The sequence below is a fragment of the Hibiscus syriacus genome, unplaced genomic scaffold, assembly GCF_006381635.1.
Source record: "Hibiscus syriacus cultivar Baekdansim isolate YM2019G1 unplaced genomic scaffold, ASM638163v2 tig00116996_pilon, whole genome shotgun sequence".
Taxonomy (NCBI): domain Eukaryota; kingdom Viridiplantae; phylum Streptophyta; class Magnoliopsida; order Malvales; family Malvaceae; genus Hibiscus; species Hibiscus syriacus.
The window spans coordinates 2692159-2764247 of NW_024063512.1; the positions used below are offsets into that span (position 1 = coordinate 2692159).

At 34.8% G+C, this 72089-nt stretch overlaps 3 protein-coding genes and 2 pseudogenes across 4 annotated transcripts; 2 read left to right on the forward strand and 3 right to left on the reverse strand.

Moving 5' to 3' along the window:
- The first annotated feature begins 1662 nt into the window (after nucleotides 1-1662).
- Nucleotides 1663-4750, forward strand: LOC120193494. Of its 2 annotated transcripts, XM_039195978.1 has the most exons (3): nucleotides 1663-1808; nucleotides 3108-4393; nucleotides 4451-4750. In XM_039195978.1, the coding sequence occupies exons 1-2, from the start codon at nucleotides 1695-1697 to the stop codon at nucleotides 4365-4367; spliced, it is 1374 nt and encodes a 457-aa protein (XP_039051909.1). In that variant the 5' UTR covers nucleotides 1663-1694; the 3' UTR covers nucleotides 4368-4393; nucleotides 4451-4750. The 2 variants fall into 2 exon arrangements, with proteins under 2 accessions (XP_039051909.1, XP_039051908.1); XM_039195977.1 differs by having other exon boundaries at nucleotides 3108-4750.
- A 22986-nt stretch (nucleotides 4751-27736) lies between these two features.
- On the forward strand, nucleotides 27737-29424 carry LOC120193763 (cytochrome P450 86A22-like). The gene has a single exon (XM_039196201.1). It carries the CDS (start codon nucleotides 27759-27761, stop codon nucleotides 29340-29342), a length of 1584 nt encoding a protein of 527 aa, XP_039052132.1. The 5' UTR covers nucleotides 27737-27758; the 3' UTR covers nucleotides 29343-29424.
- A 12930-nt stretch (nucleotides 29425-42354) lies between these two features.
- LOC120193749 lies at nucleotides 42355-55092 on the reverse strand (annotated as a pseudogene).
- A 2740-nt stretch (nucleotides 55093-57832) lies between these two features.
- LOC120193620 lies at nucleotides 57833-59539 on the reverse strand. The gene has a single exon (XM_039196073.1). The coding sequence runs from the start codon at nucleotides 59537-59539 to the stop codon at nucleotides 57833-57835; it is 1707 nt and encodes a 568-aa protein (XP_039052004.1).
- Nucleotides 59540-63608: 4069 nt separating this feature from the next.
- Nucleotides 63609-68460, reverse strand: LOC120193621 (annotated as a pseudogene).
- Between the last annotated feature and the right edge of the window lie 3629 nt (nucleotides 68461-72089).

Here is a 72089-nt window from a genome sequence, read left to right on the forward strand (position 1 = left end):
TTTTCATAGGATATTTAACTATGCCTTTTATATTTTCACCGGATATGTTATTTATATTTAATCGATACAACTAACAAAGTGTCGATACTTTTATGTCAGGTGTCGATACTTTCGATAGTATAATTACCTATTTCTTTGAAAGTATCGATAATTTATTACGCGTATTTATTAAAGTATCGACACTTTCAATATATCCGGTAGCGTTTTACCGATTTTTTGATTTCGAGACCGGTTTTGTCATATTTTTACATGTTATATCGTTATGGATCGATACATTTTTATAAAGTATCAACACTTTATAGGAGCTAAAATTGATTCTCTTTTAAATTTACAAAGTGTTGATACTTATATTAAAGTATCGACACTTTCAATATATCCGGTCGCTCTATACCAGTTTTGTCCTTTAGAGACCAGTTTTGTCATATTTTTACCTGTTATATCGTTGTAGATCGATACATTGTTATAAAATATCCACACTTTATAGGCGCTAAAACTGTTTCTCTTTTAAATTCACAAAGTGTCGATACTTATATTAAAGTATTGACACTTTCAATATATCCGGTCGCTCTATACCAGTTTTATCCTTTAGAGACCGGTTTTGTCATAGTTTTACATGTTTTATCGTTGTTGATCGATACATTGTTATAAAGTATCAACACTTTATAAGCGCTAAAAATGTTTCTCTTTTAAATTACAAAGTGTCGATACTTATAGGGGTGTTCATTCGGTTAATTCGGTGGCCGAACCGACCGAACTACCATTTTCAAATTAACCGTCTTTAACCGTTAACCGAACCGAACTTTTTTTCGAAAATATTAACCGAACCGAATAAATTTCGGTTAATTCGGTTAATTTTCGAATTAACCGAATTTTTTTAGAATTTTAGAATTTAATATTTTTTTAATTAAAAAAATAATTTACAATTAATTTAAATAATATCTAATTATAAATAATATCTAATTAATTTGATTCAAATATTTTGCATTTAGTTTTGATATTATTTTAATTAATTAATATTGATTTGGGTTTTAAATGGATTTTAAATGGATTGTGCCTCTTAATATAATTATATTTAAAGGTTATTTCGATTAATTCGGTTAATTAATCGATTTCGAACCGAATTAACCGTTAACCGAATTTTAAAAAAATCCTTAACCATTCCCCGACCGAATTAATCAAACTAATTCGGTTCGGTCGGTTAATTCGGTTAAAACCGAATTTTGAACACCCCTAGTTACTTATATTAAAGTATTAACACTTTCAATATATCCAGTAGCGCTTTACCAGTTTTGTCATATTTTTACCTGTTATATTGATATGGATCGATATATTTTTATAAAGTATCGACATAAACCGACAAACTAAGTTTGCCAGTTGCCAAATTTTTTAATATTTTTTCATGATTTAGACCTACTATATTATTATTACTCAACATTTCCAGTAGCACTAAACCAAATTTATTACATATCTTTTAATATATCCGATAATACCGTATATTAACATACCTTTCTTGAGACAATCCCTATATATGAAAGTGAGATTTAGATTTAAAAATTCAAAGATTTGATTTTCTTTTTCCTTTTTCATATTTTATTCCACCTCGGAATCTTCTTCTATAAATCATAGTTTCCTTCTCTCCATTCACTTTCTCTCTCCATTTTTTTCTCGAGAAAATTTGACAATTCCGAGTGGAAATGAGAGGCGCAAATGGAGAATCTAGAGCTATGAATAACCCTTTGGAGACTATACATGCTGCTGCTAACGTGATCGCTTCAGCAGAGAATCGTGTTCCACAATCCACTAGTCAGGTAAAATTTCTATTTTCGTTTTCTATGTATTTATAAGTACTATTGTTTTCATTGAATTTAATTCTACTTGGTTGTGTTCCAGAAGTGTTTTTAAGCTTCTTTGATATTCATTTCGTGATTAGTTTTTGCATTATTTGATTTTTTCCCTTCTTTTGTTTTCTATGGTATTATAGGGTGATTTAGTGAATTCATATATTTATTCTTAGTTTAGGCTTTTTTTTTTGGGCAAATAGTGAGTTAAATCATTGTGAGTTTAGGCTTATATTTATTGAAGGTTGACTTGTTCCAGAATCAAGACTCTTTCACTGTTGCTTGTGGTTTGATATTGTTAGATTTAGAAGTTCAGGTTTTGCTCTTGTAATTTTTTTTTACTTCAAGTTCAAAACATACTGGTTTTTTACTTTTGGAACTTGACAGATGAAACAGTTCTTATTACTTATTACTAGTATATATGGGATAATAATTTTTGGTTCCTTATTTACCCTGAAAACACCTTGCGCTTAGATGATCTTCCTCATTTCTTATTTCTGGTTTTACTTTCATTCAGCGAAGTTCCTAGATCACAAGTAAAGAAACAAAAGAAGAGTAAAAGCAGAGTTGATATTCTAAAATTTGGAACTTAAATATAGCTGTTAATGGCACTAGGTCATCTTTGAATTTGTTTGTATCATGCTCTTTATGGCCATGATATGAGTATAGCTAATTAGAAGGTTTCAAATTCTTCTGGATTTTGGAATATTAGAAACTTCTGTAAATCTTAAGATCATGAGGACATCCAATTTCAAGGTGGATAGCAAGTGGTCCTGAATAGTAGAAATTGCTTTGTTCTGTCTGTAGTACGATTTCCTTGTATTGGAGATCTAGTTGAAGAATAGTTATATACGATCACTGAGGAAAAGGTTCGAAAATACTTAAACAAGGGATGGGAAGTGCGTCTGCTCCTTGACCTTAACCTAAACTTAGTAATTGAAAGGGTGGGTTTCAATGGGTTATCTTCTAGGTTAAAAGCTCTGCAATGGAAAAAGAAGCCACGTGCTCATACTCTTTCTGACAGAGTTGAAAATAATTTATAGCATGATCTCCAATAACCTTTGAGCATATATACTTTAGTATGTTTCATTACTTGATTCACTTTGGTAAAGTTCAATGAGGATTGGTTCTATTATTGCTGTAATATGCCTTTACGTCTTTTATAACAAAAGTTTTCATTAGTTGTACCTGACATTTATCTGATTTATTCTAGCTGCCTAAGAATCTGGTGTGATTTCCCGTATTAATGCATTGTATCATAACGTTCAGAAGAAAAGATGGGGTGGTTTCTGGAGCAATTATTGGTGCTTTGGATCATACAAACAAAAAAAGCGTATTGGACCCACTGTTCTTGTTTCTGAGACGAGTGCTTCTCGTGCTAATGTGCCTGCTGCTGAGATTCCAACCCAAGCACCTGCCATGACACTTCCCTTTGTTGCACCACCCTCCTCTCCTGCGTCTTTCCTTCCATCTGAACCCCCCTCTGCTACTCAGTCTCCTGCTGGTTTAGTGTCTCTCACCTCTATTTCTGCTAGTATGTACTCTCCAGGCCCTGCTTCTATATTTGCAATTGGCCCTTATGCTCATGAAACCCAGTTAGTTTCGCCACCTGTTTTCTCGACCTTCACCACTGAACCATCAACTGCTCCCTTCACTCCTCCCCCTGAATTGGTGCACTTGACTACGCCGTCTTCACCTGAGGTGCCATTTGCTCAGTTCCTTGGCCCGAACTTCCAGTTTGGAGAGGGTGGACAGAGATTCCCCATATTCCACTATGAATTTCAGTCTTATCAGCTTCAACCTGGGAGTCCAGTTGGCCAACTGGTCTCACCAAGCTCAGGAATCTCAGGTTCTGGCAGATCATCTCCTTTCCCTGATGGTGATTTTGCTGCTGCATTACGCTTTCCCGAGTTGCGAATGGGTGACCCTCCCAAGCTCTTCAACATTGATAAGCTTTCCAACCGTGAATGGGGATCATGTCATGGTTCTGGGACTTTAACCCCATATGCTACAACATCCACACCTCGCAATGGTTTTCTTATGGATCACCAGATCTCAGAAGCTTTTTCACATCCGCATTTGGATAAACAAACCCCAACTGATCAGGTTGCACTTAATCATAGAGTTTCATTTGAGTTGACTAATGAAGAAGTTACAATATGTGTGGAAACAGAGGCAGCAACACCATCTGAAGCTGTGCCAGAATCTCTACAGAATGAAGCTAAAAGAGAAAGAGAAGAGAACACAACTAAGGCGGTGGATGATCATCAATGTCGTGTTGGTGAAACATCCAATGAAAGACCAGAGAAAACTCCAGCCGATGGGGAAGGCACGGCACAACACCTTGAGAATCAATGCGTAACACTTGGGCCAGCTAAAGAATTCAATTTTGACAACGTTGATGGAGTTGATGCCCATAAGCCTATCGTCAGTTCCGATTGGTGGGCGAATGAGAAGGTAGCTGGAAAGGACAAGAGTGTAGCCAGCAATTGGTCTTTCTTCCCCATGATGCAGCCAGGAGTAAGCTAACCGGTATACATTTTAGTAGATGCCTTGCGATTTTCACGTCATTTTAGGAAAGTAGATGCAGTGTAGGCGAACCAAACAATTTGGTAACAGCAACAGGGCACAATTAATCAGCCATATCACAGATAATTTTAGGCTTTAGCGTTAAACTCAGACGGTATATTGCATGAAGAACGTACTTGGGTCCTTCCTGACTATAAGAAACAGGGTCTCATAGGCATAATTTTTTTGTTTAATATATGTAGTATACATCTCTAATATAGGCAGATAGATATAATCATATCAAAGCAGTTTTTTTCTCTTATTGGTGCCCTCATGTAAAATATGGATGACGATAATAATAGCATTGCAGTCAAAAGGGAAATATTTATATGATGGTGGATGTATCTGCAAATGGATTGAATTATATTCGCTGTTATATTAAATATAACACTTATAAAGTATATTATATAATAAGTTAATTCAGGTTGAATTGGATCACATGTATACACACGATATAGAATCTAGATTAAAAGTACGGAGAGTGAAAATATCGTTCAAAAGCAATCATAACAATTATTTTAAAAATACATCATTAATGCAACAAAATATTTCTTCTGCACGTCCTAGTTAGGGTTGTGCATTTTCAGATATCTAATATTATTTGACCCGAAAATTCGGGTCACTAGAATTGAAATTTGTATCCGATCCGAAAAAATCAGATATCTAAATTCGAATATAACTTTAATTTTGATAAAAAAATAAATTTATAATTTTATTCAATATAATTTATACATCTATTATATATTTATCAAAATATATTTGAATAATTTTAAAATAAATACTTATTATCTTATTTGAAGGCATGAAAAATAAATAATTTAAAATTAAGAAAAAAATTCAAGGCTGGGGTTGGAGCTGGAATCATCGGGCGTGGGTAAATTTTTCTTCTTCAGATTTTCGAGTAATTCTGTAATATCCAAAAATAGGGCTAGTTGCAAGAAAGTAAATTTTTGGAAATTGGGTGCTCAATTTCGGAACAAGTTAAAAGTTAAGGGACTTAATGGGAAAATTATGATGTTGGATTGATTAGCAAAGTTTAAAATTAATAAGGGTATTATGGTCTTTTCTAAGAGAAATTTTTTTATTTTCTCTTTAAATGGTGTATGCACGTGGTATTGGGAAAGGAAAAAGGGAAAATATGGAGATGAGTATCTTCTTCCTCCTCTCCACCGTGAGCTCCATTTCATAAGGTGAGTTTTGGTTAAATGATTATTTCTTGAGTTTTAAGCTTAGTTTTGATTCTTGGTGTATTAAGAAAGATTAAGGAAAGCTTAAGGAAAACTTAAGTCATCTTAAAATCAAAAGATGAAAGAGTTAGGAGAGATTAAAGATTTAGAGTTTTTGAATGAAATCTTGGAAAAGAGTTAGCAATTGAAGTTGGAAGTTAAATTTGACTTGTCATCAGTCAAAGTAAGAAATTCAAAGTGTTAGAAACGAATTTAGAACATGTTGAAAATTTGGTGTAATTATTGATTTACATATGAATGATAGGATTTTGAGGTTAAGGATATGATAAATGAGTATTAATGGGTTTAAGCATGTGTATGTGAGTTAAGATTATGAAATGGGATGAAACATGAAGTGTTTAAGCTGAAATTAGTGAATTTTCGGGCTTAAAAAGTAAAATCTGGGCATAGGGTATCGGTACTACTTCATCAGGTACCGATACTTCAAGTCTAGAATTATCAAAGGCGTTCAAAGGGTATCGATACCTGGGAAGGTAGTATCGATAAAAAAAAGGAGGTATCGATACCAAGAAATATCGAATGTAATTTTGGTATTGATATCCAGGTTTGGTATCGATACCCCCAGCTAAGGTAGTATCGATACCCTAAAGTGGGCACCGATACTACTTTAAAGGGAAAATGAAAATAGATTTTTCCTTCAGTTTAAGTGATAAGAAATCATAGTATGCTATTTGGAATACTGATAGGTATAAATGCAAGATTATGTAGATATCAATCGAGAGCAAGTCCAGACCAATCGACAAGTATTGGGCATCGAATAAAAGATAAGAGAATGGTATTGACTAGTGAGGCCAGGTGAGTGCATACTAGTTAGTATATGATTTTTAATGGAAATAAGACTTGTGACAAGTCAATTTTCTATAGTAAAATGCATGAATTCATAAATATAAACATGTGTTTGATATGAATATATGTGTGATAGGTTATTGTATATGTTACATGATATATGTGAGTATGTATGTCAGTGTATATGTGAATGAGCAAAGATGATACCTGTGATGATATAAGAATAAGTTATGAATCATATGATATGAGTTTATGGAAAATATATGTGAACATATAAGAAGGTATATGAGTTATGTGTTCTATATGATATAAATAATTTCATAAGAAATGACATGAGCTATGTGATACAAAGTTATGTGATTACATGATCACAAGAGATAAGAGATATGTGATATGAATGTATGAATATGTGATATGAATGTATGAATATGTGAAATGATATAAGTGTTAATGCCCATGTTATGTGTCATGAGGGCTAGAGGTATAGTTGATATGCCAAGAGTTGAGGGTTACCTATATCCTTTGGGACATATGGATAGGATTACCTATGTCTTTCGGGACATATGGACAAGATTACCTATGTCCTTCGGGACATATGGACAAGTACCTATGTTCTTCAGAACATATGGATAGGTCATTCGGGACACATGCATAGGTCCTTCGGGACACATTTCACATGCCACTCAATGAACCCTTATACGAGATGTGGTGATAGCATATGTGTGCACAACCTCAAAGTACTCACATACCTTAAGTTCTCATATGTGTACATGGGCTAACAAAGAGATAACAATAAACATATTACATGTGATGTATATGCTTTTGTGATATGAATTGTATTATATGATTTATACGATGATGTGTGTACTGTTTGATTAAATGAGTCATATGTTGATTAAAAAGGTTAGGTACAAGAGGATATGATTAAAAGATATTGATAAGTGCTTAATTTAGTTAATATTTTGCTTTTAAATTACTCCTTAATCATTGGTTTTTGTGGCTTAATTATTCGTTTTCATTCATTTTCTGTGTAGGACGATAGATTTTGGAAATTGCACTAAAAAGACGGAATTCTGTATTTTTTTTAATTTTTGGAATCAAAGCTTGCTGGAATTCGGATTTGGATTAAACTCAAGTTTTAGGATAATATTCTAAATATTATAATTTATCTTTGTTTTTAGGTATTTTAGTTTAAATAGGTTTTAGTATTTTAATTAAGTTTTAGGATATTATTTTTATATTTTATCTTTGTTTTAGGTATTTTAGTTTAAATAGGTTTTAGTATTTTAATTAGGATTTAGAATATTATTTTAAATATTATTATTTTTTAGGTATTTTAGTTTAAATAGTTTTAAGTGTTTTAATTAGGATTTAAGATGTTTTAGCTTATTTTTAGGAATTTGAAGGCTATAAAAACCCTCTGAGGGTAAGCCTAGAAACATATATCTCTCATCTTAGAATAAAATCTTCTTTTTCTCTCTAGCTTTCTCTCTATTTTCACGTACTCCTTTATTTTTCTTTAGAATTTCATTTTCAATTATGCTAAGTATGACATTGGTCATGCTTAGCTAATTTTCTTTCAAGCCGAAGACTAAAGGGAAGGCTTTATTCCAAACGTGAGAATTATAAGGTAGTTAAATCGCTTCGGATTTTTCTCTCTGTTTTCTGAGCTTACTTTTCAAATCAAAACAATTTCGACATTGGTCCGGATATTGTTATGGTTAATGTTTGAAGAAGGCTCCCGAGAACACAGTTAACAAAATTGTTTGCTAGGAGGAAACTGAGATCAGAATCAGTTATTGTTGAAATGACACAATCCGAGTCGGCAACGAAGAATTGTCATTGTAAGCCGACGTGAATCTTGAAGTAAAAATCTGTTTTGATGATCCGAGGAATTTGAGGCGAAACTGAAGTCTGAGGCTGCTTTCATAATAAGTTTTCTTTATCCCAATTTATTTATTTTATTTATTTATTTATTTATTTTTTTATCTCATTATAATTCTTTAAATAATTAAAACATCCTTTTATCTTTATTACTATTTTAAATTCATTATTCATTATTTTATTATTTTTCTTTTTTTAATTTATAATTATTTATTTTTTATACCATTTCAATTTTACCTGGAATTATATCTTTTCCTAAAATCAAGAAACAATTTTACTAAATCACAAAAACCATAATCACTGTGGATCGACCCTGCTTCTCTATAATACATTTTCCTTTCTATTTAATTAAGAAGCCATAATTATTTTGATAACAAAACGACAGTTATCAAATTGGCGCCATTGCCGGGAACTAACGACAAGTACTGATTTATTTTTCTAGCTTTTTATTTATGACCAGAAGTAACCCAAGTGAATTAGTAGATCTAGATCCAGAGATCAAAGCACGAGCACGAAGAATTCACGTATAAACGCTTCGAGAAAAGGGAAAAAGACAAGAAGAACAAGAGCAGAGTTCAGAAGCACAATCAAATCTGGAGACAGAATCTGAAACAGACACATACAACATCCCAATGATAGGAGAAGAACAAACAATCCGAGAGCTAACCACAGCTCCTGTCACTCAGACGCCATTATGCATCAATTTTCCTAATGGCGAGACTCCGTTTCAATTAAACACAGGACTCATTCATCTTCTTCCCACCTTCCACAGCTTTCCCACTAAAGATCCGTACAAACACTTGTTGGAATTCCGCATGGTTTGCACTAACGTGAAACCACAGGGAGTTCCCAAAGATCAAATTAAATTGAGAGCTTTCTCTTTCTCTTTAGCTGAGTTGGCTAAATATTGGTTATTTTATTTACCTCTAAATTCAATTAATTCATGAGCTGACATGAATTGAATTTTTCTTGACAGGTTCTTTCCAGCGGCTAAAGCAAGCAAGTTATGAAGAAACATTCTTTCCATTCAATAAAAGACCGAAGAAAGTCTTTATGACTATTGGGAACAATTTAAAAAGCTTTGAGCATGTTGTCCGCAACACGGATTAAGTGAGCAAATGTTAATTCAATACTTTTATGAAGGTCTTTTACCAATGGAGATGAAAATGATGGATGCCGCCAGTGGCGGAGCATTAGTCAACATGACCCCAACAACAGCAAGGGAATTGATTTCAATCATGGAAGCAAATTCTCAACAATTTTCAAAATGAACCCAGCCGATGGGTTCACGAGAAAAGTATTTTTTCCCTTGAGAATAAGTTAGACAAATTAATTGAAGTAGTTAATTCACTTATTGCAGGAAAATCTAGACCAATAAGAGTATGTGAGATATGTACAAAGCTAGACCATCCAACGGATTGCTGCCCGCTGATACAAGAAGGAGACAACGCAGAAATCAATGTCGTAGGGAACTTTCCAGGTCTTACACAAAGACAGTACAACCCATACATCAATACTTATAATCGAGGATGGCGATACCACCCAACCTTCAGCTATGCGGCAAATCAAGGACCAACTTATCCTCCTCAACAGAAAATGCAAAAACCATCATTAGATGAACTCATAGGAAATTTACTAATTTCACAAGAAAAGTTCATTGCATCCCAGGAAAAATTCCAAATCCGAACCGAAACACATCTTCAAGAGTTAGATAACCAAGTAAGACGACTAGCTCAAATTATGGGAAAATTGGAATCATAAGGAAGACTACCTTCTCAAACGGAGTTAAATCCAAGAAAGAATGTTAGTGCCATCACACTCCGAAGTGGAAAAATTATCTCACCCGAAGTTCCAGCAGAAAAAGCCACACATCAGGAAGAACAAGAGGACACACCACCTTCAGAAATACACGGTACGTCTGACTCACATCTTTCTATTTCTTCTCATGAAATCACGCCACCACCCTTCCCATCAAGGTTGATGAAGCGTGATAAAAGAGCTGAAGAAAAGGAGATCTTAAAGGTGTTCTAAAAAGTTTAAGTCAACATACCTCTTCTTGAAGTAATTCGACAAGTACCAAGGTATGCTCGATTTTTAAAAGAACTTTGCACTAAAAAGAGAAAATTAATGGGGCACGCAAAGGTAAATTTGGGAAAACATATCTCTACAAATTTTCAACGAAAGCTCCCACCAAAATTAAAAGATGAATGATCAAGGTATATTCGTTATTCCTTGCAAAATAGGTGATTTTAAAATTAAACGTGCAATGTGTGACTTAGGAGGTTCAATCAATGTTATGCCATTTTCTATTTATAAAATGATTACTAACGAGCCTTTGAAGGAAACAGGAATAACAATACAGTTGGTTGATCGATCTGTGATCTATCCAACGGGAGTAATGGAAAATGTCTTAGTGAATGTCGATGTATTATTTTTTCCTACAGATTTCTATGTCATTGACATGGAACATGATAGGTCGAATTCTTATTCCGAGGTACTCTTAGGCCGACCCTTCCTAAGCACAACACATACAAAGATCGATGTTAGAAGTGGTATACTAATAATGGAATTTGATGGTGTCATTGAATTTGATGTTTACAAAGCAATGAAATGCCCTGATCATATTGAAAGAATTAATTCTGTTGATATAATAGATCCTTTAATTGATGAATATATTGAATCTAATTTTTCTTATGATCTTTTTACGGAACCTGAACTTTGCCACGAAGAGGAAGAAAGAGAGTTTGAAAATATTAATTCAATCAATTCTGATTTATCTTTATCTTCCTCTAAAACTAAAATTTTACCTTCTATTTTGCAGGCACATGAGGTAGAATTGAAGCAATTACCGGAGCATTTAAAATATGCCTTTTTGGGTGAAAATGAAACTTTGTCAGTGATCATTTCAAGTAAATTATCCGAGGAAGAAGAGGAAGCTTTGGTAGTAGTGTTGCGCTCTCACAAAAGAAGCCATAGGATGGACCATTGCCGACATTAAAGGATTAATTCCCTCAACTTGTATGTACAAGATCAAAGTCGAAGAAGGAGCAAAGCCATCACGAGAAGGACAATGCCGATTAAATCCACCGATGATAGAAGTAGTGAAGAAGGAAATTCAGAAACTCCTTGATGATGATGTAATCTATCCGATATCGGATAGTAATTGGGTAAGTCTGATTCATGTAGTTCCCAAGAAAACAAGAACACAATGGTAAAAAATTAAGAAGGAGAGTTAGTGCCAACAAAAGTTCAAAATGGATTGCGAGTTTGTATTGATTACAGGAAGTTGAACTCTCTTACTCAAAAAGATCATTTTCTTCTTCCTTTTATAGACCAAATGATTGAAAGATTAGCTGGGAAAACTCATTATTGTTGCCTTAATGGTTTTTCAGGTTTTTTCCAAATCCTAGTAGCGCCAACGGATCAAGAAAAATGAATTTTACTTGTCCCTTTGGTACATTTTCATATAGACGAATGCCCTTTGGTCTTTGTAACGCGCCGACCACCTTCTAAAGATGCATGTTAAGTATATTTTCCGACTATGTGGAGAAAGGAATTGTAGTCTTCATGGATGACTTCACGGTTTATGGTAACTCTTTTAATGAATGTCTTGATAATTTAACTAATGTGCTTAAAATATGCTTAGAATAAAACCTTGTTTTGAACTATGAAAAATGTCATTTTATGGTTGATAAAGGTTTAATATTAGGTTATATTGTTTCCTCAAAAGGGATTGCGGTTGATAAAGCTAAAACAGATGTTATACGCTCACTTTCTTACCCCATAACTATGAGGGAAATTTGTTCTTTTCTTGACCATGCAGGATTTTACCGCAGGTTTATTAAGGTCTTTTCGAAGATAACACAACCTTTATGCAATCTACTTCAAAAAGATCATGACTTTGACTTTAATTCAAAATGCAAGGAGTCCTTCGATTCATTAAAGGAAAAGCTTATTTCAGCTCCAATTGTTCAGCTGCCAGATTGGAATTATTCTTTTGAACTTATGTGTAACACATCGGATAATAGCGTTGGAGTCGTTCTTGGCCAAAAAATTGGAAAAAACCACATGTCATAGCCTATGCATCCCGAACTTTGGACTCGGCTCAGAAAAATTATTTGACTACGGAAAAAGAACTTTTTCCTATAATTTTTTCTTTAGAAAAATTTATATATTATTTGTTTGGCACTAAAATTATTGTTTTTTCTAACCATGCAACTATAAGGTATTTGGTGAGAAAAAAGGAAGCAAAACCAAGACTTATATGATGGATCATGCTTTTAAAGGAATTTAACTTGGAAATCAAAGACAAAAATGGATGCAAAAATCTGGTAGCATATCACTTGAATCGAATTCCCTTTTCCACATCCGACTCAACACTTAGAGAAGAATTTCATGAAGAAAAATTGATGGTGGCGCAAAGCATAACTCCATGGTTTGCGGACATGGTTAATTATTTGGCCACATGTAAGTTACCATTAGATTTTTGGAGAACTGAAATCAATCGAATTAAGCGAGAATCTCTATACTATATTTGGAACAATCCTTATTTATGGAAGCACTGCTCGGATCAGGTAATTCGGCGATCTATTGTTGAAAGTGGGGTAAATTCAATTTTATAATTTTGTCATTCTTACTCTTGCGGTTGTCATCTTGGGCCAAAACGTACAACCCATAAAATTCTTGAATGCGATTTCTATTAGCCTAACATCTTTCGGGATTCTTATATATTTTGTAAAACTTGTGAAAGATGTCTACGTACAAGTAATTTAAGCTGTAGGAATGAAATGTCGCTTAATTCTATACAAGTTTGTGAAATTTTTTATGTTTGGGAATCGACTATATGGGTCCTTTTTCTTCGTCATTTGTAAATACTTATATTATTTTAACTTTAAATTATGTTTCTAAATGGGTGGAAGCTAAGGCCACTCAAAATAATGATGCTAAAACTACAATTAATTTTTTGAAAAATATTTTTTCCAGGTTTGGCACGCCACGGGGTATAATAAGCGACAAAGGAATACATTTCATAAACCGAGTGATCGAGACGCTAATGAAGAAATTTGGAGTAACTCAAATAATTGCTACCGCTTACCATCCACAAACAAATGGACAGGCAGAAGTATCAAATCGGGAAATTAAAATAATTCTTGAGAAAATTATTAAACTGGACAAAAAGAATTGGAGTTTAAAATTAACCGATGCACTTTGGGCATATCGAACTGCTTATAAAGGTCCCACTGGGATGTCACCATACCGACTTATTTTCGATAAACTATTCCATTTACCAGTTGAGTTAGAACATCGTGCTTATTGGGCCGTTAAACAATATAACATGGACATGGATACAATTTTTGAAGCTCGAAAATTACACATTCAAGAACTTGAGGAAATCCGAAGAAATGCCTATGATAATGCTCGGATATTTAAAGAAAAAACAAAAGAATTTCACGATAGTATAATTTCTTTTAAAAAATATTCTGTCTGTCAAAAGGTTTTATTATTTAACTCCAAATTTAAACTTTTTGCAGGAGAACTCAAATCAAAATGGCTCGGACCGTTTACAGTAACTCAAATATTTCATCACGGTGCTGTTGCAGTTGAAGATAACTCAAGAGTTCAATTTAAAGTTAACGGTCAAAGATTAAAGCCGTATTATGAAAATGCTTCGGTTGGTCTAATCGAAGAAATCAATTTAGAGGAACCCACACTTTGAAAAATCAGGTCGTCAAGCTAACGACGTTAAGCAAAAGAGCTTGATGGGAGGCAACCCATTTCATTCTATTTTTTATTTTATTTCATTCTATTTATTTTATTTTTCTCTGAACAAATATGAATTCCGATCGAATATTATCAAAAAAACAGTGTAGAAAAACTGACTTTGTTCGAACTGTGCAGAAAAATTTGAACAGAATAGTGCAGAAAAAATTGATTTGGTTCGAACAGTGCAGAAAAATACACAGCAGATTTGAACAATGCAGTGCAGAAAAAAAACAGTACTAAAAAACATATTTGGTTCAAACTGTGCAGAAAAGTTCGAACAGAACAATGTAGTATCAGACATTCTACTCTACAGCAACTCGTCTCGACGTGGCCGCGGTCGCCACTAGATTGAAGAGTATTCTTTTTTCATCTCTTTGTTTTTAAATTTGATATACGTTTTGGAACAAAACGGAATAAGTGAGGGGTGAAGGTTAAGAATGTCGTCGTAATTTTCCTTGACTTGTTTAATTGTTTGAAATTGAGATATTCTAATATTGAGATATTCTGATACTGATGTGTTAGGATCGTTGGTTGCTAATCTTAAATTTCGCTTTATACTCTTGCTTCCTTTTGGATTGTGATCATGTTTTGATCGAATTTAATTTACATGATTGGTGATTGGTATAGCTGGTGAATTTTTTGTTGAGTATTGATATTTCATACTTTTGTCGATAACGATAAACTTGACTCAATGCACATAAACTTTTCTTGTGAGATTTGGGCCTAACGAGCATACATTTTCTTTCTTGCTCATTGTTTGACTTGTGTGTGCCGAACTAATTAGGATATTCTAGAACTTGTAATCACAATACATATCGAGACTACATGTTGAATGTAATGTTTTAATGTGATAGGGGCACCTAGAATAAACCCACTTTTCCCAAAAAGCCTATCCGTTTATATATCCACTAGTGAACCAAATTTGAGCCTATTTCCCTTTCTTTATTTTACACCACATAATTAAACCTGAAGCCTTTCTTTTATTTTTCCTATCTTTTCACACCCTTACTGAGACTTGAGATCTTGTATTACTCTTGTTCCACGAATAAAAAAATAATGAAAAAAATTCATTGTTTCGAAGAAGAAAAAAACAAAAAAAACAGCAAGTTGTTAACTGTTTCGAACAAAAAAAAGAAGACCCTTGTTCGAAAAAAAAGGAAGGAAAAATCGATCGTTTCAATTGTCTTTCATCTATTATTTTTTCCTTGTTTTGTTCTTCTCGTGGATTGTTCTTAATTATTTTGATTTCTTGTTTCGGTATTTTAAACCTTTCTTTTCAGCCTTTTCCCTACCCTAACCTAAGGTCCATTACACCTTGTTTAAAGACCCCTTGATTATTGCATTATGTCCATTTTTCGTAGTGGAGACTTGATTGGATTCTAAGCCTATGGTAATATTTTGGTTAGTTTCGGTTTGAGGGATTTCATTTACCCCAAACACTTTGAGCGGATATGTGTGAATCTTTGAGGTATTGAGTCATGTTTCATTGAAGTTGGCAATTAATTGTGATATCTTGCTTATTTTAATTTTTCTTGGTTGTATCTTTGCTTGATTGTAACTTGAATTCGACAAATATCATGGACTTAGTTCGATTGGAAGTCTGAGGAATATATTGAAATTGAAGATGACAACTTATGATTTTGATATGTTAATTGATGAATACTTGAGGACAAGCATTGAATAAGTGAGGGGGACTTTGGTAAATGCTTAATTTATTTAATATTTTGCTTTTAAATTACTCCTTAATCATTAGTTTTTTTGGCTTAATTGTTCGTTTTCATTCATTTTCTGCGCAGGACGTTAGATTTTGAAAATTGCACTAAAAGGACGGGATTCTGCAGTTTTTTTTAACTTTCGGAATCAAAGCTGGCTGGAATTCGGATTTGGATTAAACTCAAGTTTTAGGATAATATTCTAAATATTATATTTTATCTTTGTTTTAGGTATTTTAGTTTAAATAGGTTTTAGTATTTTAATTAAGTTTTAGGATATTATTTTTATATTTTATCTTTGTTTTAGGTATTTTAGTTTAAATATGTTTTAGTATTTTGATTAGGATTTAGAATATTATTTTAAATATTATTATTTTTAGGTATTTTTGTTTAAATAGTTTTAATTGTTTAATTAAGATTTAAGATGTTTTAACGTGTTTTTAGGAATTTGAAGGCTATAAATACCATCAGAGGGTAAGCCTAGAAGCATATCTCTCTCATATGAGAATAAAATCTTCTTTTTCTCTCTAGCTTTCTCTCTATTTTCACATACTCCTTTATTTTTCTTTAAAATTTCGTTTTCAATTATGCTAAGTATGACATTGGTCATGCTTAGCTAATTTTCTTTCAAGCCGAAGACTAAAGCAAAGGATCAATTCCAAACGTGAGAATTCTAAGGTTCTTAAATCACTTCGAATTTTTCTCTCTGTTTTCTGAGCTTACTTTTCAAATCAAAACGATTTCGACATTGGTTCGGATATTGTTATGGTTAACGTTTGAAGAATGATTTGCTTATTGAAGCATATTCAACTTCCCGAGAACACACTTAGCAAAATTGTTTGCTAAGAGAAAACTGAGGTTGAAATCAGTTATTGTTGAAACGACACAATCCGAGTCAGCAGCGAAGAATTTTCCTTGTAAGCCGACGTGAATCTTGAAGTAAAAATCTGTTTCGATGATCCGAGGAATTTGAGGCGAAGCTGAAGTCTGAGGCTGCTTTCACAATAAGTTTTCTTTATCCCAATTTATTTATTTTATTTATTTTTTATTTAATTTTTATCTCATTATAATTCTTTAAGTAATTAAAACCCTATTTTATCTTTATTACTATTTTTAATTCATTATTTATTATTCTATTATTTTTCTTTTTTAATTTATAATTATTTATTTTTTTTATACCTTTAAATTTTACCTGGAATTCTATCTTTTCCTAAAATCAAGAAACAATTTTACTAAATCACAAAAATCATAGTCCCTGTAGATCGACTCTGATTCTCTATACTATATTTTCCTTTCTATTTAATTAAGAAGCCTAATTATTTTGATAACAAAACGACAGTTATCAGATATAAATGATAATAATATTGATAGTAGAATAAGATTTGTGATGGAAATAATGTGTGATGAATATTATATATAATGTTATATTGTTTTGTGTGACATCATGAGATGATATGTTCATACATGTTTTAGTAGTTAGAGTTTCCTTTATAAGTTTAATGCCTCACTAAGTCTTCGACTTAGCATGTGAGTGTTTCAAACGTAGGTTCCTGGAAGCAAAAAGAGGAGCAAAACAATGATATACAAGGCAAGATAGGTCAGATTCTCCTTTCCACAGATCAGATCAGAATTGTAGTTGAGTATATATATTTTGTTATATAGATTGTAGTTGGTATGTAGTCTAAAGATGTAAATTGTATAAGCTTTTATATGTTTTGTAAAACCGATTGATTTTAAATATATGAAGAGTAACCATTTTCTTGAATTGTGCACTTAAATTTTAGTCATTTTGTAAAGAACAATGTTTAAGAAGTTCATGTGACATCTCGGACTCGAATCCAGGTCATATACGGGTTGGGGTGTTACATTTAATGGTATCAGAGCTAAGGTTTAGCCGATTATAGGCTTAAACCAAAGTTAAACGAGTTTTAAAATGGTGTACATGCCAACATAAAGTGAAAATTTCTAATCTGATAGTGTAAGGGGTGTATTGTCTTGCTAATAAAAATATATTGATACGTTATATTAGAAGTATGATAATGAGAGTTTTGAAAGAAGTGAGAGGTAGTAGACCTGATGGTGATAGCAATTCACTTGCTCTGGCCGGGCAGGATGAAGATCGGACACCTCAGGAAGTGCCTCGTAAGATCAAATGTGGATTTCAGAAAGTTGAAATCATGTTACAATAGTGTTAGAGGGTTTCTACTGTTTTGAATTGGAAAAGTAATAGAGAGTAGTTTTGTTATTTCGTGAATAAGATAGAATATGGTGAACAAGTGTCACCATAAGAACGTTAAAAGATCAAATGATGTGGTTAGAATTGGTAGAAGAGTACAAGAATAAGTGCATTCGTGACAAGTTTATAAGATAAATAAAACCAGAGTTATGAATTTGAAACAAGTGAATAGTACTGTGTATAAGCAAAAGTGTAGATATGATAAGGGTTTGCATTCTAGATGGAAAGAGTTAGCGTTGGCTAACAAGATTATGTGATGAAAAGTGTATTGGAGTTATAAGATTTTAAGATATTGTCAGTTTAAAATAACCAAATATGAAGTGGATCTGGATACAGTTGTATATTTTGATCATATAAATGTGATATAGTGAAGGAGATGAGGATTCCTATGTTTGAGTGAAGCTAAAGATTGATAAGAATAGTTTAAAAATGGATAAATCAGTGATCAGTTTATAAGATAAAGAAAGTTAGAACGTTTGAGTTTGAAATTGGGGAATAGTACGGTGTATGAGTAAAAGTATGGGTTTGAAAAGTTGAGTTAGATTTAGCTGAGGAAAATTTCAACGGAAAAATGATGTATATGATCGACCTGATAAGGGTTTGTACCCTAGATTAAAAGTTGATGTTGACTAAAAAGGTTATGTATTGGTAAGTGTATTAGAGTTAAAGGATTAGAAGAGGATGTTAAGTTAATCAAGTATGATGTCGATTTGGATATGGTGGTGTATTCAGATTATGTAAATATGGAATAGCTAAGAAGATAAGGATTTGTGTATCCAAAGGACGCTAAAGATAGTAGTAGAATGTATATGTTGTTAATAGAATAATGATATTGTATAAGAACAAGATTTTGGGCAATTCATATGGATTATAAGAGTTACAAAGATGTAATAAATATGGGTAATCAGAGATAAGTATAAGTGATATGAAAAGAGTATATAAGTATGAAGGAATATATTTGACCAATGTTACAAGGAGATTTTGATTTTTGGAAGAATAGTTAGATAGAAAATTAAAGATGAAGTTTAAAGGATCAAGTGTGACAAGAGTTATATTGAAGTGCAGATTATAAGTTTGATTAGAAGTAAGAAAGATACGTCAGGTGATATGAAAGATTGTTTGATTCTGCAAAGTATATGCCTTAATCGTAAATGATAAAAGTTTAAGGAAAAAGGTAGTTGAAGAATTTAAATAATGAAAGCCAAGTTTGTTATTGATAACACGAAAGATTAATTGAGGATGCAATATGAGAATATGAATAGGATATCTGTAGATAATATCTTCATCTAGTAGTGTAGTGAAAAATCGAGGACGAATTTTCTTAATGGATGGGAGACTTGTAATATCCCAAAATAGGGCTAGTGGCAAGAATATAAATTTTTGGAAATTGGGTGCTCAATTTCAGAATAAGTTAAAAGTTTAGGGACTTAATGGGAAAATTATGATGTTGGATTGATTAGCAAAGTTTGAAAGTAATAAGGGAATTATGGTGTTTTCAAATAGAAGATTTTTTATTTTCTCTTTAAAGGGTGTATGCACGTGGTATTGGGAAAGGAAAAAGGAAAAATCTGGAGATGAGCTTCTTCTTCCTCCTCTCCACCGTGAGCTCCATTTCATAAGTTGATTTTTGGTTAAATGATTATTTCTTGAGTTTTAAGCTTAGTTTTGATTCTTGGTGTATTAAGAAAGCTTAAGTTATTTTAAAATCAAAGGACGAAAGAGTTAGGAGAGATTAAAAATTAGGAGTTTTTGAATGAAATCTTGGAAAAGAGTTAGTAATTAAATTTGGAAGTTAAATTTGACTTGTCATCAGTCAAAATAAGAAATTCAAAGTGTTAGAAACAAATTTAGAAAATGTTGAAAATTTGGTGTAATTTTTTATTTACATATGAATGACAGGATTTTGAGTTTAAGGATGTGATAAATGAGTATTAATGGGTTTAAGCATGTGTATGTGAGTTAAGAATATGAAAGGGGATGAAACATGAAGTGTTTAAGCTGAAATTAGTGAATTTTTGGGCTTTAAAAGTAAAATCTGGGCATAGGGTATCGTTACTGCTTCATCAGGTAACGATACTTCAAGTCTAGGATTATCAAAGGCGTTCAAAGGGTATTGATAACTAGGAAGGTAGTATCGATACCATAGGTACCGATACCATAAGGGAGGTATCGATACAAGGAAATATTGAATGCGATTTTGGTATCGATACCCAGGTTTGGTATCGATACCCTAAAGTGGGTACCGATATTACTTCAAAGGGAAAATGAAAATAGATTTTTCCTTCAATTTAAGTGATAAGAAATCAGAGTATGCTATTTCGAATACTGATAGGTATAAATTTATGACTATGTAGATATCAATCGATAGCAAGTCCAGACCAGTCGACAAGTATTGGGCATCGAAGAAAAGATAAGAGAATGGTATTGACTAGTGAGGTCAGGTGAGTGCATACTAGTTAGTATATGATTTTTAATGGAAATAAGACTTGTGACAAGTCTATTTTCTATAGTAGAATGCATGAATTCATAAATATAAACATGTGTTTGATATAAATATATGTGTGATAGGTTATTGTATATGTTACATGATATATGTGAGTATGTATGTCAGTGTATATGTGAATGAGCAAAGATGATACATGTGATGATATAAGAATAAGATATGAGTTTATGGAAAATATATGTGAACATATAAGAAGGTATATGAGTTATGTGTGCTATATGATATAAATGATTTCATAAGAAATGACATGAGCTATGTGATACAAAGTTATGTGATTACATGATCATAAGAGATAAGAGATATGTGATATGAATGTATGAATATGTGAAATGATATAAGTGTTAATGCCCATGTTATGTGTCATGAGGGTTAGAGATATAGTTGGCATGCCAAGAGTCGAGGGTTATCTATGTCCTTCGGGACATATGGACATGATTACCTATGTCCTTCGGGATATATGGACAGGTACCTATGTTCTTCGAAACATATGGATAGGTCCTTCGGGACACATGCATAGGTCATTCGGGACACATTTCACATGCCACTCAATGGACCCTTATACGAGCTGTGGTGACAGTATATGTGTGCACAAACTTAAAGTACTCACATACCTTAAGTTCTCACATGTGTACATAGGCTAATAAAGAGATAACAATAAACATATTACATGTGATGTATATGCTTTTGTGATATGAATTGTATTATATGATTTATATGATGATGTGTGTATTGTTTGGTTAAATGAGTCATATGTTGATTAAAAAGGTTAATTGCAGGAGAATATGATTGAAAGATATAAATGATAATAATATTGATAGTGAAATAAGATTTGTGATGGAAATAATGTGTGATGTGTATATGTGTACATTACATTATATATAATGTTATATTGTTTTGTGTGACATCATGAGATGATATGTTCATACATGTTTAAGTAGTTAGAGTTTCCTTTATAAGTTTAATGCCTCACTAAGTCTTCGACTTAGCGTGTGAGTGTTTCACACGTAGGTTCCTGGAAGCAAAAAGAGGAGCAAAGCAATGATAGGCAAGGCAAGACAGATTAGATTCTCCTTTCCACATATCAGATCATAATTGTAGTTGAGTATATGTATTTTGTTATATAGAGTGTAGTTGGCATGTAGTCTAAAGATGTAAATTGTATAAGCTCTTATATATTTTGTAAAACCAATTGATTTTAAATATATGAAGAGTAAGCATTTTCTTGAATTATGCACTTAACTTTTAGTCATTTTGTAAAGAAAAATGTTTGAGAAGTCCATGTGACATCTCGGACTCGGATCTGGGTCGGATACGGGTTAGGGGTGTTACAAATTCAAAAATAAAATTTTATTGATCCGTATCAAATATGATTATCTATTTTTTTCTCAGATATTTGATCCGAATATTAAAAAATGAATCAAATATCAAATTTTTTCGGATCGAATCAATAAAACGATTGAATCAATTTTTTTACACACCCCTTGTCCCAGTTCAAATCTTCTAATGGCATTCCCTTGATCAAGAAACATGTAGTATACTTCTTCCAGATCTCCTCTGCAAGCTGCTTCTTAATGATCAATATTATGTCAATTGAGGCCTCTATAGGAACACTTCTACTTATTGAAGTCTTTGGAGTTTACATCCTCTGATCAACTATAATCTAATGATTTAATTTATAGTTGACTTACGTGATCTATCAAAGTCATCAAATATACTATCTAAAAATGATATTTACAAACTCTATCAACCTATAAATAGTTATTACGGACATCAACATTAATGGTCAATATATACACCATCATGCATGATTGAAAACGAGATCTTAGAGTTTCGGTTTTCTCAACTGTACTTATTATTTATCATCTTTTTCAGTTCACCTAACTAAATTAGAAAAAGTAAATCCTATAGTCATTACAACTAACATTCTCTCCTTAGTATTTTTTTTAAATCATCTCCTTAGTATAAACCAACTTAACCGAGTAGAATTCATTTTGGTTCACATCCCAGACAATTGAGTATTTTAGGCACAAAGAGTCCCGATTCTTCGGACCCTATTTCTGGATCAAGTGTGCCAACGATGTGTAACATAGGGTCAATATATAATTTATTATTCAAATCCGAAAAAATCGAAACTTAGTTTAATTATAGTTATTTTATCAGATTTTACACTAGGCGAATAATTTATAAAAATTTAAATTCATTACATATATTTAGATATCAGAATATGTTATTAGCTCAAGTAATATAAATTTAAATATTCTTTCCATAGCAAACTAAAGATAAAGCGTTGAATTAAACTTGGAATTGACAAGACTTTATCCTTGCATGATCATTTAAAGGCAACGGTTATTGTGGCAACAATGGTATAGGAAGTAATGTAAGGGAGTGGATTAATTAATTGAGAGCTGTAAGTTTAGGTTTTGTTTTGACTTTGGACAGTCGGTGGAAACTTGTAAACTAAAAGTCAACCCCCCATGACTTTGCTGTTGATTTCATTGATGTTTTTCTTCCATGTGACCGGCAATGATGAATAACAACAAACAGCTGGAACCGTTTTGAAGTTGCACTCCATGCCTGCACCTGCAAACCGCCATCGCCTTGCCTGGCTTACATTGAATGGTGGTATGGGGTTTTAGGTACGATTGGGATATTAAGGCCTCTCAAACCATACAAGTTTGTTCCACCTGCCTTTTATCCCTCTCAACATCTCAATCATATATGGATGGTGGAGAACGACTGCCCTAAATCATTCTCTAAAAATTTAAAATTATCATTTTTAGTATTTTTATTGATAATTTGTTTTAATTTCTAGAGTTTTATAAGTTCATTGTCTTCTAAAATTTTTAAAATTCATCTTTCTAACATGGTCTCAATTATCATACGAAATAGAGATGCATTTCTCCATCAACATAAAAAATTCTGCTACTATATTCGTCTCACGTCAGATGAGTCTAAAATCAATAATCCAAACTATCCATATGAAGTTGGGTTTTCTCAAAACTATTTGTCCATGGAAATTAATGATTTATGCAATTTGATCCATAGATAATTTATTTGAAATAAAAAAAAATCAAATAAATTTGAGTTGAATCTATGGTACAATAACCATGGATAAACTGAGAAGATTGACAGGGCAATTGTTCTTTTGAAAATTTTAAATTATAATATAATTTAAGTATTTTTTATTGATAACATGTTTTCGTTGAACTCTTAAAATTTTATAAGTTCATCCCTAATATAAAATCATTCATCCGTCCCAAACACCTCCGTTCAACATCATCAAAGAAGGTAAAATAGTTGGCTGCAATATTATTTTATCTTCCTGGGAGACCAATTTATCACCTTTCATCCCATTAAAATCATAAATTAAACATTGACCAACTGGGTTAGTAAATAACATATATCTTTGTTTCTCCACCACCAGTACGAATAACCCATTAAAATCCATTCATATTGTGGGATACAAATTTCACTATTACTTAATGGAAATGTTATCTTTTACAAATGACCACTTAAACTAACTAATTAAGTTTCAAAATTAGCCCTATCGAATTTTGATAAGGAAGTTTGGCATTTGTCTGGGGATGATAATGGCAATGGTGGGTAAATGTTGTCAAATTCACCATCCCTTTATATTTGACAATTAGCGGGTTTCTAATTTAATTTAATGGTTGATGATTGTTTGAATATTTAATTGTTGAAATTAGTTTTAATTCGAATATGAATAAGTTGTGATGATGGGTGTTACATTGATGTTCGTGTATTGATCTGAATCGGACTAATATCTTAAAATTATAATTGTTCATACTCTTTAATATAAAATCTTATGTTTATCTTTAAATATAAAAAATATTAAATAATATTGATTCCGTGAAATGTTTTAATATTCATATATGTATATATCAATTTTATTTATTTAACAAAAATTTACTAAAATAACATTTAAGTCATAACTATTACTATTACTTAGAATAGTCGTACCTAAAAGTAGAATCGGAATAATAAAAATATGGAAAAAAAATTGTGTTGTTAGTCCTGTGTAATTGTTTATATAGTTCCTAATAATAGTATATTAAACTCCTAGTTTACTCGTAACTTTGGCACTATCTATGATGTGGTGTTATTGAACTCATACTATGTGTGACTTTCTACTGATAGGTAGTTACGTAGATCATTTGGTACACTGGCATGTGTAAGTTCATTTAGGCGTTCTTTGCATTAACTGGTAAGTTTCTACACATATGTACTAAATGCCAAGTTGGTGTTGCAATGATTTGTATATTGAATTGTAAACATGCAATCAATAATTAACATGTCGAGTGAAAAATGATATTTACTTAATTGAAGAATGTTTGGAATTGGAAACTTATATGTCCATTGATGTTTGAAACTAGCCTAAAATATTTAGAATTGGTTTTGGTGTGTTTTAGATGTTTGTTGAGGTGAAATTAACTTGAATTCATGCATTTTAGTTTTAGAGCTTCAAAACCATTAAAGTAATATCGATACTCCACGTCACATGTTTTTGGAATATGACAGATGATAATTTCACTGTTTGATATCTTATTCGAGATCCGTCGAATCACACTATACAAAAAATGAAGAGAGGCCGACGGATTTAGAATCCAATCAATCCCCATTTTACTATTGCTTTCCACGGTTACTCTGTAGTTAAAGTCTATAGTTAGATTGAGGGGTTTTTTTTTTCGATAGAGGGATCAATGGCATAATATTAAGGAGTTTTTTTTCTTCTTCTTTAATTTTAGGGTAAATCATCAAAATGAACATTTTTATTTTATTTTTGTTTACTTTTTTATCATCGTTTTTAAAAAAATATTTTGGTCACAAAAATTTAATAAGATTATATTAATTTTAGATAAAATATAAATTTAACTCTTAAATTTTAAATAAAATATTAATTTAACCTCTAAATATGATTAGTGTTCTTATTTTGCTTCTCAAGGTCCACGCAATCAAATCTTGTATTGTTACGTCCATTTTCCAAATATTTACTTTATTTTCATGTGTTCAGTTCAATTTATTTCTTCTACTTTTTTTCCAGTAATTTTCTGTATAAGATTAAAAAAAAAATCAACACTTGGTTAAATTGTTTGTGGGTTTTTGTTAATTTATTCCTTTCTGTGAATTGTTTAACATTTTATTGAATACCCAAGTCGGAATCATGTAAAATGTTGAACTGTAGCTTGCTAAAAGTATGGCATTTTTCATGTGTTTGGAATATAAAATATTGTATTTTCTGAGTTTATTTCTAGTAATTTGAATTTGTAAGTTTATTGAAAGTTTAGAAGCAAAGAAGTGTTATCAGTCGGGACTCTATGTAATGCATATATTTTGAGTTAAAGTTCAGTTTTTTGTTGTTGGATTTAGTGACATTTGTGATTTATGTCGTAACCATTCTTCGGGTGGACTTGAAATTGGGCTTTAATTTAAATAAAACACGTTAAAGCCGTCACCGATCATTTTAAAAGTATTTAGGTTGATCGGACACTATCTTACCTGATCTGCGTTTTACAAGAAATATATCAGATTCGAGAGTCGGTTACAGTTAAGAAAGGATTAGCACACTTGAATTGTCATTTCGGTATCATTTAAATGTTTTCAAAAACTATATATTATATATATATTTTCAAAATGTTTTCAAAACTATATATATTTTCGAAAAACATTATATAAATTATATATATATTAAATATAACTCCAGACGAAAATGAGTGACTACAAGTTCAATTCTAATAAGACCCTATCTGATTTTTGCTTGTTTATATTATAAATTTATAATGGTTTTGTTTTTATACTAATTTATTAATGTCTGTAATAATTCCGATAAACTTCAGTAAAATTTATAGCAGAATAAAGTAGTATAATAAAAATGTAAAAATATGCAAATCACGTGTAATATAAATAAAAGGTGCGAACTAACAAAAAATATATTATGTTTTTTATATTCGAAAATAGTACTACCAGGATATATATATATATATATTAATCCCATGAATTAAGCTATTTTAACGATTAAAGGGATGATTATTATTTTTCGAGATTTCAAGTTCGAGCACTATAAGTTATAACAAAGGTATTTAAATTTTTATTATCAAATATTAAAAAAAATAAAACGTATATTATCTTATAATCATATTATATATATATATCAACCAGTCTTATTATATGCTAGCTGCAATGGTTGGAATTTAAGGACAAGATTTATCCCTGAAAAATTAGGTGAGCCCTTTCTTCCTACAGACACGTCATTTATAAATGAAAATAAAAGTAAAGTTATATTAGAGAAAATTATAACGGTGTAAAATTTATTTATTTTTATCAATGATCTTTTAAATATTTTTAAAAATATTAAAAAAAAATAAACGGTTATAGCATGGCCTCCAATAACATTAAAGTAGTATAAAGTTTTTATAAATATAAATATTATTTTGGAATACTTTAATAAATATAATTATTTAAAATTATTTTATAATTTTTAAAAGATTATTTATTAAAAAATAACTTCTGTATAATTTAAGGGCATATAATATACTTTACACTAAACATAAATAAACTTTCTTAAAAATAAATAATAATTTTTCCTATCAATTCCACCATGTGATGTTTAGTTGTTCTAATTATTAATTTTGTTGATCTATTTTATGAAAATAGAGAAGTAATTTTTTATTTTAATTTACTAGAATTTAATTATCGTTTCACCAAAATTGAGACATTAGTCTAGTTATTGATAACTATATTATACATAAAAGTAAACCGTTTATTTTTATTAATTTATTGTATATATATATATATATATTGATGAACTTTTGAAATTAGTAAAATGAAAATTAAATTTATTTTAATTGTGTACTTGTTGCAAGGTCTAACTGATCTGGTAGTGCTTTTTCTCAACGACCTGAGTCGGCCATTAATGGCAATGTGCTGTTTATATTTGAAAGCCGAGTTAATCAGATCCATGCACTCAACAAAAACAATAAAATAAAAGTGGAAAAGGGAGAGAGATGTTCTCAACAAATTTGGCTGCCCCTATTAATTGCATGCTTTGCTCTCTGAGTTTCTTCTATATAACCCTTTTCCCTTTACTCACACTCACAGGCTTCTCGTCTCTTCTCCTTTATTTTTCGCCATTGTTGTGTCAGTTCGAGTTCTGCTCATGTTCCTTCATCAATAGCTTCCACCTCATATTTACGTTACGTGCAAATGGATACATCAGCGGCTTTGATGATCTTATCAGCCATTGTGGCTTATCTACTCTGGTTCAAGTTCATTGCACGGTCGCTCAATGGCCCACGTGTCTGGCCTTTATTAGGCAGTCTTCCGGGGCTCATCCAGAACTCCAATTCCATGCATGAGTGGATCGCTGACAACCTCCGCGCATGTGGCGGCACGTATCAGACATGCATCGCCGCGATTCCATTTTTGGCCCGGAAGCAAGGTCTCGTGACTGTCACCTGCGATCCCCAGAACCTGGAGCATATTTTGAAGGGCCGGTTCGATAATTATCCCAAGGGGCCTAACTGGCAGGCTGTGTTCCATGATTTGCTTGGTGATGGGATCTTCAATTCTGACGGTGACACGTGGTTGTTCCAGCGTAAGACTGCCGCGCTGGAGTTTACCACCAGGACGCTGCGCCAAGCCATGTCACGGTGGGTTAGCCGTGCCATCAAGCATCGGTTCTGCCCGATTCTTGAGACGGCTCAGCTCCAAGGGAAGCCGGTTGATTTTCAAGACCTGTTGCTTCGGCTCACTTTCGACAACATATGTGGCTTGACATTTGGCAAGGATCCTCAAACAATGTCCCGAGGACTTCCTGAGAACGGCTTCGCAACGGCTTTCGATAGAGCCACGGAAGCCACTCTCCAACGCTTTATTTTGCCTGAAATCATATGGAAGCTGAAAAAATGGTTTCGGCTTGGGATGGAAGCCACGTTGAGCCGAAGCCTGGACCACATGGATAAATACTTATCCGACATCATTAATACGCGTAAGCTTGAATTGGTCAGTCAGCAACAAGGGGATACCCCACACGATGACTTGCTGTCCCGTTTCATGAAAAAGAAAGAATCTTACTCGGATGAATTCCTCCAACACGTGGCATTGAATTTCATCCTAGCTGGGCGAGATACGTCATCAGTCGCCCTATGCTGGTTCTTCTGGTTGGTCAGTCAAAACCCAAAGGTAGAAGAGGAGATCCTCACTGAAATTTCCACCGTCCTGAAGGAGACACGTGGCATTGACACTTCCAAATGGATAGATGAACCCCTTGTGTTCGAAGAAATCGACCAATTGATATACCTTAAGGCAGCATTGTCCGAGACATTAAGACTCTATCCTTCCGTGCCACAAGACTCGAAGCATGTAATAGCCGATGACGTCTTGCCTAATGGAACATTTGTCCCTGCTGGATCAAACGTGACATACTCGATATACTCAGTTGGAAGGATGAAATTTATTTGGGGTGATGACTGCTTGGAATTCAAGCCGGAAAGGTGGTTGTCTGAAGACGGCAAGAAATATGAGCCAAAAGATTCGTATAGATTTATTTCATTCAACGCCGGACCTCGAATTTGTTTAGGTAAAGATCTAGCATATCTTCAGATGAAATCAATAGCAGCGGCAGTGCTGCTCCAACACTGTCTTAAGGTGGCACCGGGACATCGGGTAGAACAGAAGATGTCACTAACTCTGTTCATGAAGTATGGGCTGTTGATGGAGGTGCACCCAAGAAATCTGAAGCCGATCCTGGAAAAAATATGCAAAGCTGGGAGAAATGGGTATGCTTGAATCCTGGGGAAAATTTTGTGAATATGAGATGGTGGATGATATATTATAAACCTTTATTGTAAGCCATCTATAGATGTATTTTTACAAGTGAAATAAGAATAAAACCGAATGCCAAATTATACGCTAAACAAAGCTTCCCAGATGATTGAAACTGTTCAATAGTGTTGCTTCAGTTTGTACTTTTTGGTGTCTGCCATAGATAAGAAAGATTTTCCAGTCGCCTCCCTTTTTTCTTCTTTTTTGATGCAAATACAGTCTCCCCCCTTTTAATTGTAAAACCAATCACATTGGGTATGATGGTAGTGAATTGAAGTAGTAAATAAGTTTATCATTAATGATCCACACAGCCTTCAAATTTGGTGAGCAATTGAACTAAAACGTCAAACAAAAAGTTGCAATTTTTAGTTGTAACCACCCCAACATGGCAGCTGACGATTAAGACGGCTTTTAAAGGCCAAAGAAAAAAATGTTTAGAGCTGTCCCGTTTTCTAATATTGTTGTTTTTTTGCTAAAAACCGACAAGTTTGTGGTTAGAAAATAAATATCTTCATCAATGTCAGCATTTGTGCATAAACTTACTAATAATTATGCATTTTAAATTAATTATAATTCTGCTTTTGCTTTAGAAAATAAAATGTAAAACAATAGTCCAGATTACCATCATATATATTACAATTGGACTGTGAGTCACTAAAAATTGGAATATTGAAGACTGATAAAAATTGATAAAATAATAAGAAGAATCGATACTCTTATCAATTAACAGTTGTGTGATATTCGGAAAAAATATTCGAGATATATTTGTTTAACGATCATTAGTACATCCTACATTATCTGAGCTCATGTGGAATTTTTCCGATCCCTTATCTATCTGTTATGATATAGAAGTTAAAATATAATCTTAGGTAGTTCAAGTACAGAAGCTATGGTAGCATCAGGGGCGGACCCAGGGGTTGCCAGGGGTAGCCCGGGCAACCCCTCAAATTGTGAGGAATATTGATCAAATGATATTATTTTAGTATTTTTATATATATATTTTGTGATTTTTAAGTAGAATCCCTATATTTCAGATAAATTCTTATAGAAAAAAAAATTTATACAATAAAATTATCTACTTAGTGTTAATTTTTTCTAATTTTTTTAAATTAATACAAGTGTCACCTTTAATATTGTGCAACCCCTAAAAAATTTATAAGAATTTTTTTATGCAACCCCTGAATTTTTGTCCTGGGTACGCCCCTGGTAGCATCTGTGAAATTTGTGTATACGAACTTGGCCTGGAAAATAAGTCATTGCAATAACCTTCACTAAATGATAATTTTAAATAAACTTTGTTGGATTTTTGTGTCATGTCTTTAAGTCTATATCAGCATTGACGCAGGCCATCCTTCAAAATTTACATGTTTATTACATCCCTTATTGAAGACACCTAATTTCATCCGCCCTAACTAATATTATATTATATAATACTATGAATTATGTTATATAATATACATATATTTATTATCATTAATTTTATTTTTTTATGTACAGGCCCAAATAAAATACAACAGCTGGCCCACACCAGCCACAACCCACACGCTAACCCAATTGCAATAAAAACCCTAATCCCACCTCAACGTCGCATCCCTCCCAAGCAGCTCAACAGCGCTGCATGGAGTCAACCCCATGTCCAAGTTTCACAATAGCACATCACCCACTCCGAACTGTTCGCCGCAAGGATCATTGCCAACAATAATGCAGTAGTTTAGTGCGGTTAGGACCCAAAACTATAGTCTAAAAATAGGGTTTTTCAAACCCTATAAATAAGATGTAATCAAACTACGAAGGAGGGGAATTTCATACACAATACACAGAGGGTTTACTACGAAAACACTGAGAAATACACAAGGAAGGTCCATTTAAGCTTTTTGTAAACGCTTCAAAAGGAAATAAAAAGGTTTTTTTAACCTTGTTCGTAAGTTTTTTTGTCTATGCATGTTGATCTTGTTTGCTTGAGATTTAGCTCGTTTTTAACCCGTAGAGTACTCGGCCGATGATCAAAAAGAGGGGTTTCGAAGTTTTTTAACTTAGATCTACTATAACACCCAAACCCGTATTCGACCCGAATACGAGTCCGAGATATCACATTGACTTTTCAAAACCTTTTTCTTTAGGAAATATCAAAACATTTGAACTTATTTTAAGAAAATACGATCATATATTGTTCAATTGTGTTTGGCATAAAATTTTGAGGTAAAAACGTATGTATGAATAATAAAATATGATATGAACAATACCGTATGAACAGTGATGAATAATACCGTATGAACAATGATGAACAGTACCCTGCTACAATACCCCAAATGTTAAAATTTCCAGCTTACAAATAAGGAACCGATTCCCCTGCTACAGTACTACTACAGTAATTCCGTAAAATACGTATAAATTTGTAAAAATCCAAGGTTTCATCATTATACATTTACCATTTACATATATACGTTTAAAACCTTTCCAAAACTCGATTAGAGCGTATCTAATACAAATCCTTTTTATTACATGCCAACTAAATTCTTTCTAACAAAATACATATAATTCGATCTACATTTCTGATCTGATCTGAGGTAAGGAGAACTGATCTGTCTTGTTCCTCTTTACTTCTCTTTTCGCTTTCCAAACCTACGTGTGCAACAATCACACACTAAGTCGATGACTTAGTGAGACATATAAAATATATACTATAACCATATACTATTTCATATAAACAAAAGCATACATCTGCAAATACTATCATATCATATAAAAGCATATCTACCATGGTATAACCAATGCACACCTATGCATTTATCATGAACATATTTATCAGTAATCATATTGTTATCACTAATTCCTTTTTATCATATAAACATATGTTGAGCAATTCCATATACACATATATCATTTCATAACAAAACACATATAACATTGTATAATTCATATAACACATTTTGTATCATAAAAACAAACATATGCATCATTTATATATTGTATTTGATATTATCTCTTTATTAGCCCATGATACACTGGTGAGAACTGAAGGTATGTTAGTACATTGAGGTTGTGCACAAATATTGTCACCACAGCTCATATAAATTTGCACCGTAGTGCCACGTAGAATTTGCACCGAAGTGCCACGTAGAAATGCATTGTAGTGCCATATAAGATTGTCCATAAGGACCACATATAAATTCCTTAAGAATCATATACATATACCAATGATCAAGTAGGTGTTTCAAAAGACCTCATACATGTTCCAAATAATACATATATGTCCCGAAGGACCACGTATAATTTGTCCCGAATGACCGCGTAGACCCTCTACTCTTGACATGCCAACATCTTCCTCTAGATCTCATGACACATAACATGGGTATCATTTTTCATATTTATCACATAGTTCACTTACACGTAGAACATTTTCATATGATTCATATTCATATGTCACATAGCTTATACTTTATTCTTATGTCTTCTCATAGACATATATTATTTCTCACGTAGTCACATAGGTCCATATCATATAACATATATCATTCCTCATTTGTCCATGTACGTATGTCATATCTTGTTCACATATGTTCGTATATACATCACATAGCTCATCACATAGGCATGTATTCTCATATATTCACATAACTTGGATCGAATATACATATATTCTCATATACATGTCATTTCATTATCCTTATTATTCTTATCATCCCCATTAACCCTTTTTACTTACCATATTCATATTAAATAACACATATATATCACAACACCAAGGAACAAACATGTCATCATGTAATTTCTATAACATATTTCATATTCTTATATAATCTTGTAGATTATTTATATTATTTCATATGACTTATCACACTAACATATACTTATGCAAATCATGTAACATATATTATAACTTGTTAACACATATAAATCATATAACATTTTAGAATTTACTTCTTACCATAGTAAATCCGTCATTGGCTCATCGCAAGCCAATGTTCGTTCTATAACATAAGCACAAATTAAATTGCACTCACCTTAGTTTTGCTTTGATTCAATCCTAATCCTTTGATTATTCAGGAACTTGTTTAGGCTCAATATCTACATAAATATAACATTTCAAAACAACTATCAGAAGCCTAAACCTTAAACTTGATGTTGATAACTTAAGCCGATTTAATGAACCAAAATTCCATTTTCATTTAGGGGGAAATCGATACCCCCTACACAATCTGGAATTTTCGTTCAAGCCCAGAAAATTCACTATATCAACTTAAATTCTTCATGGTTCATTTCCTTTCATATTCTTAACTCAAATATACATACTTAAACTAATTTATATCCATTTATTTAATCTTAAACCTCAAAATTCTATTCTCCATATAGAAATCAATAATCATACCAAATTTTCCATGTTATCCAAACTTAATTCTAACACTTCTATCTTCTTATTCTCATAGATGACAAGTCAAATTCAACTTAAAATTCAACTTATCCACTCTATTTCAAGATTTCATTCAAGAACTCAAAATCTTTAATCTCTCCTATACCTTTCATCTTGTTGTTTTAGTACAAATTAAGCTTTCTTTAAGCTTAATTATCATCTAATGATCAAAACCCAACCTTTAATTCAACAAATAATCAACAAAATAGAAAACTCTTACATTTGCCTAACCTCCACGGTTGGAGAAGAAAATGAAGATGATGATGAAATGTTTTCATCTTCCCACGTTTTTATCTCCTATTAAAGGGGATAAAAATATCTTTAATGTCAATTGAGCATTTTGCCCTTTAATTCCCTGAATAATAACTAAAAACTTTCAGAAAATATCCCCAAATAAATCATTAAATTATTCAACTATTTTACTTTGACCAACAAATTCTGAAATTTTAAGGTAACATTTTGATCCTTATTGCTTACTTTTGATTATATTTTCGAGTAAATAGTTGTACTAACTGTTTTCTAATGATTTCAGCTTTCCAAACTTGTTTTTCACTTAAGGCTCTAAACCCGAGCTCCAAACTCTATTTCAGTGGGGGTGAAAGCGACGCCTTCGTGTGAATTTATTCACCGCATAAGCCTAGCAAGTAGCCTTCGAGATTCATATAGCTTATGTCTTCGTGTGAATTTATTCACCGTGCGAGCATAAGGGAATGTTTTCTCTCGAGTTTAACTTAGTCCACACAAGCGTGTGATGAGTTTAGGACTAAGGGTCTGGCAAGCCCAAGGGGGCACCGGCAAGGAGAACTCAGGTACCATTTTTTAGAACCTAAACCGGGAGATTATGGAGAATTAGATCCTACCCCGAAACCTCATTCCAAACCCTATGATGTTTTTTCCATAACCATGCAGTTTGCCTTTTTCTTTTTACCTTTTTACTTTAATTACTATTTTTCTTATTTTACTAACTCTTTTGCTTTCATGTTAGTTTTTTTATCATTTACATCATTCAAAAGAGGTGTTGATCCACTAAAAAGGTGTTTGTTACACATAAAATAATCTGAACTAATGGACAAAGGGGTTGTAATACAAGAGATGAAAATGCAAAGGACGATCTACAAGACGACTATGTGTCACATTCAATCCAGAAGACGGGGTGCACATAGTTTCTACCAATTAAGGGCCTCAATGACGAAATCGTTGGGAACATGCTCAACAAAAGATAAATGCCCGAGATGCAATCATTCGAGACTTCTTGGGCCAGTACAAAAAGCAACTCAACATTTGCACGGTTCGTTCATAGAAGCCGGAACAGTTCGACAGGTTATTCAACGGATGATAGACGAAGGCAGAAGACTAGTCAACATGTCAGAAGTTGTCAGGATATTTTTGTCTCTTAAAAGATAAAACACTTTTGTCCCCAATAAGGATTATTCATAATAACAAACACATTTTTTGGATCAAGGCCTCGGATATTTCATGCATCATGCATCTAGACATATTTTGCATTTTGTTATTTTCTTTGCATTCGCATTAACTAACGGAAGAATGCTTCAATAAAAAGAATAAATACAGGATACACCACCTCAAATGCTGGACACACCCTATCCGCTTAACACCCGCTTAAAAAAGAGGCGAATGGAGGCCAAAATCATTCAAATCGAAGATAATATGGAAAAATTGCAGAAAGAGCTGGAGGATAAGATGGCTTAGAACAGTCAAAGTACCCTGGAGTCCATCAGGAAGAACCATGAGTCCTTGGTCGATCAAATTATGTCCAAGTTATCAGGTCTCCAACAAGCCAGTATACCCGGGGCAAGTTCATCTGAAAGAGTCACCATACCATCAACCCCACAAGTGGTTGTCTCACCTAGGATCTTACCCAAATTACAAGGAGACTCATCTGCTATCAAGGGGAAAACCATATATATGGTGCAAATATACAAGCTTCCACAATCAACACTGACAATCATCCGGAAGACTATCATATCCCGAATTTTGACGAGGAGGATAAGGCAAAGAAGATAGAAGAGAAGATCAGGATGTTAGAAGATCAGATGAAGATGGTCACATGGGACCATGACTATTATGGAGTGGACGCAATGGAGCTGAGCCTGGTTTCATATTTGGTGCTTCCACCAAAGTTTAAGGTCACTGAGTTTGAGATGTTCGATGGGAACAGCTGTCCCTCAGCCCACATCACTATGTTATGTCGGAATATGACGGGATATGGGGGAAATGACCAACTCCTGATCCATTGCTTCTAGGAGAGCCTGTCCGGTTCAGCTATCCGTTGGCACAACCAGCTCAGCCGAACACATATCAAGACGTGGAAAGACTTAGAAAAGTCTTTCTCAGAACAGTACAAGCATATCAATGATATGAGACCAGACCGAGTTATGCTGCAGAGCCTGAAAAAGAAGCATAACGAAAGTTTCCAACAGTACGCACAGAGATGGAAGGATCTGTCTGTGCAAGTTCATCCACCTTTGGATGAAAATAAAACTAGAAAGATGTTTGTACAGACCCTGAAGATACCTTACTTCGGGCACCTGGTGGCAATTACATCGGGAACTTTCTCAGATCTAGTTATGGCTGGTGAGATGGTCGAGCTAGCTATAAAAACAAGGAAAAATTGAGGGGATGGACTCTAGTGAGAAGTCTCCCATGAAGAACAAAGAGCGAGAGATCAACAATGTCAACACCTACAACGTTAACAGATGTGTTATGATCTCAGCCACTGCAGTTGTACCATCCGATACTTCTAAACGAACTCGGAGAGAACAAATGAATGAAAGGGAATCTTACCTGACTAATCTGGGGATTAGACCTCATGATTTCTTTTATAAAAAGACTCGCATCAGTCCAAACCCAATGACATATGAGGAGTTGCTCCCAACGCTAGTTGAGAAGAATCTTATGACTCTGGTTCAATCCAAACCTAGAGAGGCCCTATATCCTGAAGGCCATGATATTAACACCATATGCAGCTATCATATTGGGAGCTCAGGGCACACCACTGAAACTGTGGGGCATTAAAATGTAATGTCCAAGATCTGATCGATTCAGGGGCATTGACTTTCAATATGTAATGGGGCATTCTGATCGAGAGTCGGATGGGGGCATCCATCAAGAATTTTGTTGCCTTTTCAAGCATATCATCTTGGTTGAACTTGTTTTTTTTTCTTTCGTACTCCTTATGTGTGAATGTTTTTAAGTCACTTGACATTTAAATATTTTAAATAAAATGCTTCCTTATGAGGAAATGAGCAAATTTTAATCTTGAATTCCTTGAATACCACCTTAATTAAAAGCTTTTTAAATTGAGGTTGTAAATATTTGACAAATGACAAGATTGAGCCCCGCAAAACAAAGACCCCTTGATCCTAATTTAAAAGATACACCAGACTGCATGCTCTTCTCTTACAGGGACCGAGCTAGTTTTCTCTTCTCATAAAGAGTCCATCAAGGAGCGGATAAAATGGGACATCTAGTACCTGAAATTGCAAAGCTAATTGGTTTCTACTTCTGTTAATGACGTTCAATGATGATCATGATCTTCTTAGAAGGAATGGTCAAGTAGGTGAATCTAGTTTAGGTCAATTGCTTGGGAATTGAACTCTAACGATGAGATTTACTGACTTTCAAAAACACCTAGACTATAACAGGTTCTTCTTAACAAACTTAAGAAATTGGACCCGTATACCCACATTATAATATTATATATATACAATAAAGCTTGAGTTGTCCCTCTAAAGCAATTGGTTAAACCCCCGGCTTTATGGATAAGATTCAGCTAGCCTGATAAAGACGATTATAATATACAATAAAACTTGAGTTGTCCCTCTAGAGCAATTGGTTAAACACCCCGGCTTTAGGGATAATATTCAACTAGTCTGATAAAGGTGTTATAATATCTATACAATGTTATTGAGTTGTCCCTCTAGAGCAATTGGTTAAACTGCCCGACTTTATGGATTCAGCTAGCCAGACAATGGCAAATTTAAATAAAGAGTTTCGGTAAAAATGGACTAAGGGAGTTAAGGAACACCTGTTATAGCCAATTTCACACGAACACTCAGGAATTTCATTTTTAGACCGATATTTATGCACTGCCTTTGTTAAAAGAGCCTACGAAGCTTGAACAAATGGAAGATTTCAGAAAACTTAAACAGAAGTGTTCTGAAAGGTCTAGCCATTGATTTTGCTAGTTGTGTCATTTTGTTCGTCTCCGATCAAAATGCCAAATCAAGAAAGAAGGGCATGTCATGGTCTTCGCGATGACCGAATTGATGAAACAAACCTTAATTTAAATAACCCACCTCTAAACAAACTTTTCGGTCTTGATATTTGTCAAAGATTTGCAGCTATCAAAGCTTAAAAGAGAATTTGATTCTTTTAATATAAACTCTTGTTTTATGATTTGCTTTTTTCAAAACTTATTTTAATATTTTTCAAAATTTCGAAAATTCAAAGGAGGAAAAACATTTTCAAACAAGATAAGTTCTCTGGAAGCATGTCTTGGAAATCAACGAATATCTCTCCGGAGCTCAAGATTGAAGATAGGGCAAGAGAAGCCAAATTTTTTGGGCAAAATTTGTTAGAACAAGAAAAATAAATTGTCTTAGGTTGAGGTTTGCAAGAGTACATCCTGGTGGAAATGAAGACAAACTGAGTCAGAGATAGAATAAAAGCTTCTTACGCAATTATTCCCTCACAAATCAACATTCTATACATTAGATTTAAGCATGTTGAAGAATCCAATATCAAGAATCAGAAATTCAAGATTCCAGCATCAAGAGTCATCGAGACTGACAACCAGAGATTGAGATTTCTCTCCAAACTCTAAAATAACATATTTCGCATATACATTTTAGGCATACATAAGAGCATCGCATCCATAGCATCGCATAGAGTCAATTTCAATTTCACAGCGAAAGATATTGAACTCAAAAGAAGTGCAATTTACAAGTGTGAATCTTAACTTCACAATGAATGACATCCAATTAAAAGCTCAATGAGCCATCCACGATTTCAACTTCACGAAGAATGATATCGTGCCTGATGAAGTGATTTAGTGTCACAATAAACATGTCATCCACAGATTTGACTTCCTTAAGTCAACGATTAAAGCTTCTGAAAGGATTTCTTTAACATGCATGAACAAGCATATTATCGATCACCTTTGAGATTGTTTCTCTCGAAACAAGGAGTCGTCTCGCTCAAGACTAATTTACTCAAAACAAAGTTTTGTCTCTCTTGAGACAGTTTCTCTTAAAACAAATTTTGTACCTCTTGAGACAGTTTCTCTTAAAACAAATTTTCTCTCTTGAGACATTTTCTCTTAAAACAAATTTTGTCTCTCTCGAGACAGTTTCCCTTGAAACAAAAACTTTAAAATTGTTTTCCTTGAAACAAATTTCGTCTCCCTTGAGATAGTTTCTTTTGGAACTAAGTTTTGGCTCTCTTTAGACAATTTCTCTTGAAACAAATTTTGTCTCTCTTAAGACAGTTTACCTTGAAACAAAATCTTTGAGTATATTTTACATTAAACGAATTTCGTCTCCATTGAGACAGTTTCTTTTGGAACTAAGTTTTGTCTCTCTTTCGACAGTCTCTTTTGAAACAAATTTTGTCTCTCTTGAGACAATTTCCCTTTAAACAAAATCTTTGAATCTGTTTTCCTTTAAAAAAAATTTGTCTCCCTTGAGACAGTTTCTTTTGGAACTAAGTTTTGTCACTCTTGAGAAAATTTCTCTTGAAACAAGTTTTGTCTCTCTTGAGACAGTTTCTCTTGAAACACCAACCTTTGAATGTGTTTCTCTTGAAACATAAAAGACCTTCGGGTTCGAATACGCTTAGCTCCAAGGCATATCATTTATGGTATATCTCAAGACTAGAAGGGCTATTTGCCAAAACCTTCGAGTTCGACAACGCTCAGCTTCAAGGCACATCATTTACAGCATAGCTCAAGGCAAGAAGGGCTATCTGTCAATAAAATTGTCGAGTTCAATTCCATTCATCTCGATGATACCTCAATCACACTACTGTCTGGCTGCAATCGAGGTTTTCAAAGTCGAGAAGAAGACCAAGGTTAACCGTGCCTTAATGACAAGCAACCATTTTCAAACAACATAACTTAAGTCAAGAAAAGCTATATGTCAACGAATATTTTTGAGTTCGATTCCAATTTCACAACGAAGGGTATTGTACCCCAACAGATTGACCCAACTTCGCGATGAATGAGTCATCTGTAATACAACACCACCAAAGTCTTCAGGACAAGTTCCACCTTCACGAAGAAATATCTGGGGCTGGAAGACGATCCAGGAGCCACTTTCTAATACTTTGAGTTCGATTTTAGCCTCACGACGAAGGACTTCGTGCTCAGAATTTTTCCAGTCTGACTCAACCTCACGACGAGGGAATCATCTTATATTTCAGTTCAAACTGGCAAACCAGTCAAACATCGGATTTTAACTCTACGACAGAAGATATTCGATATGGATGAAATATGTGTCTTTTAATCTTTGCTCTATTGTCGTGACACGATAATGAACAAAGAGGGGCAGCTGAAGACACCTAATTTCATCTGCCCTAACTAATATTATATTATATTATATAATACTATGAATTATGTTATATAATATACATATATTTATTATCATTAATTTTATTTTTTTATGTACAGACCCAAATAAAATACAACAGATGGCCCACACCAGCCACTACCCACACGCTGACCTAGTTGTAATAAAAACCCTAATCCCACCTCAACCCTACATCCCTCCCAAGCAGCTCAACAGTGTCGTATGGAGTCAACCCTATGTCCGAGTTGCACGATATCACACCACCACTCCGAACCGTTCGCCGCAAAGATCATCACCAACAAATAAAGCACTAGTTTAGTGCGATTAGGACTCAAAACTATAGTCTAAAAATAGGGTTTTTCGAACCCTATAAATAGGATATAATCAAACTACGAAGGGGGAATTTCATACACAATACATATAGGGTTTACTACGAAAACACTAAGAAATACGCAAGCAAGGTCGAAGCATTTAAGCTTTTTGTAAACTCTTCAAAAGGAAATAAAAAGATTTTTTTTACCTTGTTCGTAAGTTTTTTGTCTTTGCACGTTGATCTTGTTTGCTTAAGATTTAGCTCGTTTTTAACCCGTAGAGTACTCGACCGATGACCAAAAAAGGGGGTTTCAAAGTTTTTGAACTTAGATCTACCCCCGAGGCTTGCTCTTTTTAAAGAATTTTTTTGATTTTTGAAAAGAATGGTGAAAAAGCTTTCGATTTTTTAAAAAAATGATTTCGATTTTTTTAAAAAAAAAAGATTTTTGGCGCCGTTCAACAATAGCCGGCAAGGCGGGCGCATGGTGGCCGGTTTCTGGGTTCTTGAAGAACCCGATCGTGTTCTTCATTTTTTAAGAACACTTAAGAGTGTTTTCAAAGTGAAGGGGGAAGGCTTTTGGTTTTGAGAAGAGAAATGAGAATTTTAAAAAAAAATTAAGCTTTATACTCGGCCCGCCGACCCGACCAAGATGTATAGGATCCGCGTGTTTTTCTTTAAAAGATGGCAAACTTCGTTTTTGGCCCTGTCAGTTTTAAAACATTCAATTTTCCCCCTAAATCAATTTCAATCCACGATTTTCTTTGAATTCGACCCCCAATTTAACTTTCATTTTATTTTAGTCCTTTTTTATTATATATATTTAATTGTATCTTTTAGTGTTTATTTTTATTATTTTTTTCTATTTTTATTTTTATTATATTATACTTTTTTTATTTTTTTATTTTTTTACTATATTGTTTTTTCATTATTCTTTTGCCTTTATTATCGTTATTATTTATATATTTTATTACTGTTATTATATGTTTTATATATTTATTATTATATATTTTGTTAAATCATCCCTTCTTTTATTTTTTTCATTTTTTATTTTTTTATATTATTATTATCACTATTTGCTTTACTGTATTTCATTTATTATATATATATATATATATATATATATATTTTTGATGCTTTTTATTTCCTTTTAATTTTTATTTAATTTGTTTATGTGGTCATCTTTTTTGTGTTTATTTGCTTTTCTTTTCTTATGTTTGAAGTACCTCTACTTAATGCACATTCTTTTCCTTTTTTTTCATTTTTACTTTATAAAACTAATATTTTTTAACTGCTAAAGGGTTTTCGTTCAGATCAGTCAGAGGTAAGTAATCAAGACGAATTTTACCTTTTAATTTAAGCTTTCAATTTTCTTAATTAAAGACAACTGGAAATTACGTAGTACCGAAAGGGCAGTTCAAGGGTGCTAACCCTTCCTTGACTGTAACCGACTCTTGAATCCGATACATCTTTGGTAAGACATAAATCAGGTAAGAAATAAGGTATTCGATCTACCTATTTGTTTTAAAATGAAAGATCAGTGGCGACTCATAATCCATTTTCCTAAGTCGAAGCCCAATTTCGGGTCCAACCGAAAGACGGTTCCGACACTTATCCTTTTATTTAATCGAAACACAATTACATTTTCAGTTCCAACTCTGAAAAATTCCATATGGAAATAAGTACTTTGCATCAAATTGAAGTAAACGGTGCAGGTTCTTTAAAGCTTATCAGATGCACACTTTTTGTTTTCTTCTGAACGACACACTATCTTTGTTAATTGATAACATGCCCCATCTCATTAGCTTCAAAGAGCATCAAGACTTATGCTAGAGCTAAAGTAATGAACCGGCCTCAGTCACACAGCAATTTCTACAATACAATTAAAGGACAAGGGTCTTACTAATTGTCGTCATCGCCCAGCTCTTCATGATGCTGATGATCGAGTCGGATATGGGGACAGGGTCTTTCTGGTTCTCCTCTTGTCCAGAGGACTCTTAGATCACCTCTCTTTTTTCCTAGGGTTATAAAGGTTCCTGCAACAAGGTACAGAATTTTTGTAAGCTGAGAGAAATGGACTGCAGCTTTCAATTTCAGACAACCGCTTTTGGTAAACAAAATTTACCCAATGTAAAAGGAACAATGTAAAGGAGTGCTGGTTGACCATGTCCGTCCATTAAATTTAGAGCCACGTATGTAATGAGAAGACCTGCCATGGGTTGAGAAAGGAGTAGAAAACTGTCATTTGCAAAATTCAGGTGAATGACGGTAACGGCAACGTCAAGGGAAATTTCAGAATTGTTTTAATTCCTTTGTCCACAAAAAAAAGTCTTATTGGCCACTCTAACAAGAAAAATATGCTTCTTTCTGTTAATTGGATCAACATGATTTCTTCATCAACTCTTACCTAAGCCATATGCAACCATTGCCCACAAGAAGTAGCCAGCTCGAAGAGTCTTGTTCGCCAGCCAATCATACCTTTAAACACACAGTGGTTTGAGTTCTAACTACTAAGTTGATAAATCAGTGACAATTTGAGAATTCAAAGGCCAAAAAAGCAGCCTTTGAAATTAGAAAATTAGCAGAAAAGAAAAAGCTCGCCATTTCTGTCAGCTTAAAGAGATGAAGAGAAATAATATTTCAGATAATCCTTGGTCAGGAAAATGATGCATGAATCTCATACTTGTAGCCTTGAACATTATACACTCCATAGATATTGCATCGTGGGCATTGCACTTGTTTTCTTGATATGCTATATTACATAATCATTTAAAAATTGTATTGGGCTTAAAATGCTCCGTGTTAACTAGTTAAATATTTTAAACAAAACTGTGCAACATGGGAGGGTAAACAGATTGTTTGAAGAAGCATGGAAGGGCATTTTCTCCGAGAAGTCAGGCACGAATATTAAGGTACAAGTTTGCATGTGCAGAACAGCAACATTAAGAATAGGTTTAACAAGCAAAGAGCGCAGTCCAAACCTGAGTGAAAATGCTATCAACAATCCAGGTAAAAGAATGTCACCAAATCCTATTATACTATAACCACCCCATGGATCAAACATGCGCGGGATCTTCAGTAGCATTGGGATGCCATCCTCCCCGCTTTTATCCCCACGAGCTACCTATGAAAGAGACACAAGCAATCAATATTACCTTCTAGCCTTTCATATTTTGAATATCCTTAATAGTCTAAAGACTAACCTTCTAATTCTAATATAGCACATGGGCTAGAGTTTGATAAGGTGGATTACTTACCACAATCATCACGCTTTCATGGAACAACTTTTTCGAAACAAATACCCAAAAGATGTTGTATAAGAAGGCACAACTTAGTAGAACTGTTCCCACCTGATTCAGAAATATGTCAGAATAACAAATTGTTACCTAGAAATATCTGTATTCATAAAAAAAACATTGAATATTTAATAATTTTAGGATCCCGAAGAGAGAAACTAAGGAATCTAATGAGGGTCCATACAAGTCTAAAATAGAATGAGATGGGAGTAAATAAAGCTGTAATGCTACCTTGAGATTAGGTACATGGACAATTTGCAGAACTGTGATTATCAGAGCAATTCCCAGAAGGAAAAAAAAAAGTTGAACTCAGTCATGTAAATCCTGCATCAACGTCTTATTAAAAAAAAGCAAGAAAGAGAGATAAATACAAGAACTAGGAATAAGCAGTATGACTCATATCCATCCACCTAAATGGTGGTTGTAGTCATCATTCGTTGGCATGGTGTTGTTAATACATGCACTTAAGATGGAAAGCAAAAAAAAAGTCTATTTTGAACCTAGAAGAGGAATAAATCATCTATTAGTTGAAACATAAACTTGCACTCTTTCCAGTTATGGGAAGAAAAATGTTACACCACAAGACAGGGTACATAGGGTGTCTTAAACATAGCTACTGAACTCACTAAGACTCATGGATCAAATTATCTTTGCCTATTATTAGCGATGATGGTAGCTACCCTTTAGCCAAAACCCAAAATTTAGAGCCTCGGTAAATGAAAGCACAAAAAACTAGACCAAAAAAAGGGATTTTTAATCATTCACATAACTGAAGTTCAGTAATCTTGAAATATATTAGGAAAATTAAAAAGAAACTATATCGTTACCAATATATCTTGACCTATCCAAGCAAAGGAAACATCACGATAAACAGCCCAAACGACAGCAAATGCTATGCAGAAGGGGGAAACAACCAATGTAAGGTAAGAGAGAGCTCCAAAACAAGGCACTTTAATGTATGATTCTCCAGAATGCTTGAACCACCTGTGAGATGTAAAAAATTATTCACAACCTTGAAACGACAAGTCAATTTTTTTTTTTGATAGGAAAGTAGGCCTCTTTAAAAAACCCCCTTCATGATTAAAGGATCACACGGTGCTCCTTAATCAGCGGAAGGAGGAAAAGAGTGCCTCAATAATTCATTGATAACCACAAGTTACAAAGACTTAAAACAACCATACAATCTATCATACAAATAAGCAACCCAAAACCTAATAGAAACCCAACTAAACAAAACAGAGATCTATCCAATACCAGCCTTAGCTAAACTATCAGCCTCAACATTGGCTGACCTAGCAACCCATCTAATACTACTATTCAGTCCACTAACCTTGCCAACAATAGCTGTCACAATGTCTAAGTAAACATAGGGACAACGGTCGATGTTCTTGACCCAATCCACTGCTAATTTACTGTCTGATTCAACAATTAACCTTTCCTTAAACCGCTGCTGAAACGAGTCAAAGAAAGATAACCCTTTCATAATTGCCTTGAGTTCTAACAAAACAGGAGGACCTGGACCAGCAGCCTCTTGAAAAGAGCCCACCACCGAACCATCATGAACTCTAAGAATGCCCCCAACACCACTCTTCCTCCAATCTGCAGCCACAGCCGCATCCACATTCAGCTTAATAAATCCTTCTGGAGGATTAGACCAGGACACAGTTTTGATAATAGGAGAGCTTAATAAGGAGCAGCAATCCCCAAGTGTAGGGTCACAAATAAGAGAGTCCTTAGGGATAGATACAACCTTGTAGTAAGCTAAGAACCAAGCAGCCAGTCTACACCTTGCCAAAAAGAATAAATCAATCTGATCTACCTTCCCCCCCTCGAACACAATTGCATTCCTACCCTTCCACATTGTCCATAAAACCACCCCCGGAATGAAGGACCAAATTTTCGAATTAGGTACCAATTCATCCCAAGCGACCATAAAGCTGTGAGCATTGTCTTGAAAAACTGAAGAAACTCCCCAGAAAATCAAAAATTTATTCCATAAGGACCACACCACCGAGCAAGAAAAGAATAAATGTGTTGAGGTTTCATCCGCCTCTCCGCAAAAAGGGCAAGCAACATCCACAATAGTTGAAACTCCTTTCCTCTGTAGCTCAACTTTAACTGGCAGTCTTTGGTGCACGACCTGCCACAAGAAGACCTCCACTCTAGGAGGCACCGATCCCCTCCAAACATACTTCTTCCAAAAGGGATCTGTTATACCAACAGGCCTGCATGACTTAACACTCGAACTAACAGTATAGACACCTTCCCCATTGCCATACCAGACCAACCCATCCGATAACTCCTGAGAAAGAGGGATATTGTGGATTAGAGTCATTAAATCAGAGTACTGAACCAATTCCCATTCACTCAAATTCCTTCTCAAATTAACATGCCAAGACCAAACTGAAGATCGAAATTCCCCAAACTCATAAAGCTTCCCATACTTATTTATAGACAGCACATACAACCTCGGAAAAATCACTTTAAGAGGGGAATCATGTGCCCAACTATCCAACCAAAATCTAATGCTCCCTCCATCACCCACTCTGACTTTAAAGTTGCTACGAAACTTTGCTCCAAACTGATCATTTTTGAAATGGTTGAGGACCACCGATTTCCAAATCCAAGAAGCATGTGTAGGAAGTTTCTCGTTAAACAGCAGTAAACTGTGATCCAAATTATATTTACAGCAAATAAACTTCTTCCACACTGAGTCTTTATCGTTAGCAAACCTCCAAGACCATCTCCCTAAGAGAGCTCTATTCATAAGACTTATATTCATAGCACCAAGACCTCCAACACTTTTATCGGAGCAAACTTTTGTCCAATTGACCCAATGGATTTTCCTAGCCTCCACTCCTCCTCCCCATAAAAATCTGGCCATGATGGAATTCAGCTTAACACTCACCGAAGAAGGCATCTTGAAAAGGGACATGAAATAGATAGGAAGGGAACCCAAAACTGCCTTCAGTAATACCAACCTCCCTGCCATTGATAGAGTCTTCGCCTTCCATCCGGCTAGCTTTGAATGAAACTTTTGAACTACCGGATCCCACAACATCATAGAGTTTCTCTTAGCACCAAGAGGCAGCCCCAAATATTCCGCAGGAAAATGTCCTACAGGACATCCAATAGCATTAGCCCACTGAAGAAGCTCTTCCTCATTAATATTAATCCCAAATAATCTGCTCTTAGACAGATTCAGTTCCAGACCAGTCATAATTTCGAACACCCGAAGGATCCTCTTAACATTAACAATCTGAGTCTTCGAAGCAATACAGAAAATGATTAGGTCATCTGCAAATTGCAAATGAGATAAGTTGACTGAGGCCTCATCTTTACCAACCACCAGACCACTGAAAAGGCCCGAAGATACTGCTTTACGAAGCAGCAGGTTAAGCAGTTCTCCAACAAGGTTAAACAACAGAGGGGACAGGGAACAACCCTGCCGAAGGCCTCTTGCCATAGGAAATTCATCAGTAGGAACCCCGTTAACTAAAACTGACACCGAAGCAGTTGACACACACATCCGAATCCAACTACACCATTTAGAACCGAACCCCATCTTCGCCATAACTTTAAATAAAATGTCCCAATCTACCGAATCATAAGCCTTTTTAAAGTCTACCTTAAATACACAACCCTTCAAGCCTCTCTTCCTCCATAAATCAATTCCTTCATTAGCAATAAAAGAGCAATCCAAAATTTGTCTCCCAGGAATGAAAGCAAATTGAGACTCACTGATTATATCATTGATGCAACATCTCAATCTTCTCGCGAGGCACTTAGATAGGATCTTATACATCCCACCTACAAGGGAAATAGGTCTGAAATCATCTAAACTCCCAACATTAGAACCTTTCGGGATGAGAGTTAAGAAGGAATGGTTAATACCATGCTCCCACTCCTTGCCCAAATAGAAGTTGTGGAAGAATTTCAATATATCACCTTTCAAGCTAAGCCAGAAGTTCTTAAAAAAACCCATGTTCAACCCATCTGGCCCAGGGGCTTTATTACTATCACAAGAATTAATGGTCCCCCAAATCTCATCTTCCGTAAACTCCTTCTCTAGCAATAGGTTCTGTTGCAGGGAAATTTTTGCGAAATCTAAGTTAATACCCTCCACTTCCATTGTTGAGCAACAATTAAAAGCTTTAAAGAAATGCTCCCTGACACTAGACTTGATAAGACCTGGATCTTTGGTGATGACACCATCAACATTTAGAGCATACAGGGAGTTCAACCTCCTCCTAATGGAAGCGCAAGTGTGAAAAAACTTTGAATTACGGTCACCACCTTTGACCCACTTCTCTCTAGACTTTTGTACCCAAATTTGCTCTTCGATTCTAAGAAGTCTCCAAAGTTCATTTCTCAAAAGCCTCAACTCTGTCGAAATGACAACATCATTGGAAGGAGGATGATGTTGCATCCCCTTTTCAATCTGATGAATTTTGTCCTCTAACATAGAGATGTCCATTCGAGGAAATTGATTTCTATCTCCAGACCAGCACTTAATGGCAGACTTTGTATTCCTAAGCATACTCAAAATTCCAACTCTTGAATTTTCTTCTTTGAACAGCTTAATAGACTCAACAACCATCTTCTCAAAACCATCCTCAGACAATAGATAATTGAACAGCCTAAAGGGTCTCTTACCCCAATTATCTACCCCCCTCTCCAGGAAAATTGCATTATGATCGGAGATAGATTTAGGCAAAAGAAACTGGTTGATACCGGAAAATTCTGCTGAGAAATTACAGTTCACCAGAAACCTATCTAGTCTTACAACCGTCGGCAAATCCCGATAACTGCTCCATGTGAAATTCCCCCCAACAAGAGGCAAATCAATAAGTCCCGTTTGCTGAATAAAGTGATTAAAAATTTCCAGTGAATTTCTGTTATGACCTCTGCCTAACTTCTCCTCTTCATTCAAATAGGCATTGAAATCCCCACCCACACACAAAGGGATACTGAACCCGTTTAAAAACAATTCCAGTTCATCAAAAAAAGCAGCCTTCTCTTCCTCCACAGACGGACCATAAACGTTTATGAAGCCACACCTAAGGTGGTTCTTTCCAAAAACAGCAATAAACCTCCTATGAATAAACTGATCGTCAATCTCAAAAAAATTATCATCCCAACAACTTAACATACCACCAGATGAACCTATTGCTGGAGACTCAACGAACCCCTGCAACCCATTCAAACCACTCCTCCCTTTTTCTTGAAGAAAAAGAAACGACGATTTTTTCTCAGAAACAAGTTTTTGCACAACTCTATGTTTCTCTTTTTTACCCAAACCCCTAACGTTCCAAGACAAGATACTTAGCTTAGTCATGATACTCAAATAAAAAGAACCCAGAAAGCCCACATACAAATCTCGAGGTCAAATAGCCCCACTCAACCCTTTCTCCAATTCAACAATCTTTTGTATAAAAGCTTCCTTCCCCTCCTTGAAAGATATCCCCAGCATCTTACTAATTTCCCATGTAGCAATTGCTTCCTCAACCAGCAAAGGAAAAGCTGATGAGGAAACAGTATCAACACTAGCATGATCAACAGCTTCCCTAAATAGAGACCTTTTAATTCTCCTGTATGGTCTGCTCACCCAAGAACTGTCCAATTCCTTTATCGAAAAACCAGCAGCCTCGGAAACATCAGAAAGACAACCTCTATAAATTAAAGCTCTTCCTGTCTCACCATTGAACACCCCCTCGTGACTTTTCCTTACAATCCTGCACATTATTACAATTTTTCACAACCTGATTCCAGATCTTTCTAGACTTCGACCTACTATAAGTTTTCTTATGACTTCTGATGAATTTCCTTCCAACCGGAGCAGTCTTCATGGATAACAAACTTGCAGAGCAGGTTTGTGAACCATCTCTTAAACTTATCAGCTTTAAACCAACCGGAGCCCCTCCTCCAACTTCAACCCCTACTGAATCCTTAACTGTATCTGATGAAAAAGTACTACGGCCCATAGAGTTTAGGCAGTTTTCTTGCTCCATACCAGCCAACTGAAGCCCTCCAAGGCCTGAATTAGGCCCACTCTCCCGGTCAACATTATCAAGCTTAAAAAGATCCCCCCCCCCATACTTTTCCCGCTTTTATTACTTTCAAAAAGATCTTCCGACTTTTCATGTGGAGAGGAGACAACTCTCTCGGAATCTGTGACATTACCACGTTGTGAGTCTGCAACCCACTCCAGCACCCTATTATGGATTTCTGACATTTCCTGACATCCCACGTGACCTCCATGCTGTGCCTGCCCATCCTCTGTGCTCCATCCGGAGGAGTTCTCAACCGAAGGATCCTCTGGAACAACCTCTTCAGCCAGATCTGAAAAATCAGGAAAGAAATCATCCCCCCCATCAACCTTAATTTTTATCAGAAATTTCCTTCCATTCGTAGTAACTGAAGTATGATCAGGGATGTCAAAAGGGCTGACTATCCTAAGAAGCATCTGTGCAACTCTGCAGTCCACTCTCTGAGCAGTTTCATCTTTAATCTTCACTAACTTGCCCCACCTGGATACCACCCTAGTGAAGAACGGAACCGACCAGCAATTTAAAGGAACTCCTATCATGGAGATCGTACAAAAAGCTCGGGGAATGCTTTCCTCATCCAATACCGGCTCCAACCTTTCAAACCAGAAGGACAAAGCTTCCCATTTTCCTTCCATTGCTAAATTCTTCTCTTCCACCGATTGGAACACAACCAGGCACGCATTCTTAGAAAAACCCCACCTAACAACCTTTACGTTGATGCCCTCATTCCTTAACGCTTTCTGCACAACATGAAGTTCAAAAATATCTTTGAAGATACCAGTAAGAGACGATCTAAGCCAGACCCTATCCTCCACTGGGATGGAAACATCCTTAGTGTTATTCAGCTCCTTCGAATTAAAATGAATACCCTCTGGCTCTTTATACACCCCCACCACCGCCTCCTTGTAGGACCTCCCATCATGAAACTTATCCAGCATCTCCATCCTCCTCACCCTGTCAGCTTGAGAAGGCAATCTTCTACCCATTCCCCCACTGATACCAGCACTATTAACTCCATCAACCCTCCCATCTTTCTGTCTCTTCGACCCAGATATTTTCTCATATTTGGCTACAGCCACTAAAATCCTCCTCCCATCAATCAGGACGTTGTTCATCTTATCCACTGCATTACACAGATCCTCCTTACTTGCAAAATGGACGAAAGCAAACGTGCTTACCTTATACTTCGGTCTATTATTGATAAACGGAATGAACACCTTAATAACCTTACCAAAATGACTAAAACGAGCCTATAAATCACTACGACTCACTCTCCTGCTAAGATTATCAACGAACGCTGACCAAATAATTCCACCATGAACCTCTCTAAGGTTATCGCCAGGAACCTTACTTTTGACGGACTTACTCTCTCTCTCACTAACTCTCTCCATAATACTACTTTGAGGAATGTTTTTATAAACATGGATTTAATTTATATCAACTCAACGATTGTGACACAATGCAATTCCTTTGCGAGCTGTTTGTGTCTCATAACGACAAGTCAATTTAATTCAATTAAGTTTGAAAAGTACATAATTGCGTTAATCTAGGCAATCAAACAGGCATCCATAGATACAAATTGCAACCATTTTTCTTCATCTATTAAAGAGTGTTGACCCCATTAAGACCCAATATAGTTTTCAAACAAAATCGTTTTCTTCAACTTTTCATAATATTTTGATGGTTATCACCATCCTTCCATATCATGCTTCATGCAGAGAATAAAATAACAAAACACGGTCAACAGTAAATATACAAGAATCAATCAACAATAAAACAAGTGGATGACTTGGAAGCTGTCTAAAGGCAAACCTCATGAGGTACTAAATTCATACTAAGAAAGAAACACACAAATACCTCGACAGTAAAGTAACCAAGCAAGTTTGAAGGCCCTGCAAATATATTGAACTTTAGAGTTACATGCTAATACTTCCTTGAAATATCTGGAAGAAGCCAGAAAAAAGATCGCTAAAGTTTAGAGAAAGATGTTTTGCATGCCAAACTATAACATAAATTAAGAGAAGCTTCATATGCATGCATGCATAAATGAATAATAACCAGGAATCAGACAATGAAAGAAAGTTGTACCTCCACACCACCTATGCAGAAAAGAACCACCAAGAGCTCCACAAACCAATATGACATAAGTTTGTAAAGCATAACCAAGAAGCAAGAAGCAACAACAACAAATAAGACAGCTGATGTGATGTTGATGTCCACAATACCACCAGAACCTACAGGTTTGGTGGCGGGAATTTCATCCATGGCATCCTGCATTTACAACATAAGGTTTACAAATTAATAAGCATAATATAGCTGTAAACATGATACAACTCCAGACACACTGCATGGAAAAATATGTAAAATTAACTTAAGGTGACCTTTAATAGTTTGTCCTGTTCAGTAGCAGCTTCTCGCAGACCAATATGAAGCACACAATATGGTACCAACAGCCATCAACCATAGGAACACTTCAGCTATGTCAACTAGTGGTCGCGTCGGAGAGTAAAGCTGTACAGACACTGCAAAAGTGCAAAGTATTTAGAAAGAAACAAGAACTAGCCTTGGTAGGTTGATCATATATGCAGGTGAAATTTTTTAGAAAAAACAAATAGAGTAGAAGCTTACCTGATGAATTACTTGTCAGCATTTTCTCCAAGCTTGCACCAGCATCTTGAGGGAGCATGACAGCGGGTATATGTATATCTAGATCAGTTTCGTCAGGTTCACATACCATCTTGTAGAGTTCTGCAAGAAACTCACATGTATTCCAGTATGTCATCTTTCAAGGTCAAACTATTCATCCAACAATAATTTAAAAAGTGAGTACTGCCAGTCACATACCTATTCAAGGCAATCCAAAAGGGTAAAAATTCCAGAAAAATGACATAAGAACATTTTTTCCAAACCCCAACTGATTAGCACATGAATCAAATAAAAATAAAAATATTGATTACCCTTTTCATTATTTATAATGAGAACAGCTGAAGCATGAGCTGCCTGTGCATTGTTTGCCTTGGTTGTGAACTTGCAGTGGCCACGGTCCACCATAATGACATCATTAGCAAGCTAACAAAATCAAAATTATGCATTGTATTAGTAACTAAAATCTACTATCATACTAGCTTGTTTTGCATGATCACAAGTAGATGTAAGAGTATACGGCAATCAAAAAACAAACCTTATTTTTTGGGGCACTACCTATGTTGCACTGATACGGATACGGGGACGGGGACGGAAAACAGCAATTTTTAAAATTACAGGGTACGGGGACGGCAAGGGTACGGCATATAAAATATTTTTAAAATTATAAATACATATAAAAAAATCATAAATAAAGTCAAATATCAAGACTGAAACAACAATATTAAGTTTAGAACAATAAAATTCATAAACAATCCTCAATACTAAAGCAAAGGAACGCCAGGCTAATGCAAATCCAGGAAAAAACAGAACAATAATAACAAACTTGAACCAAAACAAATTCACAACAATAAGAACGCCCAACAATTAAAGCACATCACTCTCTTCAAGCAATAACTCAAACAAAAAAGAACTAATTCAAAGTAATAATCTCGTTAACAGCCCTATAGAAATCCAGGGTAAAGAAGCAATAATTTAGCCAAAAACACACCAAAACAAGATCCTTTCCATAGCCGACTCAAAAATCTGGTCAACTCCGAAGATTTTCTTATTAAAAAGGGAATCGTTCCTCCACAATCAAATCGACCATATAAACCCAAAGAGCGCAATGTTCCACAAACTCAGGCTAAAATTAGAGAAGGGATAACCAAACCAGGACAACAAGAAAGATTTAGCATCTCCAAGGCATATGAAATTAATATTCCATTTTGAGAACCATTTTTGCCAAATACAACGAAATGATGTTCAATGCAATGAAGAAACTCACATGTTGCTGCCGATTGTTGCCGAAAAGCTCAAGAAGCAGAAGCAATTGCTGTCGAAAGCTCCAATAGAGAAGTTGGATTGTTGCCGAAAGCTGCAGCCTCCAATTAGGTTATGCTGCTCCCGTTGTTTTTTTAAGGCAAAACGACGAAAATATCCTGGGGACGCATGTGAAAGTCACATGCCGTCCCCGAAGCGTCCCCAAAACTCGGAGAAACATCTCCGACGCCGTTCAGCCGTACCCTGCCACCGTGGCACGTCCCCGGTACGTCCCTCAGCCGTCCCCGTGTCGTCCCCGTACCGGGGACGTATCGGGTACTTGAAACGGCACAAGTTTGCCGTCCCCGTGCTTCCTAGGGCACTACAACAATCTCGAGGGTCAGAAAGAATGAGGCGTCTTTGATTTGCATTTTTCTCCTTCGACACTATAGTACTGCCAAATCTGGCACCTACACCAACAAACTCGGCATTCTCTATGCCATCTACCCAAGTTTGAACTTTGACCTATCAATTTCAAGGATAGTTAAACTCTATAGACAAGATAAAAACAATGATAAAGCTCGGTAAGATAAATAGCACAAATCGGTGCTGAAAAAACAGCTTCACTCCAATATCATGGAGAACTCTAAACTTAAGGGGAAACAAAATGACAGTTAACAGACAGGCCAGGAAATCCCATATAATACGTGGAAGTAAATAGCTTTTATACAACCTCTCATTCCAACTTTGAAAACTTCTACTAGCTAAACCACTTGGACAAACAATAAGTCAGTAACTATGAATCCAGAATTCTAATATACGATCACCAACTAGAAAGTAAAAATAACTTATTTACATTCAAAATGCCTACTTCGAGACTTGAAGATTCCATTTCTAATGGCAAGGTTGGGGAACAAATTAATGGGGAAGAAAATAAGGAATCAAGCTGAAATTTAAGCAAAACCCAGTTGAGAAAACAAAGAAACGAGAACCGGTAGAAGAAAAAGTAGAATTCTCGAATGATTTACCAGAACGAAGTCGTTCTCACAACCGGGCTTCTTTGGAGCTAAATCATCGTCGTGTACTATATCACCGGCTCTAACAGAACAAGGCTGACAGACGAGTGAAATCAGAGCTGTTATAAGGAAGACTCTGCAAAAACACCGCAAATCCATTGATGGGCTTTCCCTTCTACTCTTACTTCTTCTAGCTTAGGGACTGTTTGAAGTTCCCTTGTTTATTTGCATTACAGAAATCAATGATTGTTGGCTTTCTGCTTGCTTCTTTAGTATCAATAAAATTTAAGATTGACAACAAATAAATAAATAAATAATGAACAGGAGTAAGAGTCGTGGCAGTTAACAAATGAGAGCGATGGATCTACTGGCTTTGGAAGAAAGTGAGCTGATAACGCAAAGCAACCGTCAAATACTCAAAACCCAAAGTGCATTATTTGGCCTTCTCAAGTTGCACATCAAAACAAGGAAAGACGGTTGTGATTTCACGAATCACGTGATCCTTTTTCTTGAATATTTTAAAATGGAAAATTTATCCCTTGTAATGAATTCGCATTTCGACAGCGATTTGGATCTATCCACTGCAAAAGGAGATAAAGTATATTCAATGGGGTCTCTTCTCTCCCCCCATAAAACTAGAGTCTTTCAACATCAAAACGTCAGGGACGCGTGTTATGTTTGTTCATAGTTGGACCATGCATGTGGGTATGTTATCCCCAACAAAGGTCTCACCTTTGTGCAAGTAAAAGGGTTCTCAAACTAACAGCATTATCCAAATTAGACAAAACCCGGATTTTCAGTTGTAATGTTTAATCAACTGTGTTGCAAGATGATGTAGGCTATTGTTATTAAACTCAAAGTACACTACTAAACTTACCAGGTCAAACATCTCACTCATCTGCACAGCACCAAACGAGCTGTCCATACCTTCAAACACATCTCACTCACCTGCAAAAAGTTACTCTACCATTATTTATCAATTAGTGGGGAATCTATTACAAAAGTAACTAAAAAACTCATTATAAATAGAGGTATTCGAACGATTCGAAGGGAGGAAGCAAGCAGAAAACACGAAAACAAAGGGGGCTCTTCAACAAATTGGGGGACAGAGACTAAATCGTGGGGCTTTTCTTTTGGGAAAATCATTTTTAAAAGAGGGAAATGAATACGAAAGAAAAAGAAGTGTAATTTCAGATTTGTTCCCGGATTTAAACAAGAATCCACGAGACACAGTTAGGGCTGTAAATGAGACGAGACAAATCGCGAGCTACTCGAGATTGACTCGATCAAAGCTCGATAAATACTCGGATCGAATGGACTCGACTCGAGCTCGAGCTCGACTCGAGTTCTTAACGAGCCGAAACGAGCTACTCGATATTCGACTCGAAAAGCTCGTGAGCAGCTCGAAAAATATAATATATTAAGATTTTATTTTTTTTAGAAATAAATTATTAATAATATTAATATTTATGTATTGATTTTTTTTATAAAAAAAATATAGTAAGATTTCTTGTATTTAAGGCTCATGTTCGAGTTTGAGTTTGAGGCTTCAATCGAGTTAAGTTTAATAATTTTTTTTCATTTCAAGCCTTTTCGAGCTGCTCACGAGCTTCAGTTTAAGATTTCGAGTTCGAGTCGAGCTTGAAAATTTTAAGCTCGCGAGTTTTCGAGTCTAGCTTCATTTCAAAGTTTTCGAGTCGAGTCGAGCTCAGCAATACTCGAGCTCGACTCGGCTCGTTTACACCCCTAGACACAGTTCATATGTAAGCCAGTTGTTTGCCAGACCTGGTTCAGAAAGATTTTTGAAACAACTTCCACAAATTTTCTGTCCTTATCTTACAAGTTTACAAGATGTAATAGGTAACGGAAATTGCGGGTTTCGATCAGTCGCTGTCACTCTTGGTCTATCTGAGGATCAATGGCTTCGAATTCGATCAGACTTGGTGCGGGAGTTAGATGTTAACCAGCAAAAGTATAAGTATATATTTGGAACGGCAGGTTATAAAAAAATCTATAAAACCGTACAATTAGCTAGAAAATGGATGGAAATGTCAAACACGGGATTGATTATTGTTTCTGCATATAATAGAGTTGTTATAAGTCTAGCTAATGGAGGAAACGTCGGAGGATCAATGAATGTTTTAATATTTGTTTTTTTATACATGTATGTATAATTAAATAAATATAAAAGATAACAAAATTTTAAAAAATAAATAATTATTTCCATATTAAAGAAATAAATGTAAAATACTTTAATATAAAACTTTAATAATGAAAAAGACATTAATAAAAAATTTTAATAAAAAAATATAAAAGACATCATTATTACATAATGATAAAAAGTTTTAATAAAAAATAAAAAAAACATAATCATTACATTAATCTTTTGATGTTTTAATAAAAAAAATAATCATTACACCAATATTTTGATAGGTTTATTAAAAGAATCTATATATTTAGATTAACCCAACTCAAAATAATGGTGGGATGTCATTTTTAAATTTTTGAAAGAAAATCCGAAAGGCTCCAACATAAGGAGGAAGCGGGGAAAATCCTTTGTTTAATCAGGCAGTCACTTATGGTGGACAGATGGGATCTTTTAAAGTGGGAAGAGAATCAGATGTATAACATAATATATATTATGGAATTTCGAACTTATTTAGTGATTCCATCCACATTCAATGGAACACAGAACAGTTAAAAGAAGTATCATTTTTAGCAGCACAAAAAATATTCTGCTAGATAAACAGTGAATCATGAAATTCAGGTTTATATAGATCAAAAGCGACAGAAAAATGAACAAAAGGATCACCCTTTCGATGAACATCATGGAATGGGAAACCATTTGCCTAAATAATTTTGAAAAGAGGCTTTGTTCCAACTGTTTGAACTAAAATTATTACTGTAGGAAAAGATGACCATCTCTAAGGTTTTGTATCTGATATGACAAGAGTCTGCCATCAGACTTATAAGTTGGATTGCCATGGTGATTGTTTGCAGCAATATGTTCTGATAAATTATAGCTTACTCCAGAGAACTTAGCAGCTCCTCCATTCATCTTCAAACCCAGTGGTTTGCTAGTTTCCTGTGAAAGATTTTGTGGGTTGTTTTGTCTTGGATATTCTGGATTGAATTGCCTTGGATTTGAAATACTTAAACCAAAATCTGTACCCTGATGTAGTGGGAAAGGAAATCCAGTTCCAGTACCAGAAGTTGGGGTGTTTTTCTGATTAATGCAATCCATATTTCTCGATCCCATTAATGAGAATCTTCGAATGGTTTCGTCTGGTGGGGCAACTGGAAATGGTCCTTGGTTAGAACCTGGCTCTAACATTTGATTCGTTCTTTCTGAATTCATGCACCTTTTCATCTCAGCAGCTCTAGGTAGAACATAGTTGTATAATGAAGCATCAGGCCCTTGATTTGCAGCTATTTGCTCAGTTAAAAAAGTTGGTAACATTGGATACATTGACCAAGGGGCCTGACCAAAGGGACTAGATAGAAAATTTTGAACAGATGATCCCAGCTTTTCTACATTAGAACCGGCTCCTTCCGTTCTAATGGCTTGGCCTTGATCAGCTTGATCTTCAGGAACTTGATGGTGATCGCCAAGATCAACGGTTTTCTTGCCTTTTACTCTTCTCTTCAAAGATCCACCCTTAGCTTTTTTAGCTTCTATAGCTAAAACAGCACTGGTATTACTCCGGACTTGAACATTTTGCTCAGCATCACTTGTTTGATGATTTGGCTTCGCACCAGATATCAACAACCTATCTCCTTTCCTATTTGATGAAGTAATAAGCTCAACAAATTTTCCAGAGCCGACTCCATCTCCTAATGCATTTAAGTAATCAGTAGAACCGGAAGCAGTAATACCTCTAGGGTATCTAGCTAAAGATCTATCCATGTCATAATCAAAGTCATTCTGATGCTGCTTGTTCTCGTCTCGAATCAGCACCTGCTGTTTATTTTTCTTTTGCGAATTGTTCTGGTGTTGAGAATCAACATGGCATTGGAGTTGGATACATTTCTTGGAATTAGTCAAACGATGGGATTGCATGCTTTCCAGGTGAATTTTCCCATGTTGATCTTGAACTTTCCTAGGTCTTTTTCTTTTCTGCAACTGGACCTTGTCATCATTGTGACCAGGTTTTCCCCTTAGATCACCCACCAACTTTTGCATTTCATCCACCATCCATTTCAATAAACTTTCTCTTGTAACTTTAACGTCTTCTAACAAGGACTCCATGAAGTTTTTAAGTTCATCCAATGGAGCATGATCGTGAGCACTTGTTTCACCCTTCCGCAAATCAACTTTTTCAGGAGAATCCTTCTTCATTTTGCTGCTGCTCTTATTCCTTGTTTTCCGTTTTTTAACTTTCCCGACATCGATTTGGCCGGCTTTTCCAGGATTCTCATCATCCTTCAGTTTAAGTGTGCTAACTTCACTAATCTCCTCATCACCAAATGAAATCAATCTCGATACCAGCTTCTGCTTTCTGATAAGTGACCCGTCACTCGATATCGAATCATCGAATGAAGAATCAGGGTCATTATCATCGTTCCTCCTGAAATCCCAACGTTTTTGAAATTCCAATTCTCCCATTTATGCTAAGGGCATTCTACAAATTGAAACATTGACAGATACCCTTGTTCAAATTCTGTTCATTCAAATGGGGAAAGCAATCTAGTAAAAGCACAAAAGTTCAACAATATCAATTATATGATACGAGTAAAAACAGGAAATGAATGAACTTTGACAGATACCCTTGTTAAAATTCTATCTTAATACACAAAGAACAAATGGAGAAGTTAAATTCAGTTCTTAGAAGACTAAGTACCTAGTTTTACAGGGCAGTGAAATGCAGAGGATTCATAATTATTCTCAGAAAAGTTATAAAACAAAATATGAATATAAAGTTGCACCAGAAAAGTTATAAAACAATACCAACAATTCAGAAGAACCATTAAGAACAGAAGATTTGTGTTCTCACCGTATATCAGTTGAAATCTAAAACAGGTTTAATATTGTATTAAACAATGCATGTATTTAAGCTTTGAAGCAATCAAAAATGAAGGGCATCAGCTGGCTTTTTCTGTATTTTTCCCGTATTGGATTTCCACCAAACTTTCTATACTGTTTTTGATCTGTTGTGAAATGAGAGATTTGCCTTACCATGTATAGTCCATGATGGTTCTTTGAGCCTTAGTTGGAGCTTCTATTCTCTTGCATTGGTTTCCTTTTGCAGAACTTGGCCAGCTGTTACAGATTTGTCTTTTCTTTGTATTCATGACAATTTTATAGATGGTAATGGTTTTAATTTTCTCCTCGAATATGCAATTAGTTTCCATTAACAAGAAGAATTTCCTTTGATTATTATCTTCTAATTATGCACTCTATTGATTTATCCAATTCAGAGGGTGATAAATGATAAGCTCAATCAAGTTTATCTTGAGATTTGAGAAACAGAATTGTTGCATTAAGCCAAATGGTTTAACATAACAAAATTTTAAGTACATTTTTTATAAGCTTTTCGTGCATTCATCCAAAGAAGCAGAATAAATCTGCAATAGCACTACTTCAGCTACTATAGCTGTACAAATGCAAAACCTGTATCAACTTTGCAAGTAACATGCACTAAGAATAAAATTAAGCTAATGAATCCATCGAGTAGCAAAGTGACAAAAAGAAATATTGTTCTTTATTGAGGACCTGAGTTTGAACAGTCGTATTTACAGGATATACGTGTGTTGTCAATAAACTTAGAAAATTTAAACAATATTATTTTAAATTATTTTGTATTTTAAATAAATATTTATTTAAATTTAATTTAATTATAAAATTATTTTATAATTTTATTACTTTTATAAATAACGAGTCAAATCTATTGACCCTATGTCCGACTATAAATAAATTTAACCAAAACTTTCAACTCCTTAACTATTAATAATAATAGGATCAAAACAATCAGTTGATCATGGTGTTTGATTTCTACAAAAACCCATGAAACTTACATTAAAACCTAATTGTGTTAGGACCCCATGAATTTAGTTCCATCACTTTTTTCATGGACTTCTCGGACTTATTCTTCTTCTCTTCCCTCATTTTACCGCACGTTGCCATTGCTGTTGTCAGTGACATCTCCGACCGTGCCTCGGACCGCAAAGATGGGGAGGATCTACTGAGGTTGTTCTTGGCAAGCCTTAAGGTATAATTCCATCTGCAAATTCCTTGGTCCTTCAATGTCTCAACTGCATAGATTGATGCTGCCACAATCCAAGTTCTCTTTGATGCGCTCATTGTTTTTCTTGTAGAAAAACTTGTTTTGTCTTCGAGATATTGGACCGTGGCTAGCAAGAAGAGAAGTTTTTGTTTAACTGTGTTTCTTATTAATGATTAATGAAAGAGATTGATCTAATTTATATGGCTTTGGTGACTAAATTTAGATTTACTTAATATATATATAAATGAAAGAGCATTGAACAATTGGTCGGTTGGTGTTAATAGTTAATAATTGTGATTTGCCTTAAATAATAAAATTTCAATATAATTGAATAAAAATACCCCAAATCACTATGACAGAATCTAGATTTCCTTTACAGAGGATCCTAAGATCATCTGCAAAACATAAATGGAAAAGTTGAAGAGTGACAGAGGATCACCCTGCCTTATTCCCCCTTATACCCATCAGGGTCCAGGTGCTTCATCACTTTCTTGTTCAACAATCGTAGCCTTATTCCCCCTCACACCATATGCATATAAAGAAATCATTTATTTGAATTTTATTCCTAACAGCAACCATTTTATGGAAGAAGAAAAAACATGTGTAATGATCACCTTCATTTAGCTATCTAACCTTTGCCCGTTGTTTATAAAAACTCCTCTCAACTTCAACCTCTGTCAACTCACTATCAAGATTTTGCAATACTGAAACTTGAGCTGCTTCCAGCTGAATTCTTTTCTCCTTACCTTAGCAGATATGTTACTGTAGGAATTAGCATCAAGTTCCCTCAAATCCTTCTTAAGACGTTTCATCTTCGTAAATAATTGAAACATTGAGTTCCCGCTAACAGGTAAACACCAGGAATCTCCCACAATTTTCATAAAATCCTTTTGCTGCATCCAGAAATGAAAAAAATTAAACGGTTGAGGTGGTAAATCATCCTTCTTCTCCAACTAAGCAACAGCCAAACAATGATCTGAAGCGCTTTATGCTAAAAAATCAACTCTAAAAGGCAATAAGTCTAAAAACCAGCAAGAATTAACTAGGATTTTATCCAATTTTTTGGCTAAAACAATAGCACCTTGATGATTGGAGGAAGTAAGAGATGGTTCACTATAGGGACGGTCCAGAACCTCTAAAAATCAAGACAAACTTTAAAATCCATCATGTCTGAAGTGATCACCTGTCTATCAGGGAAATCAGAACTATGTAAAAATGTTGAAATCTCCCAAAAGAATCCAAGGTTTATCAGCGACTATACTCTTCATGTATTTTAGATGATCCCATAAACCCCTACTACTTTTACCATCATTACTGCCATAGATAGCAGTAAGATAAAACACTTTATTGACCACTTTAACATGCAGGTCAGACTTTGATCAGTAGCTTGAACCCTCTCCACACAAAGATTCTGCTTACTCACAACCCAAATCCTCCATTTACAGCATCGGTAAAGTGAAACTGTACTTTCCAACTAGGGAAAGAACTACTATCTCCAAGACCTTATGTTCACTATAATTTCTATAAGACAAATTACATCAATTTTTAAACTATACACGCTATCTACCACTTCTGTTTATTAGGGCTATTAAACCCTCTTACATTCCAAGCTGCAAAATTCATGAAGGATTAAGTGAGTTACCTCCAGGAGTACAAGCAACTACACCCTTCTTTTTACCTTTACCCATACGACCCTTCTTCTATGTCTTTATTGCATTCATCAAGTTTGATATGCCCACAGCAGCTGGTCGAACTTTTTTTGAAAAAATTTAAGTAAATTTACTTGTACAACAAAATAAAGATTTCTTAGTGCAAATGAATAGTAGTCAACCAACTTTACCAGACAAGTTCTTTTGGATTCAACATTTATATCTGATACATATTTCAATAATCCTCTGAATATAATGGTATTTATACCTAACGCTAGCTTCTGAATCTGAATAATGTAACAGTGGTAGTGGGGCTTCAAAATGCATGTACGTTTATTCTATCAATATGTAACCCTAAAAGTGAAAGTAATCTAAGTACCAAGTTAGTTCTTCATTCATGGTTCTTACAAACGCAATTTTATCGCTTGTTTATGCGGTAAAGATGCATTTATATTTCATTAAAAATACATGAAAAGAGAAAAGTGTAACTTTTTTAATAAGCAGAAGTGAGTAAGAATTATCTAGCAATCAAATCTAAGATTAGTGACAACTGAAGATTCGATAAAAATATTTCACCACTTAGTCGACAAATCTTAGATTCAGTCTTCTTCTGTTCTTTTAACAAAACAATCCAAAAATTATCCTTACAGAACGAGAAATAAACTACAGGTTCCTCTAAATTAGATTAAATTTGTTAGTCATTTAGTTTCTCCTCACAATTGGCAACAAGAATAACATCAAACCATTAAGAAACTGATCTTTTATAGATTTTTCCATCAGATTATTAAACAACATGCTGCATCACTCTAAACTGTAACACTTATCAAAATCTGTCATCATTACACAATCTCAGAATAGTTATTCTACGTATAAATAGAAAAATAGACATTTGGCACACAAGATCGTACATTCATATCTGTTAAAGGGAATATTTCTTGAAGCAGTGTTCGAAATGACATTAAAACTGGCAAACCTGGATAAAAATAATTTAAATCAAGAAAAAAATTATTTTAAGAATAAAATAAACAAGAAATTAGAGTTACAACTACAACACCAGAAATGAATTGAAGTCTGCTTCTAAGCATACAGTACAATCTACTCCCTGCTCCCCCAGTCTCCAACTTTAAAGGCATTTGATCAACACTCTCAAGAAAATAAAGGACTAACTCATAAGTAACATCCACAAGGAGTCCTATTAAACTACAAGAGGTCCTATTAAACTACATGTACAACTACGAGATTGCAAGGTGGAGTTCTTACTGTTCTCTATTTAGAAATGGCTCCGTCAACTCGTGCCCTCAAACAGGCTATATTTCTTCACCAGATTAGCAGCAGTATCGTGTTTTTCAGTAAGGGCCAGATGCAGGATTTTGACCAAGAGGTACTATTCCCTGCTGTACTATTAACATCATTTTATATGTACACTTGTGGAAATTAATGACTCTCTGGCAACCTGCACACATACGAAAGAAAGAAACATTAATATTATAGCTTTATCAAATAAAACCATGTGATATCATTCTTTTGCTTCGATTGAACATGGCATCACATTTAAAAAAGAAATGATCCTAATAATTTGTGGAACATGATACTCATTTCCACATAGCAAAACTCTTAGGACAAGCCATAGTATTGATCAATGCATAAGTATTCTTCTATAGTTAAGCAAAATTAAAAGAGAATGAACCTACCGCCATGGAAATTCACTGGTGTCTATTCCTGCTTGGTGGAGTTCATCAACATATTGCAAGGCTTCCTGGCATTCGGTCATCAAAGAACTCTTTTTTGTCACCTTCAATCTGATATGTTTCATGGCCTTTGCCAGCAACCACCTGAAACACAGCACCAAATTAGCAAATATACTTATCAACTAGTTTGAGTAGAAAAAGAGCATGAAGGAGAGGCGAGGACTACATAATTAACCCATGAAAATTCAATCCTGACGCCCAGACAAGAGATGGGGATGACTGACCTTTTTTTTTTTGATAAAAATGGGAGGTCTCATTAAAAATCCCCTTCATAACCATCAAGCTACTAAAATAGCTCAACGGACATTGGAAGGAGGAAAAGAGTATCACAAAAATTTTATTCCTGTAAAACCAAGTACATCCAAAGTTCAATACACCCATACATAACCAAAATACAACCTCAAGAACAACCCACTCTACACTGCCAGCTTATCTAAGACCTACTCTCTATTTGGAACAAGCTAACCACCATTTATTACAACTTAAGCTTCCTATACATACCAAAACAATAACATAAACTACACATAATTACCCAATACCCGACTTTGCAAGCTCATCTGCCTTCCAATTACAACATCTCTGAGTGTACCTAAGAATAACATTTTTATTTGCCACCACTGCACAACTAAATCTCCACAATCCAAATAATGGAAGACCATAAATGAAGAAACAAAATGGGAGGAATACACACACATATTCACATGGTTTATTCTCCAAAGCCAAAACTCTTAAAGTTCAACAAGAAACCTATATGAATAACAAATTTAAATTTTCAACAGATTTTATGTAGGCAGTGCAACTCATTTGTGGTGTGTGAGCACTGAAGTTACATTAGGTCCATTGCAGGAATATAGAACACTCATTTACAAAAAAATATAACTATACTCATGAATATGTGGGTTTTCTAGGTTACTGGAATATAGAAGCAAACCAGTTCACTTCAAAAAGCAACCCAAGCTTTAAAAAACTTACAACCATATCGCCTTCTTCTCCCATGTCAACAGCACAACGTACAGCTACCTGCCTTATATCATACAGAAAAAGTCTATGACCATTTGTGAGAGGCGGATAGTAATCATTTTCTCCATATTTCAAATAATCCTGCATTGTCCACCCCATGCCAGCTAACATGTCGTCCAAGATGTCTACTGATCAAAAGATGAAACATACAAGTAAATTGGTTAGTGTTTCTAAGCAACTGCCATTGCAGCTCATGATAACTGTACCGTTTGCTTATACTTACATGGATCTTCACTCTTTGGATTATCAGATGTCAGAAGAGTCAATTCACTTTTATCTGTTGCAATTTTTGCCATCATTGGTCTTTTCCCCCGGTTACTCTCCTCAGCGCAACCAATAACTTCAGAAACAACATAATTAATATGTTAAAATGGTAATGATATTCAATTCAGAGAAAGCATGATTTTCATTTGAAGTATGAATTAAAAGATAATCATAGCAAGCATACCAGTAATAATCCTCTTAAGTGCAAGCTCTCTTACAGAATCCAGCAGTCTAGACAAGGCATCAGGAGTGTGATCATAGTCCACAATGACTCCAAATACCTGCTCCTCATCTATTAACTCACACCTGCCTGGAACAGCATCAACCTCTTCGATCCCTCTAACAATGTCCTCCAAGGGTGTCCCAAGTCCCAACTGCAATCCCAACCGCCACAGCCGCAAGAATATTATAGATATTATGCTTTCTAAGCAAACCTGATGAAATCTCCAATATCCCATGGGGAGTATTAACCAAGACCTGTGTCTCAAATAGAGACAAGTAAAACTTAAGGGGATGAACATCTGCATTCTTATTCTCCATTGCAAATGTCACCATAGGGACTTCAGTGTTACCTTGGGAAATAAAAAAAGGTGCATGCGGATCATCAATGTTAACAACTTTCCTATGCCTCTCAGGATCCACCATCCTTGTAAACAACTTCACTTTAGCATCCTATATTCCTCTTCTGTCCCATGAAAATCTAAATGATCCCTAGTCAAATTAGTAAACACTGCGATATCAAAATCAACCTCATCACACCTCCCTGAAGCCAGTACATGAGAAGAAACCTCCATAACAACGGCCTCAGTTCCATTATGCAACAACTTTGCCATCAAATTCTGAACCAAAACAGCATCAGCTGTCGTATTTGGTGATTCCAGCTTATTATCACCATGTATATAATAAGCAACTGTGCTTAGCATCCCAGTCCTCAAGCCCATTGCCTCATATATCCCTTTTATCAGATAAGTGGTGGTGGTTTTTCCATTAGTCCCAGTGATCCCAATAACAGCCATATTCTTTGAAGGGTGTCTATAAAATGATGCAGCTAATGTAGCCAAAACCAAATTAGTATCCTCAACGATGACTAATGCCTTGCATCCAGTAACAGCTCCTCTCTTATCAGCTTCACTCAAGTACAAATGCCCATCAGTTTTTCTCCCAACACAACAAACAAAAAAAACCTAGCACTGACCAACCTAGAATCATGCTGTATCCCTGTTATCTCAACCTCGATATCCCCATAAATCGAAATCGGCACCACTTTACTTTCATCTAAAAGCTCAGCTAAACTCATTTTAAACTTAGGTTCTACGATTCTAACCTTACTCTTTCCAAAACTATCAAAGTCCATATCAAATGATGGATCCAAAAAGTTAACACCATCCTTTTCTCTTTCCCTACTTTCAGAGTCACTCAGATCAACGTCTAATTTCAAAGAATCTTCTTCCTCTGAATCTCCATTTTCTCCCTCATCCAAATTAGAAACAACAGCCAAACCAGCTCGTCATCAACGGATTCCGGTTTTTTAGTATCTGGTTGTAACAAACCTTGCTTAACCAACTCTTCCAGTTTCATGGCAATGGTTTTATCAATTTCACCGAACAAATCATCCCCGCCGTCATTTCCCGCTTTCTCTTTATTAAACGCATCTTCGTCCACGTCAGCAATGGCGGAAAGGTCATTTGACTTGTGCCTCTTCTTGGATTTTGCGGGCACGGGCAACTTGGCGGTGGATTTGCTGAAACTTGTCTACGCCGTGCATGAAGTCCTCGGGGCTTCGGGCGGGTCATCGTCAGACGGAGTCGGATAATACTTTCCGTCGGGGCCCATAACCGCAAGGCGGCGGTGAGAAGGAAGACGAAGAGGTTTAAAATAGACACAACGGATTGAGTTTCTTAGTTCTTTTGGATTGAGTTGAATTGATTTTCCTTGTTAAAAACTTGATTCCATTTCTTTCTCCTGGTTCTATGTCCTTTTATGTTCCAATTTGATCAGATCCAAACGCAATGTTTCATGAATCTATAGTAAAGAATGTGTTAAGGTCGACTTCGGTCGACTTTGTGCTAGTCATTTGCTTCCCTACATGAATGTAACCAAGTTAAATTATTTCCTTGTAATATGACAGTATTAACAGGAGTGTCTCACTTGTCAGGCTCTTAACACATCCAGGTACTTCCCTTTTTTCTTCCTCGGAGATGGACTCACAAAAGATTGTAATGAGTCAGATTGGCACTCCTAACACTCGTTTGACTGCCTTAAAATCCAAAGTAACTAATTTTTTCCTTAACGCTATAATATGGATTGCACACATTTTGAGAAGTTTAGATTATTCTAGTACATGATACAGTAATTTATCTGGAAATTTGAAGTTACTTGATTTCCTTTTTTACCTTGTTTTAAATAAAACTTAACCCTGTCTTAACTCTTAGTCCTGTTCTAAATAACTGAAAAGCGTATTTTTGTACCTACATCAATAGTTTACAAGGAATCAGCAAGGATAAATGCCTGATATATTGGTAGTTCAGAGCTTAGCATCAATAATGGCAATTGTTTATACGGGAGTGAAGTAGAAGATGATGTCGGCTGTGAGAAAGTTGGTCGATCCCCTCCAGTGTTCATGCCAGATGATAGTGCGTTCAACCATGAGATATGGCCATACGTTATTGTTTTAAGTTCTCCAAGATTTTAACATTTGGTGGAGAGAAACTTATTTTCAGGAATAACCGAGTATCAAAATCATTGTTCTACTATGAATGTAAAGCTAATTAGATTTGTTTACTGTTCAGCTTATAAAATTAATTTGTATTATTACGGTTGGCTATTATTGTTGTTTTAATGTGATAAACCCTTTAATTATATATTTTGACACTATTATTATTACAATGTTATGTATTATTGTTGTTTTTAATTTGGTGTAGTAATTAAGCAATTCTTAGGATTTATAAACTTTTATAATATATTTTTAATCAATTATTAATATTATCTAAAATACATATTTTTATAAAATATAATTATATATAAAAATAACCTTTAAAAATAATAAATACTAAAACATATCCAATATGTACAACTTCTTTATTAAAAACAGATTCTGAAAACAGTTTTCAAAAAAATTAATTAAACAGTGTAAAACATTTTACAATATACTATCCAAACATTAGAAAATGTTTTCTGGAAAATTATTTACATTTATGTAAAACATTTTTCAGATTTCATTTTCTGGAAAACGTTTTCAGTGAAACAAACGGACCCTAAATGTTTTAGTGGGGGACATGGACTCTATTTCTGTGCCTAGCTTAGTTTACGCTGATTGTACAAACAAATTTGAACTGAGACGATTAGATCCACATTCAAATGAGAGATTTCAATGTCAAAACCAACAAACATGAACCATAATTTATTTCGAGTAATATAAGCGTGGCAAGATCATAGCCCATTGATATTGTTGGGTGTGATTATGAACTGCGGTCAGAAGCTGCGAACTAGTGGCCCCTATGTTTGTTGTGACCGGCACCCAAACCTCGATTGGCCGTCAGCTTTGTTGGACCGTCACAAAAATCTTATTTGGTAGCTTTAACCCATTCATCATTAAGAGCCATGAATGCTAACACTAATTCAGCCAACATAAAGAATGCCACCAATCTTTGATGTTTATCCATTTACCAACCCAACTTTAAAATAAGAGAAAATCGCCTCAGTGACCAAAAAAAAGTTATAATATACGATTTTAACCAACTTTTTTTGGATTTGTCAAAATGACCAACAAATTCGCAACGCGAAATAAAAATCGCAACGCGATCCCCAGAATCGCAAATCAGTTTCCAGAATCGCAAATCAGTTTCCAAAATCGCAACGCGATTCTTGAAAATCGCGATGCGATAGTACAAATTCGCATTGCGATTTTACATAATCGCAACGCGAATATGAAAATCGCAACGCGAACACATAAATCGCAACGCGTATCCGTAAATCGCAACGTGTATCCGTAAATCGCAACGCGTATGGGTAAATCGCAATGCGTATCCGTATATCGCAACGCGTATCCGTAAATCGCAACGCGTATCCGTAAACCGCAACGTGTATCCGTAAATCGCAACGCGTATCCGTAAATCGCAATGCGTATCCGTAAATCGCAACGCGTATCCGTAAATCGCAACGATAATCCGTAAATCGCAACGCGTATCCGTAAATCGCAACGATAATCCGTAAATCGCAACGATAATCCGTAAATCGCAACGATAATCCGTAAATCGCAACGAGAATCTGTAAATCACAACACTGAAATTTTGGGTATATAACACTGAAATCATAAACTAAATCCCTAAATCGCAACTCATTCCATCTCCATCTATCACTCTCTCCGGCGACATCCGTTCCTATATCCAACGACATCCTTCCCAATCCGGCAACAGGTTTTAGTTTCGCAGCTCGTCTGTTTAGTAAATTAATTTACAACCATGAAATCATCTAATGTTGATCATGTTTGGATAGATTTGTGTTTTGGAGGGTCATGGGATAATGTTCATGGTGTTTTACAATATATGCCTTTACCCATGAATCTTCAACTAAAATTGTCTTTACAAAAGTTAACTTATGAAACTCTAATGCTACGTGTTTCAAATAAATTGAATTTAGAGCCCCTAAGTGGATTTAGGCTATCTTATCAGAGAAATGGTAAAGTTTATTTGTTAACCGACAATGAAGATGTTGAACGATTCATTGCTTACATTAGTGTTTCACAAGATGATGTTACATTGTATGTTGTTGAACCTAGAAGTAGTATTGTTGGGTCAGTAGCGGGTAGTAATCAACTAAGTTTTTCTCAAAACCCACAACCTTTCTCTAATCCAAATCCCAATCAACTTTCAGCACCAAATTCCGGTTTTCGTATTGACCAGTTAGACGATGATGAGCCAACAGAAAAAATTGTGAGTACTAGTCAGTATTCGAAATTTGGTCTTGGTCAATATCCGGACTTTGATATTGGTCAATACACAGATTTTGATGATGTTTCAGAAGAAGAAACAGACCATGCGTGTAATGATATTGATATTGGTCAATACCCGAATTTTGATGATGAAACAGCCGTTGCCGAAGAATGTAATGTTGATGATATTGAGGAGGAAGTTACGACTGTGAACGAACATGTTGAACATCCATTCTGTAATTCATATAATCCTGAAGAAGAAAAAGAAGAAGAAAAAGTCCCCGAAGAAAAGAAAATGCCACGGGCGTATAACTGGAATATGCCAGAATTACTTCAGATACCGGAAGAAGAGTTGATAAAGAAAGCAGTTGATTGTTACACAAAAGTTATTCGTATCAAGAAAGATGATTGTTTTGATACAAAGGAAGACTTGAAGATAGCTTTATATACGAAATGTGTGGAAGATGGCTATCAACTAAAAGTTAACAAATCAAGCAAAGATCGTTTCGAAACAAGGTGTATGATTGACAAAAACTGTACGTGGCGTATGATTGCAAAGAGAATAAAAGATTGCAAAATGTTTCAAGTTAGGACTTTTATTGATAAACATACATGTTCAAGAACCCAAGTTTTTCCTCACCATAGACAGGCAAACAAAAAGGTGTTGGGTGGTTTTCTGGCTGAGTTAATGTTTTTGAATGGCAGGGTATATCGGGGACATGAAATTATGACTGACATGAATGCTCGGTTCAAGATTAGTATATCATATTCTCAAGCTTGGAGAGCCAAATGTTATGCCTTGGAATTGTTGAGGGGGTCGCCAGAAGCATCGTTTGCCCAACTGCCGGCTTATTGTCACAATTTAAAGCTGAAAAATCCTGGGTCGGTAACTCATATCAAAACAGATAGAGATGGACGCTTTGAGTTGCTGTTTATCGCCATTGGTGCTACGGTTAGTAAATCAATATAATTTTGTTGACTCATTTTTGTTAGTTACATGCATTTCACATTTAAATGATTATATTTCTTGTGTATATTATTTTGTAGATTCGTTCGTTTATTACTTGCATGCGCCCAGTTATTATAGTTGACGGAGCACATTTGAAAGGTCGATACCTTGGAGTAAACTTATTAGCAGTAGCCATGGATGCTAATAATGGGATATTGCCAATAGCTTACGGGGTTGGCAAATCTGAAACCTCTGATTCATGGACATGGTTTATGGGGCATCTTAGGGATTGCATAGGTCCTATTAGCAATCTGACAATCATATCCGATAGGGCAAACTCAATTGACAACGCTGTTAGAAGGTGTTTCCCAG

What these genes read in the sequence shown, in the direction of transcription:
- LOC120193763 (XM_039196201.1), top strand. Translation starts at nt 27,759, where the DNA reads ATGGATACATCAGCGGCTTTGATGATCTTATCAGCCATTGTGGCTTAT.
- LOC120193620 (XM_039196073.1), bottom strand. Translation starts at nt 59,539, where the DNA reads ATGGGAGAATTGGAATTTCAAAAACGTTGGGATTTCAGGAGGAACGAT.
- LOC120193494 (XM_039195977.1), top strand. Translation starts at nt 1,695, where the DNA reads ATGAGAGGCGCAAATGGAGAATCTAGAGCTATGAATAACCCTTTGGAG. An exon ending in TTCCACAATCCACTAGTCAG is followed by an intron (nt 1,809 to 3,107) that starts GTAAAATTTCTA and finishes CATAACGTTCAG; the next exon opens with AAGAAAAGATGGGGTGGTTT.